Consider the following 60,948-nt stretch of genomic DNA (forward strand, 5'->3'; position numbering starts at 1 on the left):
CATCAGTGTGCAGAGAAATCCTTGGCTTCTGGTTACTCACATCACCGTACTGAGACACCTCGGCTCCTGTTGCCTGCAGGAAGGAGTTCATGTACTGCTGGGGCACAGCCAGCACGTAGGTCCCTGTGTCCACAATGGCCTGGCAGCCCTGGGAGCACAAGCCGGTGGGCTGGTTCCCAACGAGAAACCTGAGAGGGACACCAGTACAAGAGAAATCAGTGGCCTACTGTCACATGCCTGTGCCATGTTCACCCTATCTCCCCAACCTCGGAGCTCCGACATTCTGCCTCTTCTAGGAAGCCTGGCCACCCCACGACACAGCTGCCTTTATAATGTTGCTGTGCCTTCTTGGTCTGGTAACCCTTCCAGCTCTGACTGAGAGGCCTGGGGAGGCAGGGCTTCTCTTCCTTTATCTTATCTTCCTTTTTCTGTGTCTTACCTTTCTGTATCTACCTATGTGAGGTCCACACAGTGCCAAAGCTGGGAATCACTTCATAAATCACTTGGGCATCTAATATGTGCAAGACATTCTTGCAAGAATTATCGTGATACAAACAGGAGCAGATTGTATTCACTGTTTTTAAAGAGTACCTCCTAAGAGACATGAGACAACACCATACATTAAGCTACCACTTAATGCAGTAGCTGGTAATCTCCGTAATGTGGTCCTGTGTGATTCAGTCGCCGGCTCCTTCTCTACCCTTCCTCTTCAGTCCATGTATCTTTTGGGTACTGTTGGTGAACCAAGGTACTTGGATGTAATGGTGAATAAGACACCCAACCAATTACCTCTCTCTCTACTCTTCACATTGGGCTGGTTGCACTGTGACATACCCAAAGATGAGGAGATGCAAGCTGGTAAGACTATGGGACTGAAAGAGAGACTGGGCCCCTGAGAGGCCTTTTCAAGGGAGGTAGGAATTCATCTGGGCTCAGAAGGATGTGCAAGGACACAAGGACCACTTCAGGTGTTATAGTCAAAAGAGAAGAAGCAAGAAAGTCATGGCGAGGTGCAAGGACATGGTCAGGTCCGTGCTGCACATCCGGAAGTGGTGGGAAGGCTGTTCTGATAGGTAGGGCTCAGCTGTTGGATGGTCTCGACTACTGACCAAAGACATGTATCTTTATCTGGCAGTCAGTGATGGACATTTCCTGAAGGCTTGGGGTGTAGAAGTAACTGATTCATGATCGTGGGTTAGGGGATCAAATATGCTTGGGCTCAAATTTTGAAATGTGTGACTTTGGATAAGTTACTTAACCTCTGAGCCTTGATTTCTTTATCTATGCAAAGAAATATACTGCTGACCACCTTATGGTGTTGTAGTGGAGATTACATGCAATAATATATTAAATAAATATTTAGCACATTGGGCACATAGAAAACACCCATGACAGCTATTACATTTCCTGATGAAGGAAGTGGTAAAGACTATGCTAATTGGGATAAGGAAGAGTCCAAGAACAAAGATGTAGATTCACAGAGACCTAGGAATGACCAACCTGCTGACATGGCAAGGCTCAGTGACCAAGTCAAAAAGTTCAGTCGAGAGCTAGATGCCAAAGTCTACTGAGCTCCAGGAATAATCAGCCTGATTCTCTTTAAGGGAATTCTTAAAGAGGATTCTTTAAAGGGATTCTCTTTGCTGATTCTCTTTAAGGGGTTTATGCCATGACAAGAACAGGAAATAGAGTCACACTGGAGGGACACTCTAGGGGTGTCCGTAATCCATAGGAACTTTCCTCTGTACTTACTCATCGATGGCAACCTGCCAGTACAGTTCCCGGGTGACAGGAGTCCAGACGATCTCACCAGAATAAAATTGGCTGTTCATTCCTCCCAGGATGAGCTCTCCACCATACTCATAGGTTGGTTGGCTAGGGAGAAGAGGAGAAGAGCGTGAGTTCCCACAACACACATGGCCAGGCAGCCCCTCCCTCCCCTCTCACTGTCCCTCTCTCCTTCAGACACAGTGGAACCAGAGGAAGAGGGGTACCATCCTCTGACCTGCTCTTCAGGCTCCGCCAGGCTTAAGGCATAAGGGAGAGGAGCCTCCTCGGAGGAACACCCAGAGTACCAGAGAACTGGAAACACAGACTATGCCCATAAAAGAGGCGATGGGATTGGAAACCAGGCCTGTGAAAACAAACTCTAAAAGCCTCCCAGGGACACCCTCCTGAGGACAAAGTGAGAACAAGAAGAAACCCCTCAGAGAGTACCTGGAGGAGACTGACAGACAGAGATCTCAAGTGGGCAGTGATGGGGATGCTCCTGTCGTGCTCAGGTTGGTAACTAGACGGTGTTAAGAGGATTCAGGCCTCTTCTGTTCCCTAACCTGGACCTGCCAGTCATTGAACATTTGGACTCAGGTCCCCTGGGGATCATGTGGTTAGGAAGATGAAGCAGTAAGTAAAGTTTGCCACAAGAGTTCAAGGCCAGCAGAGTAAGAAAAGTACTGGATTTGTGACCAAGGTATTTGCATTTGAGTCATGGCTTCACCCCTGTCAGTGTCAGTCATGCTCAACAGTGACCACCTGTCTGAGCCTGCATTGCCTTTCTGGAAAAATGGAGCTAAAAACAAGATTTTTGAGATGTCCTGTGAAGTGATGACTACAAGAACTCTTTTTGGAGCCAGATATGTTCTTATAAATATCATTTTGTTATAGTTCTCTTTATTCTATATTTATACTTATGGTATTAAGAAATGATCATGTGGCTGGTCCTATAAGCTCTGAATTTTGTGAATCTAATACAACAATCTCGACATTTACTTATTAAATGTTGAGCGATTATAGTCCATTTTCAAGAAAAGAATCATCTTGTGGTGCCTGGTGGCTCAGTCGTTGGGCATCCAACTTCAGCTCAGGTCATGATCTCATGTTCACGAGTTTGAGTCCCACGTTAGGCTCCGTGCTAACAGCTCAGAGCCCGGAGCCTGCTTTGGATTCTGTGTCTCCCTCTCTCTCTGCCTCTCCCCTGCTTGCACTCTGTCTCTCAACAATAAATAAATGTTTAAAAAATTAATAAAGTAAAATAAAAACCCCCACAGTGCCTCATTTGCTGAGCCCTACAGGGCAAAGATGCTCACCGAGAGAAGTAGAAGCTGAAGATGGGGCTGGTGAGCTGGCCCTGCTGCATCATGCTTTCCATGACTGTTGGGCTATTCCCCACTGCCAGGTTGGGGTAGGCCATTCCCAGGATACCATCAAAGTTTGCATAGTAGAAGGGGTTGCTAGGTTCAATCTCACTCAGACCAAACTCCTGGTTATGGATGACGATGTTCTGAACCTGAGACAAGTGAAAAGAAAAGATTAACAATTCAGGGTAGACAAATCCTTCCCAGACTTAGGTGTCCGGGGAATGCAACCTAGACCCTTTTTTAGGGAGAAGAAATTGGCTTCTTTCATTGAGTTGGCTCAGTCCTAGCATGGAAAAGAAGGGACGACAGCATCAGCCAAACATGCATGTCTTGGAAAGAAGAGTGTGGGTGTTGGAGAAGTAGAGGGCATTGTTTTTTGGAGTTAGAGTTTCCACTTCCATGGACAGCGAAAGGACAGTGGCTGGTTTTATATCGAACAATCCGTGTGCACAAATGACATAGGAAATGCGTGTGCTTGATGTAAAGAAAAGAAAATAGTGAAAGGAAGGTCTTCAAATACCCAGAGTGAAGTCCTGTGGAGGAGGAAGCAGATGTGCTCCAGGTGGTTGAGGAGGGCAGATAAGACCAAGGAGCAAAGTCACGGGGGAGGCACAACGTAAAGAGCCTGCAGAGATCAGGACTGCTGTGGGGCAATTCCTGTCTTGGGACAAAGGTTTAATTAGATGGCCTGTGGCACTCTTTCCAAGAGTCAGCTTTTAGAAATTTGTACCTAATTAACAACCTTTGATATCTCTGACAGCTTATGAGTCTAGAAAAGGGGAGCCAAATGGCAGACCCACAGAAAGATGAGAACAGCACTTACAGTCACGGTGTCATATCCCAGGAGCACAGTCAGGCTGCCACTTCCATAGTATAGTGTATAGGTTTGCCCATTGTTTTGGTAGGTGGAAGACATGCTGGGGTTGAACGTGTTGTGATTGGCTGTGCAAAGAGACAATGCAATGTTAGTGTCAACACATTTTCCAAAATACACGGAGGACACTTATCCTTGATGGCCTGGGACCATCAGACCAAGCCTGGGATTGGGCTTCAGCCTCAGACTCTGGGCTGAAAGCAATCAATAGCCCCAGAAAAGTCTGTCCCCTTGGGAAACAGATGTTGCCCCAATTCCTTCCAACCTACCATTTCCTGAAGCATGGGTCAACTCAAAAGTGCCAGGAATTGGGGCCCACAGGAGAGAGCTGAGGAAAGGGATCAATAGAGAAAGGAATGGAAGCCCTGGTCTACTTCTTTCGCTTTCTAGAGATGCAGCACTTGTGAAATACAGACCAAGAGCAAGATTTCCAGATGTTCTGAATTTAAGGAGGCTGAGATCATGGATATGCACCAAGAACTCTAGACTTGGATGATGGGCTTGTGCTTAATCCCAACTCTGCGTCGCCCTCTGCTCCTATCCGTGGGTGGGTGGTGATGGTGGTATACTCACAACAGGCCTGGCTCTTGCAGTAGGTGGAGGGCACCCACAGGTTGGATGAACCCGTGTCAAAGAGGACCAGGAAATTTTGTGGTGGTGTCCCAATGCTGATCTCTCCAAAGTAGTAGGACTGCAAAGAAAAGTTTGTTACCCCAGTGTACTAAGCAGCCAAGCCATGTCCTAAAGATTGAGATGAAGTTGACTCACTAGAAGCCACATTGTGGCCAAATTATATTCTTCTCTTTCCAGAAATTCTCTGTCACTTCTGGAGCCAGAGCCCCTCGATATTCTCCATTTTTGTCCTTATATGCAAGACTTTGACCAGGTGAGAATTAGTCTGGCAAGACAATCTCTCCTTCCAAATGTGTTTTCTCCTTTGCAATAAGGTGATACCTCCATGGATTTGCCGTTCTATGCCAGAACATGCAAAGCTGGAGAAGCTATCACTTTTTTCTCCATTCCTAGTGCCCATCACCTTCCCCATCTCTCTCTCTCTCTCTGTCTCTGTCTGTCTCTGTCTGTCTCTCTCTCTCTCTCTCTCTCTCTCTCTCACACACACACACACACACACACACACACACACACCGATGTCCCTTTTCCTCTTCCAGTGTCAAGTATTTCCCCACCATTCTTCTCCCTCTGGTCACATAGTAGCCAAGGTGCCAGGAAATCAAAACTGAGGGTAGCATGGAAATCAAGAGAACTTCACTGAGACACAATTTGAGTTCTCAGTGAATTTTGGCCAGTCATGTCACTGACCTACCTCTTTATCCACCATCTATAGAAAGTGGAATTCGAAATAGGAGATTCCTAGATCTGACACTCATGTAACATCTCACTAAAGACAGTCCATGGGACACCAGTGTGTTGAGATGCCCTGAGCAGACACTGCAGTCTCAAGAACATGCAAATACTTGCTCTGAGCACCAGTGTATGTTCCCAAATGGGGAGCTACATAGCATCTGGAGCTACTGCAGATTTTGCCTGGCCGCTTTGCCTGTGCTTTCCCTCTTTCCCCTACCGCTCATCACTAGGACTTCCTTTCGATTGCTCAATTGACTGGAACATGGTCATTCGGAATCTCCTAACCATGTAAATGGAGCTTTAGAGAGTGAGCCAGTAATGACAGGAAAGAAGGAAGGAGAGGGAATATGATAGTGTTAAATGGTACCAACTCATAACTTCTCCGGATACTTTCCTGAGGAAGGAGAGACTTGGGTTTAGTAAAAAGTCCAAAATCAGAGCTAATGAGAGGTCTAAATGACTATCTGAGAATGGTTTTCAGCCAAGGTTTATAGACACCACCTTGACCCTCACTTACATTCAGGTAGTTGGTGAAGGGCTCATAAGCAACAGCATCATTATTGAAAAGATACTTGGCAGCTGGATCAACCTTTGGGTGGTTCTTCAGGAAAGTCTGTAGTACACCCCGCTCTTCCATCACCTGGCGGATGGACTTGCCTTTCTTCAGAATGATTCTGCAGAGAATAGGGCAAACAAAAGGAGTGACCTTCACCTTCCCCATGAAAGCAATGCCTTCATTGATCTGATGTGGGTTTTCAAACCTTCTTATACTCTACCCAAGAAGAGCCTCTTATAAGAAATCCTCCTGGATTTTAGTGAGTTCTGACCACTGCAGTCACTCCAGCATTTCCAGCATGAAAATGCACTGCAATATGTATTTGGGGTTTTCTGCTTACATATGGTTTACACAGAATAAATATCTGTTCCTTCCCAGTCCTTCCTCTAAGCTTTATAGATATCGTACAACCTTCCTTCTTGTCCCACAAAACACCAACCCACCTTTAATCACACACACACACACACACACACACACACACCATCCCACCATCCGTCCACCCATCCATCCACCCATCCATCCATTGTAAGTCTTCACTCCCTGTGGTTTTTGGGTACATGTATCATGACACAATCTGACTGCCTTTCCATGAGATCTATAGGGGGAGGCCTTCGCTCTACCATAGCTTCTGATGCTCCCTCAGGGCTGAAGCTGAATCCCCATACACACCTTTCCACACCCTCCGAGAGGTGTAGACAAACCAACAACAAGACCAGGATCTTCATGGCGTTGATTTCAATGGCCCAGAGACACGTAGGACACAGTGGCAGACCCAAGGGATGGGACACACAGAGGGAGATTGGATCTCTCTTTTATACCCTGATCTCCCTGCTCTTTTCATCTGAAAGCACGTGAGTTTCTTAACCTTTGTACCAGCTTGTGCCCCTACAAGTCCATGGATTCTGTTTGTTTTTCCCTCTGGTAAGTATCATGGCCTTTCTTATCCACTCTGTAGTCAACTTAAAAAAGCAATTAGTGGATTTGCTGATCGAATCCACAGATTAGGATGTGATAACAAATATGAAATGCACTGGGAACAAAGGATCCTGGTGCCCACATCTACTGGGAAATGGGTGCTGGCAACTTCTGCCAAAACAATGGAACAATTTGTGCTTTGACTCCAAAGTCCATGTGCTTTTGGGAGATTTACAATAGACTCTCCACTTCTTCCCCTTTTCCTTCTTGTTCCTCTCATCAGACTCATCTATAGTCTCCTGAATGCGATTCTCACAGTCCATGACACTGATCTTTATTTTCTGTTTCTTAGTTCACAATTAGCCAACACTTATGCAATATCTACTCTGTGCTCACCTCTGTGCTAAGCTCTGGGAGCACAAAATAAAATCAGAAATGGTCCTTGTATGCAAAGTCGGCATCCTGTCAAATGACTGACACCCTAGCATTCACGTATGTGTTGAGTGAACAAGAGGGAGAAGAATAGTATGATAAAGCAAGCAGAGACAAGGAGTGATAGCTTCTGGAAGGATGGAAAAGCCTTCAGAGAAGAGGTAACATTTGAGGAAGGATCTTGCCAGATGGTAGTTGAGAAAGTAAGGAAAGTGGAAAATCCACTGGAGGCAGAAGCAGAGCCTGGACAATGGCACCCAGGAGTGAAGTGATGTGATGAAATCAGAGAACATCGTGACCAGTGTGGCCAGAAGAGCAATTTTCAACGTGGCTCCTCGGAAGCCAGGACCCAGCCCAAGAACCGGCACTGGGGCTGAGCGGTCCTCATCATGCTAACTGTCGCTCTGGAAATTATTTTCTACTCAGGACCCATCGCGATGGAAAGGCCTGTAATGCTAAAATCGGAAACTCTTGATTCTGCAAAACTGTATTAAAGCGGTGTATGTTCAGTATCCACGGTATTTTAACTTCTAGTCCATTGAACTATTTGTTATCATGCTCCATACTGATGGAGCACACCTTGGAGCACCCGGATCAAACTCCTGGAGCACAGCGCTAGGTGTCTACACAGACGTGACCAGATGGTGAGGCAGACCCGGTATGCCATGCTAAGCAATATGGGCTATATTCCATAAAGAGTTAAGGAACCATTAATTTTTTTTAATCCTGGAAATGACATACTTAATACCTTCTATACACACTTTACCTATTTGTAGGTATTTGTACCTATTTGTGTTCCTATTTGTAACACTTTACTAGCTTCTAGATTGTAGTGTTTTAGAAGCATGTGGTAAGAGTAGCCAGTTTATAAAATGATTCCCTACATAAAGTTGTAGAGGCAGGAACTTTGTCATGAATCTACTCCTGAACACTTTGAGCTATGCACAAAACCTAAAGAGTTTCTAATTTCATATTTCTTTCTTTATACAAAGAAATTCTTTAAAAATTTTTTAATGTTTATTTATTTTTGAGAGAGAGAGGTACAGGGTGTGAGTGGGTGAGGGGCAGAAAGAGGGAGACACTGACTCTGAAGCAGGCTCCAGGCTCTGAGCTGTCAGCACAGAGCTTGGCGTGGGGCTTGAACTCATCAACCACGAGATCATGATCTGGGCCAAAGTTGGACACTTAACTGACTGAGCCACCCAGGCGCTCCAAGAAATACTTAAATGGAAACTTGAAGCTCTACAAAAGATATGCTTATATCAATAACTCCCACTTATTGGCTTTGTATCAGATACATGTTTCATTTAACCATTGTAACAACCTTAGAAGCTGATTTAACTACCCCATGATCACATAGTTAATCCGAGCTGGGATTTCAAGTCTGGTTTGTCTGGTCTCAACCTGTGTCTCAGAACTCAACCTGTGTCTCAGCACAGCCCCTCCTCCAAGCTCAGGGCACTCATGCTCTCTCCGCTTCAATGTGCACAGAAGCATCGACTGTATTTTGTTGTTGTTTGTTTATTTATTTATGTATTTATGTATTTATTTATTTGAGAGAGAGAGAGATTGTAGAGCACGAGCGAGGGAGGGGCAGAGAGAGAGAGGAAGGGAAAGAGAATCTCAAGCAGGTCCTGTGCTGACAGCACAGAGCCAGACATGGGTCTCAACCGCACGAACTATGAGATCATGACCTGAACCAAAATCCAGAGTCCGACGCTTAACTGACTAAGCCACCCAGGTGCCCCAAATGTATCGACTTTAACGACAATGACAGATTTATATTTGATTTCATTTTCTGTACAGAGGTATTCTAACTGCTTTTTTCTACTCTCCTAGTTTTTCTTCCCACCTGCAGAGAAAATGTAACCCTGTATGCTGCTGCCCCCTGGTGGCAATATTCCTAACTCAACAAAAACAGGGTTTGGGAACCTTTTATGTAACTCTTCAAAGTCAAATGAGAAAGTGACAACAGCTCCTAACATGGTGTCCACAGATCACCTTCCTGTGCGGAGACAACCGGTGCCCGCTCATTAGTCATGCCCGTGGAGCTCGCAGCCTGCCCCCTTGCCCACCGCGTCAAACCTTGCCAGGCGTTTCTGGGACTTGATCGCACATCTGTGCCTCTGGCCACCTGCCATTCCTTACTCCAGGCTCCCTTACAGCACTTACCAAGGCTTCTTTGCAGCGAGATAGTAGTACATGAGCTCTCAGAGTCTGTTTCCTCAGCATGAGATGAAATGTCGGTGAAGCACAGACCAGCCACTGGCTGCTCCCAGAGGTACATCACTTGAGTACTTTTCTCTCTCCCACCTGCGAGTCAAGTCTTGTAGAAGCCCGGTCTTGAAACATCACCCACTGTCCTCAGCCCAGCGGCCTCCACTCGGAATCACCACTCAGAATCATCCACCAGGAGAGGGGAGACGGGAGCAGTATACACAGGCCTCCTTCCCCAGTTAGTCCAGGGGTGTTTGGGCACCTTCTCCTCAAGGTATGGGGCCTATTCGGATGTCACTGCTGTAGCCCCTTCTAGTGGTCCAAGCAGGAAATATATGTATGGATACACATATTTCTATAGCAACCAATCCATATATAGTTTGAAATCATGATTTCACACTGATACTTCTGAGCCTAACGCCACAGGGTTCTTCCTAGCCTTTTCTGTTTTCCTATTTGTAACTACTTTCTCCGGCAGTGAGAAACATGGCCCTTTTTACCCACAGTGGATTTCCTTCTGTGTTTAATTCTGGAATGCATAGAAAGCAGTTTCAGAATGGCTACCTTATATACGTGTCAAAAGCAAATTTGCTGGAGGCCAGTATTTGTCCATGGTTCCTCTTTAGCTTTTCAATAAGGAGGCAAAATGCCGTTTTCCAAAGTGACTAAGGCTAGCTCTTTTCTTCCCTAATTCCTTCAATGGGATTACGCTGTTGGTGCATTTTTAATACGGCTAAATACATTTGTTGCTGTTTGTGCTTTAATTTTGAGTTGCTCTAGCTCCACCACGACCACCATCCTTGATTTTATTTGTTTGTGGGATGTGAAACACTCTCATGGTTCGAAAAGTCAGAATGACACAAACACGTGTACTCAGGTGAGTGGCAACCCGCCCCCCCCCAACCCTTTGTACCCCGTTCCTGATCTCCCATTCTCTCCACACCACCCTCACTCCACTCCTGCCAGTACCGATTTCATTTTTTCCGTGTTTATCCTTTCTGTCACTATTCTGTTTCTTTCCTTCCGTAATCTTTCTGTTACTTTCTGTTACTCTGTGCACAAACGAGCAGACGTGTGTTTTCCTATGTCCCCTTTTTCCTTACGTGGAAGACAGTGTACTACGGACGTTTCTCTGCACTTTTGTTCTCTTGACAATAATACAGATGCTGTTTAAATGATGTGCTTAGAGGACAACACCAAGAGGGTGTGAATGTAAATACCACAGAAAAGGGACCCAGGGAAGAGACTTGGAGCTCCCCAACATTAAGAGATCAGGGATAAGAGGAGAAATCAGCACAGAACGCTGTGAAGGAATGACCAGTCAGGTAAAATCAAAACCCGGAAGCATAGTTAAGGAAGTGTGTCACTGGGGCCAAGGTGGCTCAGTCTGTTAAGGGTCCGACTTTGGTGCAGGTCATGATCTCACAGTTGGTGAGTTTGAGCCCCACTTTAGGCTCTCTGCTCTCAGTGCAGAACCCACTTCAGATCCTCTGTCTCCCTCTCTCTCTGCCCCTCCCTCACTCGCTCACATACTCACTCTCCCAAACATAAATAAATATTAAAGAAAGAAAGAAAGAAAGAAAGAAAGAAAGAAAGAAAGAAAGAAAGAAAGAAAGAGGATCAGGGAAGACAAAGTGACCAAGTGTGCCAGTGCTGCTGCTGCATCAAGGAGAATCAGAAGCGACACTTGAACTCTGTATTTAACAACGTGGGCATCACCAGTGACCTTGGCAAAGAGTAGTTCTGATGTATTAATGGGAGGAGATGTTACACCGGTGTGACATGAGAGGATTGTGGGAAACCGCCCTGGAAGACATTCTGGCTCTGACCACCGGCAAAGTGAGTGTTGTTCAAGGCAGAGAGGGAAGCGACATAATCCACACTGGAAAACATCAGCATGGGCTAGACCCAAACTCCCTCCTTCCAAAGACAGCAGTAGGGGAACATGAACTTGAAAGGCAGAGCTGACAATTGCATTGCTCAGGTCATTTCAAGAAAAGAACTCCAGGGAACTCAGATGGATTCTTGTGTTTCCAGTTTATTCAACAGAAAAGAGACGAACTCCCTGTGGCTTTGGGGCCTGCTCATAACCATGAATGGTTTATGAATGTCTGGGTAAGAGCAGCTCCTGTCAGGGGATCTACAAGAAAAGCTAAGGGCTTTCCCCAGCTTCTGCCTTCAACAGAGCTTAGACTCCTTGACACACAGCAGCGTTTTCTGGGTTTTCTTTCTTTAGAGAGAGAGAGCACTTGTTGGAAGGGTCATCGAACTGACAGAGGACTCGTTCCCATTAATGGGAACACAGGGGTTGTCCAAAGCAAGAGGAATGTGTCCTAGGGCTAGATGACAGGGCCAGAGGATGGCCTCCTGCTTTCGGCTTCCGTCTGAAGACCAACATGGTGGTCTGTGTCCACCTCAGAAGTGGTGGGCTCTCTTCTAAGAGTCTTGGTCTGCCTGTCCGGAGTGACTGTAATATTTCTGGAGGGGGTAGTCATCATTCCAGGGGCTACAGCTCTCTTTCCAAGGGGCACGATCTTCTCTCCAGGGGACTTAGTCTGACCATGCATAGAAACCATACTCATCTCTCCGTGAGTCATAGCGTCTCCAAGGGTCTCAGTCTTCATTTCCACAGCCACAGTGTGCTTTCCAAAGGACATAGTTTCACTCGTAGGGGTCACAATCCCACTCTGGTGGCCTCTAGTCATATCTGCAGACTTCCTATGGGTGTTAGAAGCCATAGACTTTCCTTCTGAGGACAAAAGCCCCATATCATTGGTTCCAGTCGGACTTTCAGGGTCAGTTCTTAAAGAATTCATAGCAGTTGAGAGCCAAAATTTTGGTGAAGGAGTTGAGCTGAACTCTAGAGGAAATCATCAGAACAGGATGAGAGTCCTACGGCTTCCTCCCCATCCTGTTAATTGCTGGCAGGACTACGACCACTCCAGGGCTGAGTACTTGCTCCCAAAATCCAGAAGTGAAGGATTTCATAATGCACTGACTTGAGGGCATAGATAAAATCCCACCACATTGAAGCCCTGCTCCCTCGCCTCATCATGTTGATATGATCCCAGGCACCTATGGGCATTTACATTTACATTTCTGGGGAACGACCCCAAGAAGCCTGCCAGTTTTCTATGCTTAAGGCCTCACTTTGACCTTACTGATGGCACCTTCGGCAAGACCTTGCTGCCCCCCAAGCCCTAATAACAGAAACCTCCTGTGTCCCCCATGGTAGAAGGCACCAGGAACAACATGGAGGGCCAGGAGGCCACTCTTGACAGCATTTTGTAAAGAATTGGGTTGGAGTCCCATCTCTGCCCTTGACTAGCAGTATTGCCTTTCTGAGCCCCAGTGTCCTTGTCCCTAAAATGATAGTTATAAATCATCTCAAAGGATGCTGTAGCGGTAGCATGCCAGATTCCAACTCCTAACTACCAGGGCAGTCTCTACTATCAAAGAGGTTATCAAAAGAAATCTGACTTCCTCTTCTGGCCCTTGTCCCACGAAAGCAGGAGGAAGCCACAGAGAAATAAACTGACATATATTGAGCGCTAACATTGAGCCAGCAGTTTTCATTTCTTATCTCATATAGTTCTTATAATAATGTCATGAGTATAAGGATCATTCCCATTTTGCAGATAGGGAAAACAAAGCTCAGAGGGTCAAATGGAGCCTGCCTCTAAGCCAAGGAAATGGACCGGCCTAACATCAAAGTTTGTTCTCTTCCTTCGGTGCCATGCTGTCTCACCGAAGCCTGCAGATCTAAAAGATCTGCTCCCAACCCCACTTCCAAGCCATAGGTACTTACCAGCTTGCACCAGGAAACTATGCAACTTGGAGACAAGGGGGAAAGGGCCAGTGCCACAGAAAGTGCCCTTAACGTCATCCAGGTCCAACGTCCACACCATGGCTCCCCCAAAATTCTCTCCTTTTATGAACTTTGCCTGAAAAAGGAGTAGTCAGTCAACCTGCTGTGCTGGCCATCCCCCAGACTGGGTACAATGGCAAAACACTGAAGACAGACCCTCAGGAAACACTACAGTAGCATGGTTGGTAGTTACAGCCTGTATTTGAATCTAGCCTTTACCACTTATTAGCTAAGGGATCTTGAAAAGGTCACACAAACCTTTGCCTCATTTGTAAAAAAAAAGGATAACATTTCCGATATTTTTTAGGAACCAAAGAATCCCTTCATGCAAATGCTACAGCATGGATGGAGCTTGGAGACATTACGCTGAGCGAAATAAGCCCAGCACAACAGGACAAATATTGTACGATTCCACTCATAGGAGGTAGAGGAGTCACATTCCCATAAATGGAAAGCATAGTGGTGGTCACTATCGGGGGTGAGGGAGAAGCGAATGGGGTTTCAGTATGGGAAGATGAAACGGTTCTGGAGATAGGGGCGCCGGGGTGGCTCAGTTGGTTCAGTGTCCGACTCATGATTTCGGGGCAGGTCATGATCCCAGGGCCATGGGATCAAGCCCCACATTGGGCTCTGTACTGACCATGAAGCCTGCTTAAGATTCTCTCTCTCTCTCTCTCTCTCTCTCTCTCTCTCGCCCTCAGTCCCTTTCCCCTGCTTGCTCTCTCTCTCTCTCTCTCTCTCTCTCTCTAAAAGAAAAGTTCTGGAGATAGATAGAAGGTGGTGATAGTTACAAAACAATGTGACTGCACTTAATGCTGCTGAACTGGACACTTAAAAATGGGCCAAATGGCAAATATTATGTTTATGTATATTTCACAATTTTAAAGATGATTTTTTTATATGAAATTTATTGTCAAATTGGTTTCCATGCAACACCCAGCGCTCATCCCAACAGGTGCCCTCCTCAATGCCCATCACCCACCCTCCCCTCCCTCCCACCCCCCATCAACTCTCAGTTTATTCTCAGTTTTTAAAAGTCTCTTATGGTTTGCCTCCCTCCCTCTAACTTTTTTTTTCCTAACCCCATGGTCTTCTGTTAAGTTTCTCAGGATCCACCTAAGAGTGAAAACATATGGTATCTGTCTTTCTCTATATGACTTACTTCACTTAGCGTAACACTCTCCAGTTCCATCCACGTTGCTACAAAGGGCCATATTTCATTCTTTCTCATTGCCGAGTAGTATTACATTGTGTATATAAACCACAATGGAAGACGATTTTTTAAAAAAGAATTCCTACATGTAAAATATTTGGATCAAAACCTTGCACATAATGAAAACTGTCTCACCAGGGTCCCAGTGCCAACCATTATTGTCATTATGCTGAAACACAGATGTTGCTATATTATTTTAAAACCACTTCCTCACACCGTATATCACAGTGACACTATAAAGAAGAGACAAAGCAGGTAATACTGTCACCTTTCCACAGGTAAGAAAAGAGAGGCTTTTGTCCATGATTTTTAAAACTTCAGATATAGGGGCGCCTGGGTGGTCCAGTTAGTTGAGTGTCTGACTCTTGATTTTAGCTCAGGTCATGAACCCAGGGTCATGGGATTGAGCCCCAAGTCAGGCTCTATGCCCAGCGTGGATTGGGATTCTCTCTCTCTCTCTCTCTCTCTCCCTCTCTCTCTCTCTGTCTCTCTCTCCCCCCCCCCCACCCCACCTCTGCATCTCTCTCTCTTTATAAAATAAAATAAAATAAAATAAAATAAAATAAAATAAAATATTTTTTACAAATCATTAAAAAAAAACCCTCACCTATAACTAAATGGCAGGGTTTAGACCCAAATCCGAGTCCTATTATTACTTTGCTAGTATTCTCTGTCATGGCTGACGGGAAAGACAGACTCCATCACATCCAAATAACTACATGACTTGGCCGAATCAATGGGCTCCTTTCTGAGATTTACTTTCCCCAAATGTAAAATAAGAAGAAGGAGGAGCCCAATTATAGATAAGCTGAAATTGTCAAGATTCTGAGATTTTACTCTGCTTACAAACCAAGTTAGCCTGCCAGTTTACGTGTGCGCACACATGATCTCTGTATCAGAGGACAGACCATTATTACTCATGGCAAAAGACCAATCACAACAGCACTTTGACTTTGCTCCCCATGGCCTAGATGCCCAAAGAATGACATGGCGAAGGCCAGATATACACCTGTACGTGCAGTGAGGTCTGCGGCACAGGAGAGGGATCCTGAAACTATGAGCCTTGAGCTTATGTGAGACAGCTGGCAAATCGGACCCTTCTCCCCTCTGGACGGTTTGAGAGCTTCACTGGGATGTAGACAAGTCCCCTCTGGGGAGGGGACTTCTACAATCTCTGAAAGTCAGCAAAGGCTCTGGGGGAAGAGGGGAAGGCAGCTTTCTACTTTTATTATAGCTGCTCTGTTGCTTTTGCTCAAAATGCCCAGACAGCGCAGAAACGCTGAGAAATCCAGGGATAATTATCTCCCGATGATGACCTCTGAGGTTTCTTCCAGCTCTGGGATTCTGTGATGAAATCCCTTCACCACCCTCACACGGGGCTCTGTTCCCCTCTAGTTCTGCAAGGCACAGTAACTGCCCCTCAACGCGAGAACACCATCCCTGCTGGTCTCAGGCTTCCCCAGACACACAGGTCAATGCCCTCCCCCATGTCCTGTGGATCATATATTGAATTCCATCCAACTGGGTAATTCCACTGAGTCACTGGATTTTTCTGTGTGTGTCCTCTGTTCCCAAACTGGAGTAAGATCCTGGAGGCTGAAAGCCATACTCTGCACCTCTCTCTGCACAGCGGGCCTCCCCCAGGGCTGTGCACAGAGGAGGTACATGGTGGGTCTTCACGAATGCTGCCCTATCACCTTGTGCTTTCTACCCCAAACTTCCCCCAAAGAACAGCCAACACCTGTCGCTTCTGCATCACCTATAGTAGAGGAGACGGTGACTTCTCTCTAATGAGACCCGATATCCAGGCAGTTGCCAAGTGCTGACAATTTCTCATTCAGACCCTACCTCCACTTCCAACCACCTGGTCCAACCCTCAGTATGTCACCGGCTCACTTCCGAGTCTCTCTCAGAGCTTCCAAAATGCCAAACCGGTTACAGCAGGATCACATGGAAACATAGTAAAAACAGTTCCCAGATTCTTTCTAAGACCTGCTGAATATTCAGGGGTGGAGCCACATCTTTCTACATTTATCAAGTCTCAGGTGATTCCAAAGCAGAAGCAGGTTCAGAAATTACCAAAGCATGTCATTTCTGTTTTAATTCACTATAAAAAAAAAACCTGCCAGACTCGACTTCATTTAACATTGCTTGCGTGGGGAGAGGAGGTGCTCACCATTAGGCTCTAAAGGTTTCAAACTTGCAGGTCATGCACCTGCAGGGAAACCTGATTTTGCCTTGAAATGCCTGCAAGAAGAGGTCCAAATGTCTTTGCCAGCGTTCAAGTCCCTCTATAAACTGACCTGCACTTTACTGCCTTCTCTTACGCTTTACAAAACTTCTCTGCCCCACCCAAATTTTTCTTTGAACCTACTTTGAATGAGCTTTCAGCACCCTCTGACCCCATGTCATTATCTCCTGCCGCTCACCTCCCTGAGGAAGCCCTCCTTGACTTCCCTACTCCTGACACACATCTCAGTGATATTCACCGGGCACTTAGCAAATTCTACCTCATATTGGTATTTAGCTGTTGTGAACTTATCTGGCCCAAGCAGAAAAGAAGAAACTGTTGCCAAAAATCTGCATAAACTGAGAGAAGTCATTTCTCCCTTCAAAACCGCGACTCCTTTTCTTCCAAAGAAGAGGGTTGGGGCAGGGGGCGCCTGGGTGGCTCAGTCAGTTAAGCATCTGACTCTTGATTTCGGCTTAGGTCATTATCTCTCGGTTTATGAGTTTGAGCCCCACGTGGGGCTCTGTGCTGACAATGCAGAGCCTGCTTGGGATTCTGTCTCCCTCTCTTTCTGTCGTGCCCCCACTTTCTCTCTCTTAAAAATAAAAATTTAAGGGGCGCCTGGGTGGCTCAGTTGGTTAAGTGTCCAACTTTGGCTCAGGTCATGATCTCACCATTGGTGAGTTCATGCCCCACATAGGGCTCTGTGCTCACAACTCGGAGCCCGGAGCCTGCTTTAGATTTTGTGTCTCCCTTTCTCTCTGTCCCTCCCCTGTTCACGCTCTGTCTCTCTCTGTCCCTCAAAACTGAATAAAAGTTAAAAAAAAAAAAAAAGGAAGAAGAAGAGGATTGGATAGACGGATTTAGGAAACCCCAGTTAGGTCAGGTATGCCTGAAACTCACCTGATCTAGTAAATCTCACCTTTTCACCTCCACCCAGTAAACACACACACACACACACACACACACACACACACACACACATCGTACAGATAAGAGCTTCATGGAAGCCAGAGGGAAACTATATGCTGGAGCAAGAAAGGACCAATGTCTTACCTTGTGACTGAAGCTGAGGACATCATCATAGCCAACCCACACATTCCCCTTGTAGGCGTATGGGACATGCTGATAGTCAATCCAGCGCTTCGTCGCTTTCTGGACGAAGGAGCAAATCTGCCAGGAGGATCACCAGGTTAGTTCCGGGAAGTCCATGGAGAGAAGCACCAGCAGGCAAACTGCTCTTTTCCCAGTGACAAAGAATCCAAGAATCCCTTGCCAGGGAATGAGAAGAGGCAAACCAAAGAGGGAGGGGAAAGCCACTCACAAAGGACCTCCTCTCTTTTCTGAGCAAATTCTTATTAAAATATGTTCCTTTCTCTAATGTCCGTGATGGAAAGAAAGAGAGAAACAAGGAGTGGCTGACATCCTTAAAAATCAAATCAGGGTTTGCTAAATAATGCCAATATCAAACTACGAATGGTAACCTATCTGACCCTTGACCAAACCTGTATCTTTTTCAGAGAGTTCCCATAAACAAACCTCTCCTGTCTTCTTTAGAAATCAGCATAAAGGGGCCCCCGTCTTGGAGGCCATCAAACTAGCTTGTGAATCTCTAATAAATTTCAGGTTTCTCACAAGTAAGGAGAACTGGGTTGTTACAATCAGTCAAGCATGTGAGTTTGGCTAGGTGCCCGGCATTGTGCTAGAAACCATACGCCACGAAGAAGCAGACGTATTCAAGCTGGTTGCAGAAGCTAACGTCTGAGGCTTTTCTTTCTTTTTCTTTCTTTCTTTCTTTCTTTCTTTCTTTCTTTCTTTCTTTCTTTCTTTCTTTCTTTCTTTCTTTCTTTCTTTCTTTCTTTCTTTCTTTCTTTTCTTCCTTTCTTCCTTTCTGTTCTTTAAAGGTTCTGTCTATCAAACATGTCTTCGGTCTATAATGTCTTTCAAGACCATTATTTCAACTATGCCATCACTCATAACCACGCTTCACTGGATTAGCAGGAAAACATTTCTACCCAGTCAGCACAGAGCACTGTGCCTCCACTCCTACCTAAGGCACCCATGCACACCATGTGCCTCCATACCTGCCATCCTTGGCCTGCGGGGCCCTTCCCTCCTGTCATTCCTGCCCATCAGGATCATTCCTGTGCTCCAAAGCCCTGCTCTAAAGCTACCTGCTCCATGAGACCTTTCCAGATCCCTAAGCCACACATCCTGTGCCTCTTATTGTCCTCTCTTATGTTTTATATTCCCTTGGGTCCAAGTCTCTTTCCTCCACTCAGTAGCAAGCTTTGTTGAGATGGGGATTCAGGGAGTGGAATCGGGGTAAGAGGAAAGAATCTGTAGTAGAGGAGGTCTTGGAACTGCTTCAACATAATCTCATAGCGGGAGGGAGGGAGTCAGGGAGCGGACATGAAACAAGATGGGCCAAGAGCGGTTCGAGATTGAAGCTGGTGAGGGGTAGGTGGTAGTGGCAGAGGGGGGGAGGAGGTGATACTATTCTTTTACTTTTGCAAATGTTTGAAATTATATCTATTTCAGGTACTAATAGTTTTTATTTAGGCCAGATAGTAAGTCAGGATTGACTTGTATAACAGTTAAGATTCTCTTTATATACTGGATTTCTCTTGCGCTAGTAAACTACCTCTTTGTCCTCTCGCCGTCACCCTTGCCTTTGCCCTGTTGTCTTTGCTCTTGCCCCAACAGAGGATGGAGACCTGACTAACAGACAGAGGTCTCTATTCCTGTCACCTCATAATAAGCCAAGAAGCCATCTTGCTTGGTGTACTTTCCTGAAAGCGCAACACCCTTAGCTTCAGCCTGTAGCCCATTATTAGAGGCCTTGAGGAGGTTAAACGTCCGTCCATAGGTGGGGAGCCCCATGAGGAGCTTCTCTGGGGGTGCCCCCAGATTCCGCCAGTATTTCATGGCATGTGCCTGCAGGTGGGAAGAACACAAACCCCTCCTTGTTACTGACGGCCAATGGCCTGGGCTCAGGGGCAGGTGTCGGGGCCCCTCGAGATCTTTCCTTACCGAAGATTTGGGGTCTCCAGGCAGAGAGAACAGGGGACTATTGTGTCCTGTGAACTTTTCCCAGCTTCCATGAAAGTCGTAAGACAAGACGCTGATGAAGTCCAGGAGCCTGCAAGGGCAGGAGGAGGAGACAGGAAGGTTGGGCTAAGCAGATTTTCGAGTCAGGTCGCCAGAGGACTAGCCAGCTGACTGGCTGTGTACTGGCCACTCCAGCTTCTCCCCCGTTTCGGCCTGGGGTGCCTGCCCATCTGCGCCAGCCACTCGCGATGTGTCACCGCAGCAAAATGCTGGCTAGGGACAGCCGTGCAGGAAGACCAAGGCCATCCTGAGAGCTTCCGTGGAAGTAGACGGGAGTCGGACCAAAAAACACATTCACGCCTGACACAAGAGCCAACCGAGGTCACTTGTCACGACCTCGGTCATGCTGTCAGGAGGAAGGCGGTACTCCCCACAGCAGCTACACAGCTTCCATGCTTCCGCCGTTCAAGACACCAGTGAAACCATCTCTTCCAGAACACTCTCAGGATGACCAAGTGTAACAAGTACTTCCCAGGTCAGCAGTGCACCAGTGCACAAAAATGCCAGCATTTAATTTTGATCTGGCCGCTGGCCTCAGTACCATCGCTCTCTCCGTTTTAGAGCTGAAGCCGTTGAGACTCCGAGGTTAACTAACTGGCCTCAAGTCACCCAGCTGGCCTGCCCGGCCGTTGAGACCAATGCTGACAAACTCTATGTCCCATGGGGTCCCTCCCTTTTGTCCCCACACTGAAACCAGGCTCCCTGGTGTAATCACACACCGAACCACGCCATCCTCTACTTTGGTCTCTGTTAGCCTCAGCGGCTCCTCTGTCAACACTCGATTCTTGAGGTTCAAGAAAATTAGCCCAGAACTGGCGTGTCCAGAAAGAGTGAGTTACGAGCGATTCTTTGTTTAGCTTTGTAACTTTTTTACAGAGACCCGCGCTCTGAAAACTAGACCTGGTTGGGCATGCCTATTTCTGTTTTTGTGTCAGTGGCTGCTAACTCATCTGGCTCTCTGATGCCCGCCGTGTGCCCCACAGTGTATGTCTACAGCTGTACTCTGGGACGGCAGAGGCCAGGCCCCTGGTATTCTCTCCTTCGAGATTCAGCAAAGAGCTTTGCAGAAGGCTCTGCCCGAGATGATGTGACTGTGGGCACTGGTCCTACAGCTCCATCTGGTCTCCTAAAGAAAGCCCAGGGTATGTGGGGCTGATCCCTGTCCCCACCTATGTTCCTCTGCCGGCCTCCCCAAATAGCACTTGCACATGGAGAGCTCACAGGCAGAGCGTTTGTGCCACGCCAGGGTTCTGAGCGTGACATGCCTCCTTCCCTCCTGCCCCCCAGGCAGCACCCACTCACCTTCCCAGAAGGAGCACTTCATAAGCTGTTTTGATGATTTGTTCATCCCCAGAGACAGCGGCAGAGAGCAGCAGCTTGGGACGCCTGGTAAGCTGCGCCTCCTTCTGGAAGGCAAACAGGAGCTCCTGCCAAAAAAGGCAGACGCACAGATCCAGACAGAGCAGTCAGGGAAAGAATCATCCAGGATACCTTTATTTACAGAGCCCCTTGAGCCAGGCTCTAGGGACACAGAGGTGAGTCAGACACAGCCCCTGCCCCAGGCTCGTGACAGAGGCGGCCTTGAGCCAACGTGGTAAGTGACTTAATAGAGGGCTGGCCGGGCAGGGGGAGCACAGGCTGCCTGTGGGAGGCCAGGAAGCTGCACCGAGGAGGCATCACTTGGGCTGCAGTGCTGGAGCAGGACCTGGGTGTGACAGTGAAAAAGAGCCACTACGAGGACTCCTGCTCTTTTTGCCAGACCCTTCTAGGATGGCAGTAAAAGAACATTCTGCTACCTCTCTCCTGCCCCTGCCCCCACCTGGCCTTCTGCTCCTCCTACGCCCCGAGCCCACATATGATAAAAGTAGAATCATTTCTGGATTCTAGAGCTTCCAGACTTGGCCTTACTTCAATTAAGAGGAGAAAAGTCCATCGGTCCCTCATGGGACTGCCTCTTACTCCAGGGTACAAGAAGAAGAGGTCCAGACCATCAAAGTTATGTGTCCTCAGGAGGGATATAACTGAATCAATAAACCTTTCCCGGTTGGCCGATGTGGAAAGCATGGTGGTGAACCTGCAGGAGACCCGGGGTGAGGCAAGGAAGGCTTTTCTCAGAACCACAACCCCCACAAAGCCCCTTGGTTTGCACCTGGCAGCTGGCCCGCAGACACGGGCTGGAAGAAAGAAAGGCAGGTCTTTGAAACTCCCAGCCCTTCTTAAAAGCCCCTCCCAGCCCTGGGGGCCAAATACCCAGGGATGGGGAATTCAAGCAGCAGGGAGGGGCCCCAAAGTGTCACCTGGTTGTGCCAAAGTTCCACCCACCAATGGACAGCAGTGTTTTCAGCTTCCTGTTCCTGTGATGCGGGATAGAGGGAGGTAAGCTGGGTCCCCACTCCAGTGGGCCCCTGGGGAACAGCGGAAAGTTAGGGGGGGAGGGGAGTGAAAGGGGAAGTCAGGTGGAGGGAGGGGCAGAGAAGTGCAGAGCAGAGAACAGGGAAAAAAAGAAAGGAAAAGAGGGGAGAACATTCAACCCATGCATCATCACAACCCGACCTCCCAGGCTGTCCAAAGTCCACCAAACTTCCCCACATCGCATGATGCTCTCGTGGGAAGGAAAAGAAGTAGTCTCAAGATGTTTCTCTTCACTGTTTTCTTAGTCAACAAATATTTATTGAGTAATTACTATGTGCCGTTGATTGCCTTAGGTGCTTGACTGTGATACAACAGGGAACAAGACAGACAAGCTCCCTGCTCACAGGGAGCTTGTGATCTAGTGATGTGGGATTTATACCCTGGCCATCTATAACTATTAGCGCAGTGACAGACCTCTCCTTGGACAGGGAGAGAACCCAAGAGAGCTGGGGACAGGAATACAAGCACTTACTGAGCACCACTTCTGCTCAAGGCACTCACCTAACCACCGGTACGCAAATATACAGGAGACACTGCCCCTTCCCTCGGGGACCTCACTGTCCTGGAGGGGTGGGGTGCAGGTGACAAATGGTAATAAAGACACTAGCATTTGTGAAGCATCTGTGATATGCGGACCCTCCTTGAAGCATTTTTTTTTTTTGCATTTTTAAATTTTTTTTTTAAGTTTATTATTTATTTTGAGAGAGAGAGAGAAACCTCAAGTTGGGGAAGGGCAGAGACAGAGAGGGAGAGAGAGAGAATCCCAAGCAGGCTCCACGCTGTTGAGTGTGGAGCCTGATGTGGGGCTCAAACTCACAAACCACGAGATCATGACCAGACCTGAAATCAGACGCTTAACTGACTGAGCCACCCACGCGCCCCACCCCCCTCCCCGAAGCGTTTTAATAGCATTAGTACATGAACTGCTTCCCTCTGGCTTGAAGGGTGAGCTGAGGGTTACCAGGCAGAGGCAACAAAGGCAAGGGGGCAAGAATGAGCTCAGGGTGTTATTCCTCAGGGAATTCTCAGGCAGAGATGATCCCGAGCCCCCTGTGAGAGGAGGCTAGGACCCGAAGAATCAGAAGAAAGTTGATAAGTCACAAGAGAAAATAGGCTTAATTTTCTTCTGCTTGTAAAATCTGAAAATCCGATCCCCACAGGCCATCGGAACACACTTCTCCTTGAGCTCGTTGAACTCTGGGTAGATAATTTTCTCATCCCGGAAATCCTTGGCAACGATGCGATTGTTGTTCATTGAGGCGAAGGCAAATATCAGGTGGGTACAGAGGAAGGGGTCCAGGTCACGGGGCAAGATCGAGGCAGGGCCAGGTCGACTCGGCGCCCAGCCGGCAAAATAACACACCAGTTTGTGGGCGGCGCCTGGCAAGGGAGAACGTGCGCTAGTTGGCAGAGACCCAGGGAGAGGGTGGAGCTCAGCTTCCACGGAGCGGTGTGAACACAGCCCAAGAGGCCAGGCCACCGTAACCCCCACATACAAACACACCCCAAAGCTAGACTGAGGTCTCATTCCCCCTTCACCCCAACCGCTGAGGCCCCAGGGGGAAAGAACGCCTTATAAAATCCTGATAGGATGGATCCTCAAGTCTGGACCCTGCCAATGCAGAGTGACAAGTGGCAGGTGACTCAAAATCTTCTGCTCAACTGCAGTGGATGGATGGTCCCTGACACAGGGGCCAGGGCAGGGAGGGGCTGCGGGAGACACTCAACACAGAGCGCTCCTCAGCTGGGGGAGCTCCCTGGCTCCAGAGAGGAGGACACACTCTCCTTACCGTCATGGTGCCTCAGCACAAGAACCAGCCCTGCAGGAAACAAAGGGTGGAGTCACGCTCTGATTCACATGCATGCCCCGAGTGACCTGCCCCGGCCACCCTCCAGTCCTCCCGGGCACCCACCATCCGTGCCCCAGAGCCAGACACAGATGCACAAATGGAGACAGCCTCCCTTCACCTGTTTCCTCTTCTCTAAGTTGAACCAGTGGAGCCAAATCTATCAAAGCTCCTATTTAACCCCAACCAACACCATGTGGACACACACAGGCTCGGCACAGGGACAGCGATGACTTAGAAGTCAGCGAAAGCCGTAGGCCAGTGGTTGTCGCCTTGGCTGCAAGTATAAAAAGTGATACTCTGGCTCCTCCCCCTGGAGGTCCAGGGGAGGAGATTCAGATTTCACTGGTCCAAGGTGGAACTGGGCATAAAGATATTTAATGGGCAGCTGGATTTGAGAACCACTGCTCAGATGACTCCTGCCTGGGCTCCTCTGTGCCTTCCCCATGTCCCATCCCACCTCCACCTAAGCTGCCCCCACCCCCACCCCGAGTCCTAGGCTGCTTCTCAGGCACTCAAGAGGCCTTGAACATTGCTGTCTGCTGGACTGAGTGACCTTTCAGGGGCTGGGAACTGCCACACTCACCAACCCACAGCAACAGCCTCCCCATCTCAAAGGTCTGAGAGCTACAAGGCTAGGGCTCAAGTGCCTTTATAGGAACTTCCCCGGGGAACAGCCCCGGGACAATGCTGACATAGCCTGGCTACACACACACAAAACCAGGGGCGGTGATGAATGGGCTGCTGCCACGTCACAGTGACCCCAGCGCCTCCCGTCCTCCATCAGAGCCACAGTGATGCCAGCAGCCTCCCGTCCTCCCTCAAAACCAACAAAGCAGCAGTTGGGTCTGACCCTGGCACACGGTGGGTGTCCGCCACGGGCCAGGGCGAGGGCAGGGCAGCACTCAGCCCAGTTCCTGGGATTCGCGCCACAGGGACTGAGTATGAGGAGTACACACTATATGGAGGCAGTCATTCCATTGTTACCGGATTATTAGTTGGGGAAGGGGTGGAATATAAAGTTTAAAAGTCCCAGCCTTGGACCTAGGCACGGTAAGGTTTGAACCTCCGTGTTGCTTAGCTTTTTGAGCTTCAGCTTCCGCACTCGTAAAACAGCTCATACGGTTTTATAGGAGTCAACGAAATGACGTACAAAACATTGTTAGTTCAGGGCTTTGCTCGTAATAAGAGCTCAGCGAACGGTAGCTGTTACTAAGGATGCCAGAACAGTTGCCCAGCAGAGCCGGGTTCTCAAACTCCCATCCGAGACTCGCCAGGCAGGTAATGTAAATGGTTGAAGCGGGCTCAGTAAAATAGCTCACTCTCCACTTTATTAGAAGGATAGCAGTCCGAGCCGAGTGACATACACCAACTAACATGAAGCCTCTTGGTCAGGAGACACTAGAGATGGGTATGAACAGAGGCAGCTGTTCTGAGTAACCACTCACGGCTGCCATGTAGTGAAATAGACTCAGTGTTGGAAGATCCCTCAGTTTCTCAAGAGAAGACAAAAATCTGAATTTTCGTGCGGGTCAACGGTGTTTGAGCCGGTACACGAGCCAACGCTGAGAACGTGTTATGAACCTAAGGAATATAAGGAATACAATTGTGGATACCTGAAAGCCAATATTTTAAAAATACAACAACAACAATATGAAGGATAAACAAAAATAGATCTGTAGCCAGATGCTTTTATGATCCGCCAGTTTTCTTTTTCTGCTACGGAGGATCTCAAATCATGAGTAGGTCCCATATTTCACGATCTGAATCTCAATCATGGAGGACCAGAAATCGGATGCTCATCTTCTCAGAGACAGACACTGCTCACCTCATCCACACTTCACCGAGGTACTAACCAGATGTCAATATAATAAATGACACGGCAAAATACAATGACTAGTGGTTAAATTAGTTTCACTTCCATATGAAGAAACCAGGAAGATCAATTTTTTAATCAGAAGATTGCTTGAGGGCACGTGGGTGGCTCAGTCGGTTGAGCATCCGACTTCAGCTTGGGTCATGATCTCATGGTTCGTGAGTTTGAGTCCCACCTGGGGCTCTGTGCTGACAGTTTGGAGCCTGGACCCTGCTTTGGATTCTGTCTCTGTCTCTCTCTCTCTCTCTCTCTCTCTAGCCTGGACCCTGCTTCGGATTCTCTCTCTCTCTCTCTCTCTCTCTCTCTCTGCCCCTCCCCTGCTTATGCTCTGTCTCTCTCTTTCTCAAAAGTGAATAAACTTTAAAAAAAAAAGAAAAAAAAAAGAAGACTGCTTGGATATCATGGAATAAAAACAATAGATGTTATAGGATGTGTAGGCAAGGAATATTTCAGTAAAACTCTAGGTAAGCCTGATGGAATACTCCACCTAAAAGAGACTGTCTCCACTTACTCATCCATCTTTGCCTTGCCTTAAGTACTCAACAAATACTTGTTGAGCATGTGCCAGGCCCTGCTAGGCACTCTAGATGCAATGGTGATCAAGACAGTTTCTGCTCTCAGGGAGCTTCTAGTCTAGTGAACAAATTGTTCACACCCCCGAGTGTATGTCTCTCTCTTGGAGATGTATGCATCTCTCTCATCTCTCTTGGATAGGTGCAGTGGGGGAAAATGTGAGTTTTATCACCAAAGAGACTTACTCTGTACCATCACTGGGGCCACTGGAGTCCCACCTACCTGCTCAATGCCACCCTCCATTCCTTGGGCTAACAGTAACCTGAATCAGGAAATAATTAAGCCTCCTGAGGGCAACACTGGATTAGGATGGGCAACAACTTGTACCACTGGCTACATTACCCCTGGTGTGGTTTCTAACACTAAGGACCATGCTCTTACTTGTTTCCCAATTTCTAGCCCAGGTCCCCTAATTCTTGTTAATGGGTCTCTGAATTCATTTTTCTTCCTGTTCTGTAAACTGTAGGCACTACAGTTGTTTCCCAGGGCCTGGGTCCTGACTCAGTCTTGCCAGGCACCTGGGGCCTTTGCTGGCTATCTTTTAAGACCTCCCTGATGTGGATGCATGCCTCTCTCTAATTCTGAGCCTCCCTCCTGCCACCTCCTGTCCCCCAGATTCCGTATCACTGAGATTTCCCACTAGGTTTGTGCCTTTCCATCCCGACTCCCTCCAGGAAGCACTAGCTCCTAATGCTGTCCCCAGCACAGAGCTCAGTCGGCCTGCCAATCTGCACCATTCTCATCTGTACCTGGGTCAGTCCTCTGGGATCCTATTCTGCTGCAGTGGACAAGGCCGGATCTCAGACCTAACCATTGATTCCATGCCTTTGCTATGGATGCATTGATTCCTTTGCTATGGATGCAAAGAACACCACGATGTAACAATGGATGCCCGGGAGGGACCTCTGCTTCATTCAGGGACGATCATGCCAGGGGTAGGAACTATGACTCCATGTGTATACCAGATGATGAATAGTAAATGCCGAGTGAGGGTTCTGTTGAAAGTCAGTATGCCATGTCGCTCTGTGTGCTCTCAATCCTTGACATTTTGCTGTCAAAAAATACCATTGTTATTTTACACACCCACCCGGATACTTGAAAATACTCCTCCCTGGTGCCTAGCCTGTTCTCATGGGAAAACATTTACAAACGTCTTTTAGTTGACTTACTGAAGAAATGCCTACGGCAGCGCATCCCCTCCCAGATTTTACAATACCCAAGTAGACGAAGGCAAGATCAGAGCCAAAATACCTCAGTTTTAGCAAAGCATTTGGCCAAACTTTTGTGATACTCATGTGGATAAATTGGACAAGTATGACTTGAACAAAATCAATTGATTGAATGAATCCAAGAGCCCAGAGTGTTGACTGTGGATTGGTGCAAACTTGAAAGATCTTAACCATTTTACATCTTTAAAATGAATGGGATGAGGGTGCCTGGCTGGCTCAGATCACGAGCATGTGACTTTTTTTTTTTTTTTTTAACGTTTATTTATTTTTCAGACAGAGACAGAGAATGAACAGGGGAGGGGCAGAGAGGGAGACACAGAATCCGAAACAGGCTCCAGGTCTGAGCGGTCAGCACAGAGCCCGACGTGGGGCTCAAACTCACAAACTGTGAGATCATGACCTGAGCCGAAGTCAGATGCTTAACCGACTGAGCCACCCAGGCGCCCTCATTTTTTTTTTTTTTTACAATAATGTGGTTCTTCAAAATCTAGGTTTTCTTTCTTTCCTGTCATTTTAAACACCCTGATACAGGTGGACATTTCCTTGGGTTCTCAGCTCCACTGCTTTCCTCTCCACCATGGCTGAGTTCACCAGGAAAAGGACTAGGCAAATTTAGTTCCTACCCACCTCACCCCTCCTTTCTCTAGGCCATCACAACTTTGTGATGTTTACCTCTGAGAAGAACTTAAAATGTTTCTACCCATCCACCCTATTACCTTCCAAGAAGCTGTAGTTAAGAACGGTGAAGGGTTTCTTCCCACCTACCCCAAACCCAGTACAGCACAGGACTACAAATTCGTTTTTACTTGGGGGTTATTGTGACAAGAGCTCATGTTTGGCAAGGGTGCAGCATGGAAGCTTTATTTATATTTCGTCCATATTCCTTCAAACTACCTCAGTTTGATTTTAGCTGAGCTAAACTTGCAAAGCACTAAAGTACATAATTGATTGTATGGAGTTTCATAATCCGTAATTGACCATGATTTATGGTGGTAGCCAGCCCATCAACCCAAGTGACTCAACATTTACTTTAAGTTCCAACTAGCTGCTCTAAGGGCTGGGGAAGCACACAGACAACGGGCTAGAAGACGGAACACCCTGATGCCTCACGTAAGTGAGATGTGTCCAACTGCACATAACACACGCTTCAAAAGACAGGCCAGCAAAGCCTAAACTTTTTATTTCACCAACCAGTATTTCTGATTCTCTGATGCTGCATTTAAAATCTTCAGAGTCCACAAAATCAGCATTCAGACTTCCTATATCCAGAGAAAGGGATCCAGAGGCCAGGAGAGGTCAGGCCCCAAGCTGTTTGGGGGTGGGAGATGTGGCACATGTTTCTCTGCAAGCCTGGGTCAGTTTTTCACTTAATCGAAATGCCTTTAAGCTCTGTACCACCCCCCAACTTTTTCCATGGAATCTACGACAGGAAAACACTCATCTTTCATACACACAACTCCACGAGGGGTGGGGAGCATTACACAGGCACCAGCCAAAAAATGTATTTTTGAGTCAGTTTCACGGCAAGGAGATGTGCAAAACTATGATGAGTGTTCTGGCTCTTCCTCAAGGTGAGTCGGGCAAGAGTTTTGTGGATGGAAGCATTGCCCGTGAGAAAGGTAGATTAAGTTTTATAAAAAATAAAGTTGCTTCTATCTCCATGAGTAGTATATAAGCTGCTTCCAAGAATCCAGGGATGCCCACATCCCACATTCCATCTAGCCACGGCCAATTCCTCATGCACAGCTACATAGGAAGCATAAAACCCTTTTGTGAACTTTTTGGGGGTTTTTTGGTTTTTGTTTTTTTTTTTGGTGGGGGAAGGACTTGGGAAAGACATAAGATGGATTTTAATTCCCCCCCACCACCAAAAACTATGCATCTACACACACACTCAGACACACATACATATCCAATTTTAGGAAAGTTTTTCTTCCCTAGGACTACAGGATCCCAGAATCCAGCCTTCCTTGGGCTGAGAGACAATGCCTATTAACTGCCCAGATCTAGTGTATCAACATAGTGTATAAGGCTCCTGTGTGGTCTCACAGACTGAGAGGGCAGGGCAAAGGGAGTGGTTACTCATGGGGGATTTGTTTTTTGTCTTATCTACTCAGCAACACTCTTAGGTCCAAGGGCTGGGAGAGGCTCCGTGGGCACGATGTGGTGGGTGACCTGATGGTCCCAGCCCACTGTGGTAAGGAGGGAGTGATTGAGCGGGGACCACGTAGCATCTCTCACAAAGTCTCTGTGGGCTCGGCTTCTAAACCTAGAAGAGAAAAAAGGAAAGTATGGGCACGGTGAGAACGAGGAGAAAGCAGGCTTGGAGAAAAGAGAGAATCCAACACATCCAGGGCACCTTTTTGGGATGTGTTATACAAACTTCACCAGATGTGTGGCCTTGTCACCAGGATAGAGTGTAATCATCCAGAGAACTTCATCAACCCTTCAATCCAGCACCCTAACTTCATGAAGAAATGGTGGCTAGAGCAAGGGTAGTAACATGGGCCAGGATCAGAGAGCACATCATGGCAAAGAAGGCAGTATAACTCAGGGACTCTGGTGCCTTTCACTGCACAGCAGGTTGCATCTCATATACGTGTTCTTCGTGTGAAAAGGGTAGACTGCCCCCTTCTGGGAGACAGCTGGAACACCAGACTTGGAAATCCCACCGACCACCACACCCCTCCTCTACCAGGGCCAGTTGTGAGCCAGCACTGGGGACGGGGAGAAGGTCGGTGTCAGCCTGCTCCCCTCACCCAGCCCCCTTGAGAGAGACAGTGCATGGAGACAGAAAGGACCCAGCCACCCTCCGCTCTTGTCCCCGATTCCCGGTCACAGGACCCCACTTCACACTTACACCTCGGAAAGGCCCGAGTCCAGCACAGCAAGTGAGCAGTCCTCACTGACAGAGGCCAGGAAGGGAGAGCTAGGAGAGCAAGGGGGCGGGGGGTGGTTATGAGAGGTAAAGCCATGGTTCCAAGACAAATCCTACCTGGTTTGCCCTCAACCCCCACCCCAAAGTAACCCAGAGGAGGTGGCCTGATCCCCACCTCAGGTTAAGGTCTGGCTACCACTCAAGTCCACATTACAAGTTGCAGGGAAGGATGAGGGAAATGGAGCAAGCCGGGGTTGACCGTCATCCCGGCAACTAACCACCCCATCTAGGCCCTCCCTGCAGCTTCAGCAATAACCCAGAAACACAGGCTTTCCCAACCACACAGTCCCAGAAGCCCACGATATTCATCATTTTGGGTGTTGTGCAGGAACAAGACCATATTTTAGCCATGTGAACACAAGACCATGCTACCCAAAAAAGGACTATGGTCTTAAGAGATCTTTCGTGTTCTGAAACCTTAATTAGAGCACCGTCTGCTTTAAGGAATGACCTAATCAGCTAATGCTTTGCAAACATAAGCACTCCCTGTGTGCAGTTCCCATTCACACCCACCAGGCCCCTGGGAACAAAGGACAGTACCTGTGTGGGGAGAACACCAGTCCAGTGACACACTGGGAGTGCACAGCTGAGCTGAGGGCACACCTTGCACTCTTGGTGTCCACAAGGGAGATGGTCCCACTCTCATCACCTAGAGAAAAGAGGGAGCCCATCACAGTGGGTAAGAGCATGGGCCCTGGCGTCAGCCAGACCTGGATCTGAATGCTAGTTCCTCAAGCTTGCACAAGCTAACCATTCTGAGCATCAGTTTCTTCTTTTGTAAAGTAGGGATCGTTAGTCACTGGTGGTTGTTGAAAATTAATGAATGAGGTAGTTATTATTTCAACCACAGACTGTGTCACCACACGCACAGCCTCATCACCACAAGAGCACGAGAGTGAGCCCTATTCTGCAACAGAAGTCCCTATATAGCAATCCACTTGTTTTGCACTCCACTGACTTGCAGCCAAGCCCGGAATACAGGAGCTGGAACGCACAATCAGCAATCAAATCTACGAGGAAAAAAGTCGTCATGTTTTTTTTTTTTCCCAAAGCCAAACGAAAACCACTTCTGGATCATCCCGCCTTATCACTGGCATAATACAGGTGATGCCCAAGTGCGCTGCTGAGATCGTGCAGCTGGAGCCTTGTGCGTTACAGGGTCAGCGTGCCCTCGTCCTCCCCCTTCCTGGCATAAAAATGTGGTGTGACAGGCTTACCAAAGACAAAGACTTCACTCTGCTGAGGATGCCAAGCCAAGGAGGTAGGTAGGTAGCCAGAGGCAGTGCAGCCTGCAGAGAGAAGAGGGCTCTGAAATAAGACTCAGAGCCTAGCTCTGTGAAGAAGCTTCTCAAACGAAGTCACTCTAAGTCCCAGAAGCACCTTTATTCGCCTTCCCAAACCCTGTGAAGACAGTTGTGTCCTTGCCCTTGACCCTCAAAACCTCATTGATCCCTCAGCCTCCTGCCCTTTCTGGACGGACCCGAGTCACAGGCAAGTTTCATGCATAAAGCATGAAGAGAACAATTCTGGCCCCTCTGTCCACCCGTCCCAGGAACGGAATCAGCCACCCACAAGCCTACCCTTCCTTTTGGTCCCCACTGCACAAAATGGAATCAATAGAACCTCAGAGGGAAAGAGAGTGATTACGTCCCCTGTGTCACAATGACTGAGGATCTGGTGACTGTGCCTTTGTCTCTTGCCAAGGAAGCCTCTGCCAGGTGGGTTGCTAGTATACCCTCCCACCACCGGCTCTCAGACTCACCCATCTGTGATGCTGGCTTGGGACAGCGGGTATCCCAGAGTAAAATTCTGTTGTCCTAGAAGGAGGAGGGATGGAAAAAAGGCTTCACAATCCCCAAAGCAGCTGCCGGCCAGGTGTCCACTCTAGACTTGTGGCCAGAGGTTTGAGTGTGGTTAGGAAGTGGGGAGGGAAGGAGAGGCTGTATCTCACCTCACTGCATGAAAGGAACACGGAATCCTTGTGGGGAGAGGCGGCAACACAGGTGACCTGCCCGGAGTGAGCTGTGAAGGAGAGAGAAAGCGAAGTAGGACAGAGCAGAAGCTGGACGCATTACTACCGAGCAGCCCAGATACTACCGAGGGAGGTGTGAGAAACGGGCCTGGTCTCAGGATGCGACTTAACCCGTTCTGTGAGAGATTTTGGATTAGACAAAACCCCGGAGAAAATGTTGGTGGAGTTACAGAACCTAAAAAGGCTTGGGGGAGAAAAATGAATTAGTAAAGACAAGAAAGAGGAATTAGGGGCTGAGCAAGAAGCATGAAGGAATGTACACCCCAGAACAGCAACTGTATTCTGCTGTGTAGCACACACACACCTCCAGGTAACACAGAGCCTTTCGAGGGACTTCTAGACGCTGCTACTTTTAGGGAAGTGAACTTTTCCGATGTTCTCTTTCCTGAAATCGAACCGAGAAGCTGCCGCAGTCTGCCTGTGCCCCTTGCCTCCCTCCGCTCTCACATTCCCGTTTTCCCAGGCGTAGAAGGCACACGTACCTCTCGGCCGTCCCACACCTCACCATGGCACGATGCCTAGGGGTACAAAACCCACAGGGGTACAAAACCCCCAAAGGGGCTTTTCCCTAAGAACCAGAGAGTAAACGAAAGAGCACCTGGGTAAAATCCAGTGGAGGGGCTGGCCCCGTTTCACCGGACCACAAACCACAACACACGAGCACCAGGGTGGCTCTGGGACTTATCTCCGTTTCTGCCTAACAATGACAATTTTGAAAAATATGGCAAACGCTTGTGGTAAGGACACATCTGACAAGTCTAACTGAACCTAAAAACGAAGTCGGACTTTTTCTGACAGGAAGCGAAGTCTAACGTGGCCAGCTGGCATAACAGTGCTGATTGGTTTTTAGCCAGTTAGGTTATTCGGTAGATATTTTGCATATTGAAGAGGCTTAATCTCCAAGTCCAAAATTTTGACAAACATATCCTTGAAACCAGTAGACAATAAATGACCAGAAATTACTTCCTTTGCAACTATTTAAACTTAAATTAGTTGCCAATATAAAAACGTGTGAGAGGGTAATTTTTTGAAAAATTTTCAGGCCGACATGCTAAAAATTCTGAAGGTCGCTGCTATGTGTTAATTACAGGCTGTGGAAACCACCTACTATAATGGCATCTGACCAGATTACCTGAAGTGGTCTGAATATGGCTCTGCCCCAAGACAGGAGAATGTAATCAAACCACCTTCCGTAGTTCTTTCCTTGCCCTAGAATCCACAGAAAGCCAACACAATGACAAAGGATTGCTCAAGTGAAAGCAAAGCTCAGACACAAGCACCATGGGAAAGTATAAAAGATAAAGACGTAGGGTAGTTCTATTTTAACTTTTTGAGGAACTTCCACACTGTGGAAAATGGGTGATGGGCACTGAGGAGGGCACTTGTTGGGATGAGCACTGGGTGCCGTACGTAAGCGATGAATCACGGGAATCTACCCCCAAAACCGAACACACTACATACACTTTGTTAGCTAAACTGACAATCAATTATATTAAAAAAAAAAAAAAAAAAAGATACTACGTAGTGCCTCTGCCCTCAGGGGATTTGCAATTCAGACAAAAATACAAAGAACTAATGAAAAAAGCTGAACAGAGGAAGTACTGAAAGAGTTAGCACAGACCAGGAAAACCCCTCGTGGGCCTAAGAAACAAAAGGCACACGTAACAGACTCCAGCACCAGCATTTTAACATTGTTTGACTGTTTATGGGTCTTGGACCCTGAAGGTCCAGGATGTGTATGAGTTTGATTTTGCTTTGGCACATAGTGAATCACGCACTCCAAAGTTAGAATTGGCAGGGAAAGGCCCTTAGCCATTGAATGAACATCTCTTAGCCACACACACATTAATGCTCTACGCGTTATCTTCGTGAAGATGTCATCTTCATGAAGAACGGCTCTCAGAACAAAGTCAACTGGTACTGCTATTAATGAAAGTAAGCAGAAAAAGTAACATTAATACGAAGTGATGGTTCTCACCAGAAAAACAAAACTTTTGTGGAAGTGAATACTCAAAAGCTCGAGATTCCCACGTCTCAGGTTTATACTTGGAGAAGGCCAAGGATCTACTATGCTTGGGTTTAATTAGAGCAGTATGTTTGAAGGGAGAGTGACAGAAGGGCTTGAATGCCAGGACAAGAAAAGGGGATGTTAATCCACAAGTCACAGAAACCACAAAAGATGAGGGACTACAGGTGGAGAGATGAGGTGACTACCACCATCTCTGCGAGGTAAAGCCTGAAAACAAAAAGCATCAGAAATGGAAAGCAGGAGGGCGCCTGGGTGGCTCAGTCGGTTAAGCATCGACTTCAGCTCAGGTCATGATCTCACAGTCTGTGGATCTGAGCCCCACATTGGGCTCTGCTGACAGCTCAGAGCCTGGAGCCTGCTTTGGATTCTGTGTCTCCCTCTCTCTCTCCCCATTCTCCACTCACACTCGGTCTCTCAAAAATAAACAAAAAAAGAAAGAAAGAAAGAAAGAAAGAAAGAAAGAAAGAAAGAAAGAAAGAAAGAAAAAGGAAGATCCCTGACCAAGGGGAAAAAGGTTCCAAAGAACTTGGGGACCCACTAATAGTGAGGAAGCAGGAGGGGGGAACAGGACTGAGAGGTGGAGTCCCCTGTGGCCAAGAAGATGGTGGGGCCATTACCAGAAACAGGGAAATTCAGAAAAGGCTAGGGATAGATACTGGGGCCTGACTATAGTTTTGGAAGAAAACCATCAGGCAGAGGGCAAGGAACTGCTGCCCCTAACATCCAAAGTCAATGAGCCCAAGGGGAGAATAACAACAAAACAGCTAAGGCCAGACTGAAAAGAATGTGTACTCACCCCGGTATGAATTCAGTACCATCTGCTGGGCAAGGTCCCAAACCTTGATACTAAGAAACAAAAGGAAACAGAGTCTTAATTTTGACCTATACTACCTACATAAAAACAGGTGTTCAAACAAGAACTTCCTTTGACATGTCCTACGTCATTGCTTACTGGGCTGCTACTAAGGTCTATTCACAATAGATTGCAATATCTCTAAGAAAATCTTAATCATAATTAATCACCGGGATCTTACAATAAGCCCAAAACGTTACTCGATGAGGTTAATAAGATAGTAAAGGCACCCAGCAGAGGTCTAAAATACAGGAGCGATGAACACAAGGACCCACCAGAAGTCTTTGCTACCGCTGACAGCTTGTGTGCCAGAGCTGAGGACACTGACTGTAGACACGATGTCATCATGCTCATACTTGCAGAACTTGCTGACAATGAGTGTCTCATTCTCATCCAGCTCCCACAATTCAACAGCACCTGTTGGGAGTGGGGTGAAGGTTGAGGGAAATGAGCATGGACAACACCAAGACAGTAACTCACGTCTAAGATTCAAGTGAATCCATTGTCACTAAACTAACAAAGTAAGCTATTGCTATAAAAGCAAAATCCATTATCATCAGAGGATTTAGCTAATTTCCAAGCCATCTGGCTTTATGCTGGCATTACTGTTTACTTAGTTAACAATCCAGAAAATGAGGTGGGGAAAACTTCTAGAAAGACAAGGAAAGGTGGAATGACGGGCAAAATTCATTATCTGGCTTCCAGTGAGAAAACACTGGAAAATAAGTCCCAGGAGACAAGGCTAAAGTCTCCACAATCTATGTAGCACAGAGCCCAGTGTGGTTAAATCTTCCCAATCGCTTGAACATTAGTTTTTGTTGAACAACTTGCATAAATGTCTCACAGCATCTTTAAAAATATGCTGAATAACTGAATGTCTTGTACAGGGACAGATTAAGTACAGAAAACACCCCAAAAGTTGTCTTGAATATGTAGTGCTCATGCTCAACTGTCAGAGAGGCTCAGTTTTTAATGCCCCACTTCTATGCATGCCTTCCAACACCCAAATACTGATTTTTTTTAATGTCAAAGACTCCATTGCTGAACCTGACTTTCAAAACAAAGGAAGCAAAATAAAGACATTTAAAAAGAAGAAAATGGGAAGAAATGGAAAGAGACAACACAAACTGACTTAAGCATCATCTTTAGGATCAAGATTGTCTGGGTTTGAGGAGAGATACTGGGAAGGTTACTGGAAACATAAAATGGTTCTTATCCATTCCTTAATTTTGTTAGAAATTCCCCCCATGCAATTTATAGTCTCCGAAAGGTATTTTCCCACTACACAAGAGCTCTCCTTTGGCCAATACCCTCAAGCCCCCCTAAGCACTGATTATGTAACATTAAAGATTGAGTCCAGCCCGACCAGTATCCCATCATCTATTTCACCTGTGGGGTCGAGGAGAAAGTGACTCACCTGAATCGGAAGCCACTAGGATACCTCTGTCCCCAACCCAAGTGAGGTCAGCCACTCCGGCCTCCGTCTGTACTCCAGCGGAACAGAAGCCTTCGTTGGGGGCGGCACAAGGGTCCTTGAACAACCAGAGGGAGCCAGCCCAGCAGCGGCCACTCAGGCTGGAGGCCCCGAGCAGGAGCGCCCCATCTAAGGGAAGTACAAGCTGTCAGCACGGGACTAGTGGAAGGGCTCGTCTCCATGGTGACCACATTGAACAGCACGCGGGCCGGGTCTGGGTCTGAGCTCAGGAACGCGGGGTTAAGATTGGGGACTGAACTAGGCGACGCGAGGCGGGGGTCAGGAAGGCATGCGGGGCGGGAAGGAGCGCTGGAAAGGCCAGTCCTGGGAAAGGGCATCCCGGGCAGGATGAGGGAGCTCCCAGGCCCGGGATCTTGGCTCACCAGAACGATACCGCGCAGCCTCCAACTGTCGTTCCATACAAGCGGGCGCATTAGGGGGAAGGTTCCACTCGCGGGCCGCCGAGGGCACTAGTGGGGGCGGCGTTTCCTTTCGCATCTCCACGGTTCCAACTCCAACCTAGACCCAAACTGAACGCCCGCCCGAGACAGCTCCGGCAGTCCCCACGTGGTGCCCCTCTGGGCCTCCGCCCCTCTCCACAAGCTACGGTCACTCTACATCTCGCGAGAATTGCTTGTACGGTTCCCTTCCGCAGCCGGCTGCGCTCTGGCAAAAGGGTCTCCGCGTGCCGTGCCTCTTATCGCGAGAAAAAAATCCGAGGCCAGTTAATGGCCAGAGGACGCAACGTTGTGTTCTCGCGAGACTTGTGAGCGACCATCTTGCTCCCGCCCCTGACAGTGTCTCTTGCCCGGGTCACTAGGACGCGGAGAGTGCTGCGTGGACCGTCGCTGACTATGCTGTCCCGGGTGGTGCTTTCTGCGGCCGCTGCAGCGGGTGAGCCGTCTAGACCCTAGTCCGGGCTATCAGGATGATTGCAAAGGAATGCGTCTAGGATTCCATGGGAGGGGTGGGAGGAAATGGGGTGTAGAAAGGCGCAGCAAGACTTGGGCCTGAGTGAGAATGAATTACGTCTCTCGTAAGGGAAGCGTGGGAGTCCCGGGGGACAGGAAAGAGGAGTCAATGGTCTTAGTGGGCAGGCCTCGCGGGGACCGAGGGAGGGGCAGACGAGATTTCACCTTGACCTTGCTGACCTGCGCCTTGTTTCTGTGTAGCCCCCCGTCTGAAGAACGCAGCCTTCCTCGGTCCAGGGTAAGTAGGAGAGGTGTAATACTGCCCTTCGTCCTTGTTTTATCACCTCGTTTCATTTCTCTGTAACCCCCTTTTAGCTTTAGGCCTGAAGTTACCCTCTTTAGGTAATTTTGAAAAGCTTAAAGCCTCATTCAAACATTTGTGTTGTTCTAACCGCCTGGAACATTGTGTTATCTCACGGCAAAGATTAACAGGCTAAGCGATGTGTTGTAACTAAGCTGGAAACTGGTGTTTGGTGTCTTCTAAGCCCCGCCCCTTTCCCTTCTGACCTTCAGCTAGAGGTAGCTGCCACAGTCCACAGCCGGAATCGGAGTTGATAGATTGCATACCCAAAAACGAGTTCTGTTTTTGAAGAAGAAGAATGTTGTTTTCAGTCTCTCCCAGATTCCAACTTTTACTACCAAATCTTAAGAGTCAGAGAAATCATTCGTTCAGTAAATGTCTTCCTACCTACATAACCAAAGATAGAAAAATGAGGAAGGCTAACTAACTTGGTTTTGTGGAGCTCAGTCTTCTAGAGAAGGCAGTGGTAGAGAGTAATGGTTTAGAGCAAAGACTCTAAAGCTAGAACGTGATACACCTGGTTCCTCCACTTGTAATGCTGTGTGACTGCAATTTCCTCATCTGCAAAATGGAGATAATAGTACATTGTGGGTTATGAGAACTAAGAGACTTGGTTCCTGTGAAACTCTAAGAACAGTGCTTGATACATAGTATGTGATTAGTGTTACCGTCTGTCACTCATGTTTCATAAAACATGTCAGTTTTCTTTGGAATTTCTTTTTGCTTCCCGACTTAGTCCTAAATCTTGCCAGATTTGATAGCTATTTGTGCCTTGAAAAAATGGCTTTAATCCATCTGTCATTTTTGTGTGTGCAATAAAGTGAGGCTGTAATTGCTTCTAGCTTATCAGAAAAAAAAAAAGATTCCATACAGACAAGTTAACAAGTAATTGTAATAGAAGTCATAAATAAAATAACTGTATATAAGATATAGGGAACATCCTTGATTTCTCCTTCCACATTCCATATTTAATTCATTCAACAAGGCCGTTCCTCCAGATTTTATCTGGACTCTTGTTTTTTTCACTACCACTGCTACTGAAGTATGAACCACTGTCAACTTTCACCTGGTCTATTTCAGTAGTCTCTTAACTAGTCTTGTTGCATCTCCGTTCTTGTCCTGTTACAACCTGTTCTCACAGTAGCCTTAAGGATTACATGACCCCCACCCCTCCTCCCAGTCCCAACAAAACCCTCCAGAGCTCCCCATCCCACTGAAATAAAATTCAGAGTTACCATAACGCAGAAGATCCAACATGAATTGATCTCATCCTCCCTCTTGATTTATCTCTTTATATTCTCTTTTTAGCACACTCTCCAGCCGTGCTGGCCTTCTCGCTGTTCCTTTGAAAATTGCCAAGCTTACTGTTGCCTTGGGTCTTTGGACTTGTTCTCTCTTTTCCCCAGGTCATTGACTCATGTGTCGTCTGACCTCCTACCAAAAAAGCCTTTTGCACTGCATTGCTCCCTAGCTCCTTACCTTACCCCACCCCATTTTTCTTCATAGACTTTCAGTGCCTGAAATTGTATGTGGACCTATACACTCATACGTTCCACAACCCCACTAGAATGTGAAGGCTGGGACCTTGTCTGCTCATTGCTGTACTGCCAACACCTGACATAAGGATGACTGAATGTGAGATTGGGGAGGTCTTTATAAAGGATATGCTTGAAATGTTGTGAAGGCTGCTTGGGCTTGGCAGCCGTTTAGTGAAAGACATACCAGGCAGAAGGAGCAGCATGAGGCATGTTTTTGGTTTTTTTGTTTGTTTTTGAGAGCTCTGAGTAGTTCCATATGGCTAGAGGGTAGGAGAATGAAGGAAGATGATGTAAAATCTGACAGGTGCTGAATCGTGTATGCTATATTAAGGAGTTTGTTTTCTGTAGGCAGGAGAGCCTATTGAAGAGTTTTAAAGTCAAATTTGCATTTTAAAAACATTGGCAGTAGCGGGGAGGAGCTAAGTTTAAGAGGTATATTTGTCGAGAAGCAGGGAGACCAGGTTTGGGATTGTTAACTGGTTTAGGCCAGAGATAATGAGGGCTTGAACTAAGGCAGTTGGGGAGAGAATTTGAGTTGGTCTGAAGCAAGTTTTATAGTTTAAACAAGCAAGTTTAAATAGTTCAAGAACTTGTTGAAGCAACTTCTATAGTTCAAGCTTTAAACCACTGATTTAAATCTGGTTCTCGTCCTGGAGTAGTATTGCTCTCCAGGGGACATTTTGGCAATGTCTGAAGACATTTTTGGTTGTCACCACTGGGTGGGAGAGGGGATGCTAATTGGCATCTTGTGTATAAAGGCCTTGGGGGTACTGCTAATCACTCTACAGTGCACAGAACAGCCTTCCACAGCAACAAAAAAATTGACAATAGTCCAGAAAGTCAGTAGTGGTGAGGTTGAGAAACCCTCATTTAAATGAAAGAATCTTGAGCATGATTCTCAGATTTCAAAAGTTGGTGGGCTAGCCAAGACATTGAGAGGAGAAATATTCAAAAGACAAGCAGCAAACCAACATCAATGAAATAGTATAAACGCCTACATTGCAGAGGGATAGAGGCAGAGCAGGGGCTGGGGGACAAAAACATGTTGGGAATTTGAAGGAGACGGAGCTGACAGCATATATAAAAAGACTAGAGGATTTTATTTCATCAGAATTTTAATGAAATACCAATATACTGTAACTTCTAAAAATGCAACCTTGAGCTATTGGAATATGAGCATAGTTTACAAACCCATGGTAATAGTACAGTGATTCAAGCCCAATAATGGCATTTGCAGGTCTTCCGTGTATATTTGGAGAATGAATGAATTGATCAAGCTGTATTTAGAGTATTATGTTCAGTTCTGTATACCTCCTTTTAGTAAATAAAACCAAACAGCTCCTTGTGGGGGACAGTTAGGATTGTGAGAGAACTGAAGATGTTTAACCCAGATGCACGAGTATTATGTGTGTTACATAGAAAAATAACATTAGAACTAATGGATAGAGGTCTCGAGTTTGTACACAGCAGTTCAGCTTAAAGACCAACTTAATCTGTCCGACACTGAAAAGGCCTGTTTCACACCATGATTAGTTAGCACACCATCGCAGAGCATATTCAGAAGGGCCAAAGTCCTTGCCATCAAGGTGCTCTCAACACAGTGGACCTGTACTGTAATAGCTAATCGCTTACGTAGAACTTTACCGTATGCTTAGCACCATTCTAAGACTTTACATAAAATCCTCACAGCAACCCTATAAAAGCATGTTCTTTATTCCCACTTTACGGAGAGAAATCTGATTACAGAAGCTTAATCTTGCTCAAAGTCTAGTGGCACATCTAGGATTTAAACCCAGATAATCTGGCTGCAGGGTCTATGTTATGTTTTCAGTTCCAGTAATAGACATACAAAGTGCTAGACAGATGACCTTTAAGACCTACAGAAGGGCTTCTGGTTTGGGTGGATAGTTACATAAAACTTCCAGTCAGGGTACCTGGGTGCCTCAGTCAGTTAAACATCTTAACTTTGGCTCGGGTCATGATCTCGTGGTTCATCAGTTGGAGCCGTATGTCAGGCTCACTGCTGTCAGCACAGAGCCCACTTCAGAGCCTCTGTCTCTCTCTCTCTCTGCCCCTACCCCACTTGCATGCTCTCTCTCTCAAAAATAAACAAACATTTTAAAAAATAAAACAAATGTTTTAGTCATTCACCTTTGTCACACAGCTAATTATTGAACCCTCCCTTTCCTGTTCCTGGTCTGTTCCCTTTCCATTATGACAGTGGGAAACCGCCTCTGTCCTCATCCCCATTCATTGTTTCTACTAATTGTGCGTACATTGTGTTCTTTTTAAAGAACAGGCTTTAAATTTGTATAATTGCTACCCGAAGGGTATTGCAGGCAACAAGGATCTTTCACACAGGGCAACCAAGCCTTGCCCCTGTACCACCTCTTCCTGAATATGGAGGAAAAGTTCGTTTTGGGCTGATCCCCGAGGAGTTCTTCCAGTTCCTTTATCCCAAAACTGGCGTAACAGGTAAGCATTTGCCCAGTGTTTGGTAGTATGTTTACATGGTATGGTTTATGTGTACCTAGGATTATAGTGGCCTCTTACCTCTTCCATATATACCCCAAAAATGAAGTCAAAAGTAAATTGTGGAAGTGATTCAATGTAACACTTTTGATTTGGTTGCTCTAACTTGTCTTTGGAGTAAATGTGTTAGGGATATTAACTTGATTTTATAGCGTTGTGCCATTTGTTGATACACCACATTTATTAAATGGCTGCCCTATGCAGGGCATTCTTCTAGGCATACAGGGGCAAACTAAGGTGCCTGCCATCATGGAACACGTGTTCTGTTACAGGACAGACAGTAAAGAAACGAGTAGTTGTATAAGGTATTGTCAGTTAGTGGAAGAACTATGGATTGAAATAAAGCTAGGTAAGATCATAGAGATTATTAACTTGTATATATAAGAATTAAAACAGAAATTGGGCCATATTAGGTTTTTCCCTTTTAAAAAGGCATAAACTATTCTGAGATCTTACATTTTTGTAATGCAGTATTCTTTCACTTACGTTATTTAATCCTTAACAACAGTCCTGTAAGAACTTTTTATTTCACAGAAGAACTAGCAAATAATTTGCTGACATTTATTCTGTCTTTAGTGACTGAGTTGGACTTACACCCAGGATCTCCAATTCAGTGTTTACTTTTACTTTTTTACTTTTCTGCAGTGCCTTTCTTGCTACAACTACTGGTGTGACTGTGGAACATAGGAAACCAAAGTTTTTTGGGTTTTTTTGTTTGTTTTGTTTTAACCCTCCAGGGGGTGGCCTAAAATAGCATTTCTGTACCTGAATTTGCAAGAAACATTAGGGTCCTCAGATCCCCATAGGTGATAAAAAACATTACATATGAATAGGCTTTTTCGCAAATTCATACTTAAAACTTTTGATTTGCACTCAGGGCACCTGGGTAGCTCAGTTGGTTGAGCATCCAGCTTCAGCTCATTTCATGATCTCATAGTTCATGAGTTTAAGCCGAACATTGGGCTCACTGCTGTCAGCGCAGAGCCCGCTTAAGATCCTCTGTCCCCTTCTCTCTGCCCCTCCCCCACTTGTGCGCTCTCAAAAATAAGAAAAACATTAGATAAAATAAAATTTCTGATTCACAGTCAGATTTAAAGTTTGTATACTGGAGTGGCATCTGAGTGCTTCAGTCAGTTAAGCGTCTAACTCTTGATTTCTGCTGAGGTTATGATCTCACTGTTTCTAGGAGCTCCCTGCTGACAGTGAAGAGCCTGCTTGGGATTCTCTCTCCCTCTTTCTGTCCCACGTGGGCATGCATGCACACTCTCTCTCAAAATAAATAAACTTAAAAAAAATAAAATTTATATATTGGAGGCAAATATTTTTTAAAAAAGGAACTGTTGAAAGTTTTTTCAGGAAAATGGATAAAATACATTTTAGACTATAACCCTTTTATTTTCATAATACATCCTAACATTCTTTGGTACTAGTGTTGCTCAGAAAAACTGTAAAATGCTGCCCTAAAGCCGGCTTTGTCCTTGTCTTGCATGTTTTGAGGCATAGCAGAAGATCCTAAAGAGACATACATCATGCTTTTGTGTCCTTTCAGAACTCATGTCCTGGTTAAAGAAAAAGATAGCTATGTTTGTAGCATTGCAATTAGGTGCTGTAAGAATTGAGAATCCTGCGATTTATTTAATTCATACAGCTTTTATATTGGGTTCTTTTTGCTTATTTCCAGTGTCTGTTTCCTATTCAATATAAAGAAATAGTATATTTTGCCGCACAAATTACTTCTGGAAGTAACCTGACGTTTAGGTTTGTTAAGCAGTTGTGCTAGGCACTTTACATACATTATTTCTCAGTTTCATCCACCCTGTGAAGAAGGTACCATTCCCATTTTACAGATGAGGAAACTAAATTCAGAGATTATTAATATTTCTTACGTGTTATAGAGTCAGATTTCCTGGAGTCCACATCCTTATTCTTTCAACTCTACCATATGGCTCCTCAGGGCAGGGTCATCTTTAAATCCAGTTATCTTAAATCGTTATATAATACCTTCAACTAATAAAATGCAGAGGTTTTTGTCTTCCCTTTCAGATACAGTATATCCATCATAAAATAACTTTTCTTTCTTTTAGGACCCTATGTGCTTGGAACTGGGCTTATCTTATATTTTCTGTCCAAAGAAATATATGTGATCACTGCAGAGACCTTTACTGCCGTATCAACAATAGGATTGCTTATCTATATAATTAAAAAATATGGTGCCTCTGTTGGAGAATTTGCTGATAAACTCAATGAGGTAAGAATCATAAACCTGATTTCTCAATTTAGATTGTGCTGAAAGCATCAATGCTGGGCGCCTGGGTGGCTCAGTCGGTTAAGCATCCAACTTTGGCTCAGGTCATGTTCTCACAGTTCATGACTTCAAACCCTGCGTCAGGCTCTGTGCTTGCTCTCTCTTTCTCTCTCTCAAAAATAAATAAACATTGGGGCGCCTGGGTGGCGCAGTCGGTTAAGCGTCCGACTTCAGCCAGGTCACGATCTCGCGGTCCGTGAGTTCGAGCCCCGCGTCGGGCTCTGGGCTGATGGCTCAGAGCCTGGAGCCTGTTTCCGATTCTGTGTCTCCCTCTCTCTCTGCCCCTCCCCCGTTCATGCTCTGTCTCTCTCTGTCCCAAAAATAAATAAACGTTGAAAAAAAAAATTTTTTTTTTTAAAAAATAAATAAACATTAAAAAAAATTGAAAGCATCAATGCCATCAAGTGATGTTTCTGATGTTAATGTTAATTAACAAGAAGTGAATTTAATTATAATGAGGAAAATTGTGTTAATGCTAGTTACTAATTTGAGATAAATTTTTTTAAATCTACCAAACTTTCTCCAGTTTTTCCAGTTTTTTTCATTCAACAGGATGTTGTGTAACTATTGTGGGCAATTATTTTTAAGAATTTGTGCATTTTTTTCCTGTGTCTGTATGTCTCTTTGTGGGTGTTTTCACAAACGAAGAATATAACTTTGAAGAAGCATGAAATGAAGTTATTCTTGTTATCCTTTATGCTTTCATTGATCTTTGTTGTAAAATTATAATTGCAGCAAAAAATTGCCCAACTAGAAGAGGTGAAACAGGCTTCCATCAAGCAGATCCAGGATGCAATTGATATGGAAAAGTCACAGCAAGCACTGGTTCAAAAGCGCCATTACCTTTTTGATGTCCAGAGGGTAGGTTTCAGAACCTCCTAAGGAGAATGGTTACTCGTTTATGTGCATTTAAAACAAAAATTAGAATCTCTTATGAGGAATGGTTGAATATGTTGAACATATTTTATTAAGAAAAGAGATTTTGGTGGGGGTTGGCAATTACAGCTATTTAGATATTCAATATCTGTCAAATGGATAAATAATTAGAATTACTACTCTAAAATTAAAAGTTATAAAAGAACATATTTTGGATCCACACAGAAGGAAAGTAGTTATTAAATTATGGCTGACTAAAAAATGGTATTCGCTCTCTAAGGCCATAGGCAAAGTACGTGCTCTGTGTTTCATATATGCTTGCTGTGAGGAAATCTGATACCTGATATTCCAGTTTACAAAGCAAATTCAGAAAACAGTGGAACTTTTTACTACGGTCAAGGCATCATTAGATGCTAAACTACTTAGTTTCTGGAACATTTTTGGAACACGTTCAAGTATTTTTGCTTTAACAATCATATTGTTATCTCCTCTGAGCCCAGTGCTTTATGCCTGATATTTACAGTGACATGGCCTTATATTGATATTTTATGTTACAGAAGCATGTATGAAATGAAAAATGAGATACAAGTATCTAAAATATTAAGGATGTAGGCCAGTATTTCTTAGTGCGGTCTCCACATATGTCAGTTGTCTTTGGTGCAGGTTTTTGGACCCAGTCAAAGACTGGAAGCAGAATCTATGTTTTTAAAAACTGATTCATAAGGATTCTCAAACACGTAAATGTTTAAAAACCTCAGAAAACTTTAAAACCTTTCTGTACATAATTTAGATTTCAACCAGAGAATGAAATAAAATCTGACTTTTGAAGATACAGCTTTTTCATAAGACTCAAATAGGTAGTCACTAATTTTCTGTTTATGAAATACTTAATAGCTCCTGATCGTCAAGGCAAGTGTTGGGAATAAAAGAAAGTCTGCCTTCATGGGAGTCTGCTTTCTAGCCAGGGGTTGAGAGAATGATAGAAAAACAATAATTGAGCAGATGGGAATGCCAACTGGTAATAAGTGAGATGTAGAACAATTAACTAGGAAAGGAATAGAGTTAAAAGGAACTAATTAGAGGAAAAGAGATTTACAAGGGGGGAGTTATTTTTATCAGGCAGTCTAGAAAGATCTCTAATGTGATACTTGAACAGAGACCTGAAGAAGTGATGGTACAAGCTATGTGGACTTCCGGGAAAATAGCGTTGCAGCAGAGGGAAGAAAAATCACAAGGGCCTACACCTGGAAACTTGTTTGGTGTAGTCCAGGAAGAGTGAGGACACCAGTGTAGCTGAAGAGGCATGAGTGAGGAGGAGAAAACGTAGCAAAGTAGATAGTGGTCAGGGGCTGGATCAGGTAAAGTTTTTAGGCTTCTCTATGGACTTTGTCCTCTGAATGAGAAAGTCATTGAAGCTTTTAAGTAGAGGAGTAATACAATCCCACTTTTGTTGAAGTGTCACTCTGATTGCTTTGTTGGCAAATAGCCTTCAGTCTTGTAGCACTGGTTTGAAATGCCTACAAGTTAGCCAAGTACAGTTGTTAGGTACAGACCATTGGATGTAGGAGTCTGGAATTTATGGGGAGGATTCTAGGCTGGAGATTGGGGAGGTCATGAGCTGACAGATGGTACTTAAAATTACAAGACTAGAACATGATGAAAAGAAAAAAACAAAAACAAAACAGGTGAAAACAAGGACAGTGTCAATCTGTAGTCATCCTAGTTATGGTGAGGAAATAAAGGGCCTAAGAATTTGCTGTACATTTAGCGACATGGAGGTTCTTGGTAACCTTGGTAAGGGCTATTTTAGTAAAGTGATTGGAGTAGGTTGAAGAAAAAGTGGAAAGAAGAAAGTGGAGTCAGTAAGGACAACTGTCAAAAATGTCAAGGAGTTTTACTGTAATAGTGAGCAGAGAAATTAGCAGCTAGGAGGGGAGGATGTAGGAATCGAGATTTTTAAAAGATGGAAAATATGATTACATGTTAGTGTCTGATAGAATTTAGGAGAGAGAGAAAAACTGATGCAAGAAAAGGGAAGAGAGGTTTGCTGGAGTGATGTCCTTCAGTAGGCCAGAGGGCTTGGGACATAGCGTGCAGGGGGATGGGCTGCATCCACGGTTCGGCCGCAGTTACAGAGAGGAAGGCAAGTACACGAGTATGGATTCAGGTGTACTAGGTTATGTGGTGGTAGAAGTTTGTGGAAGTTCTCTTACTGCTCCCCTTTTCTCAGTGAAGCAGGATGAAGGTCATTTGCTGAGAGTGAAAGTAGTCAAGGAGGTACCAGAGATTAGGAGAAAGAAGGCCAGGAAGATGAATGGACTAAAGAAATGTACTTAGAGGTATTAAGGGCCTACTTGAGATTAATGTCTCTGTGTAACAGGCAGATCTGCAAGGATTCACACTACAGACTAAAAGATAACAATGTCCCTGTCACTGTTGTTGATTTGATCTTAATCTAGAGGTAGTAGGTGGTATTAGAGAAGAGAAAGGAATAAAAGATCTGTAATTTAGCAGAGGCAGTTATCATAATTTAAAGCTTACCTAATTATATACCTAGAAAACCTAAGAGAATCAACATAACTTAATAACGAAATTCGGGGCGCCTGGGTGGCATAGTCAGTTAAGCATCCTACTTTTTGATCTTGACTCAGGTCACGATCTTACAGTTTGTGAGTTCGACTCCTACATCGGGCTCTGCGCTGATGGTGTGGAGCCTGCTTGGGATTCTGTCTCTCCTCTCTGCCCCTCCCCTGCTTGTGCGTGTGCTCTCTCTTTCTCTCAAAATAAATAAATAAATGTTAAAAAATTTTAATGATCAAATTCAGTCAGCTGTTCGGGTGCAACGTTACTAAGAAACGAAATCAGTGCCCTCCGTATACAAATAGCAGTCAGTTAGAAAATACAGTGGAAGAAGATAAACCATCTAGGAAGCGATGCATCGAGTACACCTCGCTATAAAAGTACAAACTTTTTACTTCAAAAAATAGAAAATGCTCATGTGGTTTAAGGTTCTAAGAACCTTGTTCTTAGATTGGAAGACTCAATATTATAAAGAGATACACTCTCCCTGCTTTAATCTCTAAATTTAACACATTCTTATAAGGAAAATACTGATAGCCTGAGGGTAGGGGATGTTGGGGCTTGGACAAATTGATTATTAATAGAAGCAGAATACCCAGGAATATTTTGGAAAAGAGAAGTAGTGAGAACCTATCCTGCCAAATATGAAAACCCATTATAAGATTATAAGAAACTATACGTAGTATGTGCATTGCATGAAAGGAAGGTCAGGGTGGTGCCACGGAAGAGAAGGTCTAAACGCTAAGGCAATTTAGACATGCCAGTTTCATCATAGAGGGGAGAGAATTGGGCCCCTGTGTAGACATGAGTTTGGCTTCCTACTTTTTGCTTTCTACTAAAATAAATTTCAAATGAATTAAAGGTCTTTCTGAGGAATGAAACCATAAAAGTGGAAAAAGAGAACGTGAAAAAAAATACAATTCCTTTGGAGTTGGCAAAGCCTTTCTAATAAAGATAACAAAATCAGGATCTTCTGTGTGGTGACAGATGTTAACTACACTTACTCCGGTGACCATTTCACAATGAATGCAAAATACTGAATTTATGTTATATACTTGAAATTACACTTCAGTTTATAAAAATTAAATTATACCTCAGTTTAAAAAAAATCCATGGATAAAAAAGATGTATATGTACACAATGGAATACTATTCGGCCATAAAAAAAGAATGCAATCTTGCCATTTGCAACGACGTGGATAGAGTTGATAGTAGTATGCTAAGTGAAATAAGTCAGAGAAAGACAGCCTATATGATTTCACTTGTGGGATTTAAGAAAACAAAGGAGCAAAGGGGGGAAAGAGCAAGAGAGAGACAAACCAAGAAACAGACACTTAACTGTAGAAAACAAACTGGTGGTTACTGGAGAGGAGGGGGCAGGGGGTTGGGTGAAATAGGTGATGGGGATTAAGGAGGGCACTTGTGATGAGCACCGGATAATGTGCGGAAATGTTGAATCCCTGTATTGTACACCTGAAACTAATATGCTGCATATTTATTGGAATTTAAATAAAAACTTGAAAGAGAATAAAAATAGAAAAACTGCAAAACTCCAGAAATTATAAGAGGAAAACTTGTTCAATTGATCTCATAAAAATTTTACACGTACAAATTAGCATAAACAAAGTTAAATGACCAACTGGGAAGACTGTGTGTGTTCCATGTGACACAAAAGGGTAGTTACCTTAGGGGAGACCAATATCCCAGTAGAAAACTAGGCATAGGACATGGACCATTGATAAGTGAGTACATGTAAATGGTTCCTAAATATGTAAATTTTCTCCTTAGATAATGACAAAGTTCATTTTTTCTGCTTATGAGAATAGCATGAGGTAAAAGGTTTTCTAAACATCATTGGTCAGGGTTTGTGTTGCCAGTAGGAGAATGAAGTAGTACAAGTTTATATGGAATTTGACAGTGTTGATCAGTTTAAGAGCATGGGCTTTAGAGCCTGGCTCCTTGTATTCAGATCTTGGCTTCACAGTTTATTAGCTCTGTAACCTTGGACAAGTTCCTTAGCTTCTGCCTCAGTTTGTTTACCATAAAATGGATATAGTAATAGTAACTGTCCCATGGTGTGATGATAAGACTTCATTGAATTGACACACAGTGTTTAGAACATAGTAGGTACTCAACAGATGTTATTATTACAATAGAGACTGACACACAAGTGCAGACATACGCAGCAGATGCAGCAATATTTGTAGTAGAAAAAAACGGGAAGCAGTCTAATCTGTTAATAGAACTTAGTTAATTAAACTGCATTATGGAACCACCAGTATGGTAGAATTCAATGTAACTTAAAATTGAGGTGGATCTACGTGTCATAATTAGTAAAAGGGATGTGTGGGTGTGTGTGCGTGCGTGTGCCTGCCTTTACCTGTATTTTGTTTATTGAATGTTTCTGGGAGGAAATACAGGAAGATGGTGGCCTGTGGGGGGACTGGAGGAAACTTACTGTATATACTTTCAAACATACTTTTACTGTAAATATGCTATTAGAATTTTTTATCGCATGTGTCTCTTACTCAAATAAAATAATTTTGTGTAAAGTACAAGAAAGTGGTGGGGTGTTCTGACTGGCAGAATCCGCAGAGTGGAAATGATCCTTCAACTATGCATAAAGTTTTCATCAATTCTTAATTTTGTCTCAGAATAACATTGCTATGGCACTGGAACTTACTTACCGGGAACGGCTGCATAGAGTATACAAGGAGGTAAAGAATCGCCTGGACTATCACATCTCTGTGCAGAACATGATGCGTCGAAAGGAACAAGAGCACATGATAAACTGGGTGGAGAAGCATGTGGTGCAGAGCATCTCTGCACAGCAGGTACATGATGTTCTGAAACTTCTGGAGCTGTATTTCTGACGAGCCTCTGCTGATGCGCTGTTAGGCTAGGAATTGCTGGTGGGGAGTCTTTTTTTTTTTTTTTTTTTTTTTTTTTTAACGTTTATTTATTTTGGAGACAGAGACAGAGCATGAGTGGGGGAGGGTCAGAGAGAGAGAGAGAGGGAGACAGACACAGAATCTGAAACAGGCTCCAGGCTCTGCACTGTCAGCACAGAGCCCGACGCAGGGCTTGAACTCACGGGCCGTGAGATCATGACCTGAGCCGAAGTCAGACGCTTAATCCACTGAGCCACCTAGGCGCCCCGCTGGTGGGGAGTCTTTAGGCTCCAAGATGATGGGGTCGCCCTGTTGTGTTTCTCTGGGTAGTGGTAACTTGGAGGACGCTGCCCACCTGCCTTGGTGGCTTTCCTCTTCACTCAGAACTTGGTATCAGAGAATCTCTCAGTATCAGAGACAGCGGGAGGTAGTTGGCACGGCTTGTGGCAGACTTGTATTCAGGATCCATCATTTGGGAAACATTAACCAACAGATTTCATTTTTCTGTACAGCAGACTGAATAGAGCTATTTCTGAGTCCCTTCCATTTCCTCATTCCATGATCTCTACTCCATTTCCTCTTCCTTGCCACTTAAATCACTGGTCATGAATGGAAAAGAAATGTTTTTATTATTTACCTAAATTCTTTTTTTTTTTTTTTACTTGATTTCTTCTTTCCCAAATATATAGTATATGTAGGCATTTCTAGTCATTTTCTGTATAATACTCAAGGACTAGAAAAACAGGGTCTATCAACATTTAATAATTTTTTTCTCAATAAATTGTCTTGTGTAAAAGTAACACGTTTATTTAAGAAACGGGGAAAACAAAAAATACAGAAAAGAGACAAAATTATTCTCATTTTTAACATTTCTGTGTTACTAATGTTAGGTTGGTAGTTTTCAAGCAACTGTTAGCTGTGTAACATCGGTGACACGTGGTTACAGGAATGTCTGGCTTCAAATTCTATGTAGGTTTCACTCATAAAAGCTGTGAGCCAGGGGATTTTAACTAGTTTCTGGGATTTGCTTTAAATAAATTGTATCTCCCCTATGTCACATAAAGAATTCCTAGTCTATCATATCAAGCCAGTAATCCATCTTGAGATTCTGTAGGAGCCTCAAGATCTTGTAGGAGGTATCCTTTAGAATTACAATGTTTATACCCTTCCGTGATTTGGAGATGTCTAAACAGATTGCTCTTTCTTTATCACAGGAGAAGGAGACAATTGCCAAGTGCATTGCAGACCTGAAGCTCCTTGCAAAGAAGGCTCAAGCACAGCCAGTTTTGTAAATGCATCTATCTCTGTGGAGACAGCTAGAAGCAGTTGACCAAGGAGACTCATCGATGTGGCATAGTCTTTCTGTATTGCTGTCTACTGAAGTTACACTTAACCTTTCCCAAAAGTGAAGTTTGAATTTCACATGAGAATGAAAACAGTCTGTTGGCCAGTGAGATGTTTTTCATCCTTCTTGCTCTGTATTTTGAGTTGTTCCATGATCACTTTTGAATAAGCAGTTTGCTTTTAATAAAATTTGTTGCCTGACTAAAGATTACCAAGTTAGAGTTTAAATTTGTAATTAATTCTACCATCTTGCATTAAAGTGACAGTTGAGACTAGGTTTTTCAAGTTGTGTAATGTTCTAAAATATTTCAACATTTGTCATATGGGTAAAAATCAAACATGTCATTGAACTGATAATTTAGTGTAAGCTATTCCTGGCCAACAAAAGGAAATCTTGTGTATCAAGTCACATTATTGACTTTGTTATTTTAGTAATATGTCTACAGAAAATATGGACCCAATGTGTCATAAAACTATTCTAAAGAATCCAGCAAATAAATTTAAAAAATCTTCCCTTCTATAGGTTTGTCTGCTTTTAATTCTCCCATACTTGTATAAGGATGTCCTTGTACACAGGACAGCTTACATAATAGGAAATATTTGAAAATATGTACCATATGGATAATTGCTATTTTCATTGACTTCTTAGGATTTTAATTTATGAAACAATAGATATCAGTTCAGTATTTATTGATGGATAATATATTCACTTACTATATAAATTAGATTGATACCCTTATTGTTACTTAAAGAGATTTTGCTAGGGTCAACAGAGGTGTTTCAAATTACTCATTTAGCAAAGGATTTATAAGAACCTAGTTGGTGCTAAGCACCATCCTGTACTGATAATACAGAGAGAAAATCCCCTATCAAAAAGTTAAAAAATCTTTGGAAAGGCAGTAAGAATATGTGAACAATAGAGCCTTTAGCACAGGTACTTTGAGAATATAATGACAAGTACCATTTTAGATAGTCTCACTAGCCTCATCGTTTTTCTTGTATATAACTATCAGCGTTCAGAGAAGCAGAACTAGGATATATGTTTGTAAGGAATTTGACTGCTGTTGTGGGAGCTGGTTAAGCTGGTCTCTGAAAGTCTTTTTTTACCTTGGTTTCTGATGCAGGAGCTTGAAGTCCACAGAGCGGGCAGTGGCAAGGTGGATGTAAAGTGGGAGACACAGGAACAAGTAGAAATCGCAAGCACAGACTGAAACCCTTGTCCGTTTTTATTACCTCTGACTTTGATGGTATGATTTCCTCAAAAAGCCCGGGTCCTTTTTCACACATACCTTGTCCAAAGGTGAGAAAAGCTGAAGGGTGATGCGGGAAAGGTGGGGAAGGCCCAGCTGCAGCTGCTGAGCCACCGATCAGCAACATGTACGACCCACTGGACAGTTGCTGCTTCACACCTGCCCTCTGAAATTGCTCAAGAATCAAATGGCGCACTCTAAGCAAAACATTCAGGGAAGAGAATTCTGGAAAGTAGTTCAGCCTAACCCACTTGACACATTAAGAACCACCACAATAACTATCCTGTTAATAAATGTTACCCTGAATAAAGAAAGCAAAAACTCTAATCCCAGGAAGTTCAATGAACCCCCAATAAAACATGGAGACAGCATGGGGCGCCTGGGTGGCTCAGTCAGTTAAGCATCCGACTTCGGTTCAGGTCATGATCTCACACTGCAAGTTCAAGCCCCGCGTTGGGCTCTGTGCTGACAGCTCAGAGCCTGGAGCCTGCTTCAGATTCTGTGTCTCCCTCTCTCTCACCCTCCCCCATTCATGCTCTGTCTCTCTCTGTCTCAAAAACAAACGTTTTTAAAAAATTAAAAACAAAAAAACATGGAGACAGCAGAAAGGTGACAAGTCAGAAAAGAAAGGCTGAGCTGGCATTTGAAAGAGGAAGTTGGCCAGAAGAGTGAGGGATTCAAGTCCAGAAGGAAGGAGCAGCATTCATGATTGTAGAGAAGCTAATGTAACAGAGCAGCATTCTTAAAACTGAAGAATTTGAACTATGAATAGGAGTTATATTAGAGTTCTTAATGCTGTGCTTAGAAGTGGGATTTTGTTCCGAGGAGAGGGAAGCCAGTGAAAGGTTTTAAACAGAGGAATGCTAACTTTCATTTCAGAAAAGTCACTATCAACAGTAGAGGACAGTTTGGAGAGGCAAAGCTAGTTCGGCTGCTGGAACGTTCTAGCGAAAAGACATTGAAGACTTTTAAGGCCTTGGCAGTGTGGACGGAAAGGAATTGAGAAACACTAAAGGTAACAGTGGGATTGAGTGTAGAGAATATGGAAGAAGGGAAAAACGTGAGTCACAGCTTTCTTGCTTGAAAGAGAAGTGAAAGGGAGATATTCTCACTGTGGTTTGGAATACAGGATAAACTGTGATTCAGGGAAGAATAAGGCTCAGCGTAGAGCCATGAGAGAACATCGGTGTTTGAGAAATGGTAGATAAGGAGGATTCTGCCAAAGGAAGAATAGCCACTTACTGGAGGAAAACCAGGAGACAATAGAATAAAATCAGAACGGTGGCGAGTTCTGTCAGAAGAGCCACTTTTTCAGGGAGATTAAGAGGACTTCACGCCCATCAGAGTTCATCACTTGGAAGTCTCTGGTGGCCCTGTCTAGAGTAGTTTTGGTTGAATGGTGGGGACAGAAGATCACAGCGGTGGTAAAGGACTGAAAGGCAGTGAGGAAATGGACCTTCATGGAATAATTTCCAGAACGCTACTCACCCTCCGTCATACTGTCTACATGCCTAATGAACAACTTAAAGGCATCTCAAACTGAAGTCAAAAATAGATCTCTCAGTCTCTGCCCACAGCCGGCCCTTCCCTCAGATAATGGCACTACCATTCACCCAAGCTGCTCAGGCCAAAAACTAGGAGTCAATCTTAAGTTCCACTCACTTTCCCTATCCAATCCATCAGCAAGTCTTGTTACCTGTACTCTCAAACTTCTCTCAGATCTGGCCACTCCTCCCACTGCTTAATCCAAGCTGCTGCTTCGGCTACTACACTTCGGGCTACTACAATTCTCTGTTGCCACACTTGCACCTCTTAACAAGCCTCCGTAGCCAAAGTGAGCTTTATCAAATGTAAGTCTAAACCCATCACTCCCCTGCATAAAACTGTAATGCCCCATCACACTTAAATAGAATCTAGTCCTCACCATTATTCATAAGATACTGTATGATCTGGTCCCCAGCAGCCTCTCGGACCTCATCTACCACTCCTTGTTCATTCTGCTTTGGCTACCCTTTCTTTGCTGTTCCTCAGACGTCTAAACCTTTCCAGTTTGCAGTGTTGGCACAAACTTAGAGCTTCCCAGACAGGTTACCACGAATGGCAAATATGCCAGGAGATACTGCTCTCCTTAATACATGGAGCAGCCGGGCTGTTCGAGGCCTCGGCCAATGATTTCAGGCTGAGAACAGCATCTGGGTTTCTCACAGGGCCACCTGATCTGAGCAGAGTCTGAAAACATGCCCCATAGTCCCCAGAACCAGAGAGTCAGATGAGTGACGTCCTGCACTCAGCAACACTGAAACATTGCCAAGACAGTGCTCTGCCAACCTAGACCTTAGCCGTAGCCAGTTATAGGAGCACATGCTGCTTCTCTTGGGCAAGAGGCCACGGATGGAGGAACTTATTTACCTGTGCCCCAGGAGTGTGGTGTCACGGCCCAAAGTGAAGCCAGCCAGAAAAGAGAGGAGGTGATAAGCTGAACAGGGTTCCTGGAGGTAAAACTCCACAGACTACACTCCAGATCTCCACCTTCAAATTACCAGACGTTTATTTCTATGTGGTAGATGTGGTTTAGTACTTGCAAACTGGCCACGTGGTGATTGGCTGTGCAGTCTGCAAGTTAGAGTAGGGTGATTATTTTTTAAATACGTGATATGAAAAAGTCCAGTTGAACTTGAAGTATTTTTGTGTTAGCAAAAGAAATAGATTACAATGTCAGTGAGAAAAGGTAACTGTTGTTAGATTCTTTACTTTTGTTATAAATGTGATAATGACCATAAGAAAATTTATTATCAACGATAACTAATAATAATCTGAAGACCATTCCAGTCAAGTCAGTCACCCTAATTCAGGGGTTATTCTTAGCAACACGCATGGTGAAATAACCAGAAATGTTTCCTGATGGGACTAAATATAAACTAGACAATGCCACCTGCGATGTTAATCTAGCTAAAAATATTTAACTTGAATCTATCAAGGCTTAAGATATAAATTCCAGTTCCAGGAAATGAAGGAGATAGAGGAACAAGATAAATGACACTAAAGGAAGTAATTAAATTAAGGATTGTTTTTCTATATGTTAGGTCTTGTGTTTTCCCTTAAATTTTTTTTGATGTTCTCTATTAGGGTCCTATACCTCTTTTATAACACTTACTTTAAATGCTATCTGTCCTTTATTAGTATTATAAAATGTACCTTGCTTAAATTTTCTGTTTGCTGTTGAAGCACGAAGTACAATTAAGATGTGGACTCCTGGAGCTTTGTTGTTGGGATTCAAATACAATTAAACTGCAAAATCTTGAAACTTTGGCTTCCACTAGTGGTAGACAAGGTAATTCAGACCAACTGTCTGACTGAAGAAATTTTTAACATCTGAGCGAAATATAAAACCTATCTTAGGGGTACGAAAGCACCACAAGATAATGAGAAATCGTCAGGCCAAGAACCGAGAGATGGTGGAAATTCAGAGAGGTGAGTGTAGCCCTCGGGACCACTTCTGCCCTGGGAGCATTTGCCAATCTAGAGGTAGCCAAGAGACTACGCTATGCTTCTGGTGGCTTCACCGGCCTCTGGTAGCTTGAGGAATGAAAGACGGAGCCCAGGACCCATCAAGGATGAAACGCAAGTAAACATCACCACTGCCCACCATCACCACATACCGTGCACACAGTCAGCCGCGCTCAGAGCACAGGTGAAGCCAGAAAACACCAGTCCTTACACTTGATAGCGCCTTGCTGTGAGTGGACCCACTCAGTGAACTCAGCCCTGAACTCGGATTAAGGTGATCCCAGATTGCCGATGCCCCCAGGTCTCTGGCCAAAAAAACCCACGTGACCTTGTTTGGAGGAAGAAAACAACATCCTAGTCTTCTCTTTCTTCTGCAAATGATTTTTCAAACCCAATTTTAGAGGAAGAGGTAATCAGATAATTAGAAGATAAGATACCTTAAGCCAGGACTAAACAAGCCATAAGCTAATTATGCTTATTGTAGTGAAGGAGATAAAAGTCTAATGCGAAAATGTTGACAGAAGGGTGCTTGGCTGGCTCAGTCAGTAGAGCATCTGACTCTTGATCTCAGGGTTGTGAGTTCAAGTCCCATGTTGGGTGTGGGGCCTACTTACAAAAAATGTGGACAGAGAACGAGACACTCTCTTAAAAGAAACAGAAGTTTTGAAACATATAAATTCTAGAACTGAAAAAATATACAGAAATTAGCTCAATTGGCCATTTTGTATAGCAGATTAGAAAGGAGCAATTATGAACTGGAAATAACTTAAAAGAGAACAGCCAGAATGAAGAAGAGAGACAAAAAGATGAAAAACACAAAAGGGAGAGTAGGAGAGAAGATACAATAAGGTCTAAATATGCGGTTGGAGTCCCAAAAGAAAATGAGAGAAGACGAGGCAGAAGGAATATTTAAAGAGCTTACGGCCAGAAGATCGTGAAAGGAAATGATCAGTGTGTGGGGGGAAAGTACCTAACTAGAATTCTATAGCAGCAAAAATATCTTCTTTTAAGAATGAAAGAGAAATAAAGATTTTGAGAGAACTAAAAATGAGTTAGCAACCAGTAAGTAGCAGTTCATTAAAAGACTAAAAGCTATTCTTAAGACGAGGAAAATGATCCCATAGAACATGCCAGAAACACAAGGGAAAAGGAAGAAAAACATAGCTATTAAATATGTGAGTAAACCTAAATGAATATTATAAATATAAAACCTTTGGAGATTAAAATATTTTTATGTAGAAATAGACAAATTCGGGGGTGCCCTGGTGGCTCAGTGGTTTGCATCCCGCTCTTGATTTAGGCTCTCAGGTCATGACCTCACAGTGGCAAGACTGAGCCCTGTGTCAGGCTCCTCGCTGGGCATGAAGACTGCTTGAGATTTTCTCCCTCCCTCTGCCTCTGCCCCTCTACTCGTGTGCATGCTCTCTCTCTCTCAAAAAAAAAAAAGTATATATATATATATATATATATATATATATATATATATAACACATTCATATATGAATGTGTATATATATATATATATATATATATATATATATATGGAGAGAGAGAGATTCATAATTACATCAGTAACTAAAGAATTAGGAAGCAGTTAGGATATAGAGTCTGAACAAACACAAACACAAACTAGACTTAATAGAGGTACAGAACACCACTCCCAATAACCGCAGGCTGTACAATTTTTCTCAAGTACATACAAAATAGTATGTAAGACTTGACCATATAATATGCATGATGCATGTCTCAACAGATTTTAAAGGATTGAAATCGTGCCGAGTATTTTTGCTGACCACAGAAAAATTATGCTTACAAGTTGTTAACAAAAAGATAAGGAGATCTACATATATTTTGAAATTAAGAAACACCTTTCTAAATAATCCATGCATCAAAGAAATCAGAAAGGAAATTAAAAAGTATTGTAAAATGAATGATAGAAGATATAGAACCGCAGAGTGCAAAATCTGGCCCAAAACTTGCTGAAGTTGGGTTTGCAGTTAGAGGATCCTCAAAGAAGTTTTGTTTTGTTTTTCTCTTTGCCCTCCCTCTTGCCCAGAGCCAAGATTGGAATAAGCCAGCGTTGTAGGCAGGATTCTACGCTGCGGCACAGTGTCCGCCTCCTGGTGTTACCCTGGGTGAAATCCCTTCCCCTGAGCGCAGATTTAATCTGTGCCTTGGATCTAATCAATACAATATAGCAAAGGTGGTGGGGTGTCCCTCCCCTGATTGGGTTACTTTATGTGGCCAAAGGTGATGAGACGTCACTCCCACTGCTACATTATGCTGTGTAAGACCATCCCAGCAGCCTAGTAAGACTCTCCTGCTGGCCTTAAAGAAGCAGGAGATTGTGTTTTGAACTACCTATGAACAGGGCCAACGGCAGAGAACTGCAGACAACTTCTAGGACCCGAGGGCAGACTCCAACAGAGAGCCAGTGACAAGCTGGAGCCCCCTCAGTCTTACAGCCAAAAGGAAACGAATTCATCCAACAAATGGAGTTTCAAAGTGGATCTTCCCCCCCAGCCAAGCCTCTGATGAAACCAAGACCCCAGCCAATACTTGAACTGCACCCTGGTGAGAGCCTGAAAGCAGAGAACCCTGTTAAGCTGTACCCAAGCCTGTAACCCACAGATCCTGTGAGATAATAAGTGTGCACTCTCTTAAGCCTCTAATTGTGTGACCATTTGTTATGCTGCTGTTGAAAGCTGGTACAAGGATCCCTACCATTTCCATCTGTGGCATGACTTTTCCTCATTTACCCACTGTGGGTCCCCTTTCGGAGGGTCCGATGCAAATTCCCACCTTTGTGCAGGCTTTAGAGTTGGTTTCCAGATCTTATGCAAATGGCATTTCAACCCTAGCTCTGGCTCAACAAAGATTACCAGCTATTCCCCAAGCAAACACCAGCTCCAGCTCTCACCCAGCGGGCTTCCTTTCTACCTTTGAGGATTTCCAACATCTAGTTCAGCCATGCATTTTTAAATGATGGTGTTTAAAATGTTTTACCCAGCACTTATTGGTGTTCTTTAACAAGAGAATCTCTTTAAAGATCCAATCTGCTCTATGTCCCGGGATTTCTGTTCAACTGTGCAACCCACTGAAGTCTTATTTCCCGCCACTGCCAACCCTAAGCTACATTCACAGAAGAGATCATGATCTCTTAATTTCCTAATCCAATCTACTCTTTCCAGCCCTCATGTTACTGCACCTCCCTCTCAGCAGCATCTGGCACTGTTGGCCACAGTTTTCCTGCTTGCTTGCTTTCCTTCCTTCCTTCCTTCCTTCCTTCCTTCCTTCCTTCCTTCCTTCCTTCCCTCCCTCCCTGGCTTCTAATAGCACATGTGAGATAAGAACTATCCCAAAATCTCCATGTCTTTTGCCCATTTCTTCACTGGATTATTTGGTTTTTGGGTGTTGAGTTTGATAAATTCTTTATAGATTTTGGATACTAACCCTTTATCTGATATGTCATTCGCAAATATCTTCTCCCATTCCATCAGTTGCCTTTTAGTTTTGCTGATTGTTTCCTTCACTGTGCAGAAGTTTTTTATTTTGATGAGGTCCCAATAGTTCATTTTTCTTTTGTTGCCCTTGCCTTCAGAGACGTGTTGAGTAAGTTGCTGTGGCCAAGGTCGAAGAGGTTTTTTCCTGCTTTCTCCTCAAGGATTTTGAT

General features: G+C 44.8%; 4 protein-coding genes across 4 annotated transcripts in view; 1 reads left to right on the forward strand and 3 right to left on the reverse strand.

Moving 5' to 3' along the window:
- PGB2 (pepsinogen B2) overlaps positions 1 to 6,657 on the reverse strand; it is an 8,112-nt gene extending 1,455 nt beyond the window's left edge. The window contains 7 exon segments of the mRNA NM_001374220.1: positions 41 to 188; positions 1,753 to 1,875; positions 3,087 to 3,286; positions 3,961 to 4,079; positions 4,585 to 4,702; positions 5,894 to 6,050; positions 6,602 to 6,657. Of these exon segments, the coding sequence (NP_001361149.1) occupies positions 41 to 188; positions 1,753 to 1,875; positions 3,087 to 3,286; positions 3,961 to 4,079; positions 4,585 to 4,702; positions 5,894 to 6,050; positions 6,602 to 6,657 (921 nt within the window).
- A 5,123-nt stretch (positions 6,658 to 11,780) lies between these two features.
- OVGP1 (oviductal glycoprotein 1) lies at positions 11,781 to 24,806 on the reverse strand. The gene is given in 11 exon segments (NM_001278838.1): positions 11,781 to 12,356; positions 13,305 to 13,440; positions 17,864 to 17,980; positions 19,559 to 19,744; positions 19,841 to 19,949; positions 21,221 to 21,345; positions 21,827 to 21,992; positions 22,216 to 22,272; positions 23,506 to 23,710; positions 24,121 to 24,150; positions 24,764 to 24,806. Coding segments are annotated over 11 exon segments (1,677 nt in total). The 5' UTR covers positions 24,789 to 24,806; the 3' UTR covers positions 11,781 to 11,835.
- A 4,195-nt stretch (positions 24,807 to 29,001) lies between these two features.
- WDR77 (WD repeat domain 77) lies at positions 29,002 to 37,829 on the reverse strand. Its single transcript, XM_003990457.6, has 10 exons — positions 37,565 to 37,829; positions 37,125 to 37,310; positions 35,983 to 36,124; positions 35,651 to 35,700; positions 32,745 to 32,815; positions 32,556 to 32,610; positions 32,011 to 32,082; positions 31,334 to 31,442; positions 30,716 to 30,784; positions 29,002 to 30,124 (listed from the first exon to the last, which is right to left on the reverse strand). The coding sequence occupies exons 1-10, from the start codon at positions 37,677 to 37,679 to the stop codon at positions 29,965 to 29,967; spliced, it is 1,029 nt and encodes a 342-aa protein (XP_003990506.1). The 5' UTR covers positions 37,680 to 37,829; the 3' UTR covers positions 29,002 to 29,964.
- Positions 37,830 to 37,924: 95 nt separating this feature from the next.
- Positions 37,925 to 53,038, forward strand: ATP5PB (ATP synthase peripheral stalk-membrane subunit b). The gene is made up of 7 exons (XM_011285065.3): positions 37,925 to 38,075; positions 38,354 to 38,390; positions 42,321 to 42,466; positions 44,608 to 44,771; positions 45,564 to 45,689; positions 50,938 to 51,117; positions 52,389 to 53,038. The coding sequence occupies exons 1-7, from the start codon at positions 38,036 to 38,038 to the stop codon at positions 52,464 to 52,466; spliced, it is 771 nt and encodes a 256-aa protein (XP_011283367.1). The 5' UTR covers positions 37,925 to 38,035; the 3' UTR covers positions 52,467 to 53,038.
- The last annotated feature ends 7,910 nt before the right edge of the window (positions 53,039 to 60,948 follow it).

Source organism: Felis catus, chromosome C1, assembly GCF_018350175.1.
Source record: "Felis catus isolate Fca126 chromosome C1, F.catus_Fca126_mat1.0, whole genome shotgun sequence".
NCBI lineage: Eukaryota > Metazoa > Chordata > Mammalia > Carnivora > Felidae > Felis > Felis catus.

Bases quoted from the DNA above. Each gene is read 5' to 3' on its own strand.
- WDR77 (XM_003990457.6), bottom strand. From the start codon at position 37,679: ATGCGAAAGGAAACGCCGCCCCCACTAGTGCCCTCGGCGGCCCGCGAG. The intron at 36,125-37,124 runs GTGAGTCACTTT...CACTCCCAACAG, and splicing joins CCTAGTGGCTTCCGATTCAG to GTGCTGTTGAATTGTGGGAG. The intron at 30,125-30,715 runs GTAAGTGTGAAG...TTTCTCTTCTAG, and splicing joins GACTCGGGCCTTTCCGAGGT to GTTTAGAAGCCGAGCCCACA.
- ATP5PB (XM_011285065.3), top strand. From the start codon at position 38,036: ATGCTGTCCCGGGTGGTGCTTTCTGCGGCCGCTGCAGCGG. The intron at 42,467-44,607 runs GTAAGCATTTGC...TCTTTCTTTTAG, and splicing joins TCCCAAAACTGGCGTAACAG to GACCCTATGTGCTTGGAACT. The intron at 51,118-52,388 runs GTACATGATGTT...TCTTTATCACAG, and splicing joins AGAGCATCTCTGCACAGCAG to GAGAAGGAGACAATTGCCAA.